General features: G+C 38.2%; 2 protein-coding genes across 12 annotated transcripts; one reads left to right on the top strand and one right to left on the bottom strand.

Moving 5' to 3' along the window:
* Positions 1-8663: 8663 nt before the first annotated feature.
* On the bottom strand, positions 8664-9198 carry LOC308420961 (PEST proteolytic signal-containing nuclear protein-like; the record flags this gene model as incomplete). Of its 2 annotated transcripts, none has more annotated exons than XM_080917218.1 (2): positions 8664-8878; positions 8976-9198. In XM_080917218.1, the coding sequence occupies 2 exons, from the start codon at positions 9196-9198 to the stop codon at positions 8664-8666; spliced, it is 438 nt and encodes a 145-aa protein (XP_080773344.1). The 2 variants fall into 2 exon arrangements, with proteins under 2 accessions (XP_080773344.1, XP_080773343.1); XM_080917217.1 differs by having other exon boundaries at positions 8664-8851; positions 8925-9198.
* A 12281-nt stretch (positions 9199-21479) lies between these two features.
* CREM (cAMP responsive element modulator) lies at positions 21480-47873 on the top strand. Of its 10 annotated transcripts, none has more exons than XM_080917221.1 (5): positions 21480-21567; positions 21700-21842; positions 38673-38708; positions 41624-41780; positions 47241-47873. In XM_080917221.1, exons 2-5 carry the CDS (start codon positions 21797-21799, stop codon positions 47383-47385), a joined length of 384 nt encoding a protein of 127 aa, XP_080773347.1. In that variant the 5' UTR covers positions 21480-21567; positions 21700-21796; the 3' UTR covers positions 47386-47873. The 10 variants fall into 10 exon arrangements, with proteins under 10 accessions (XP_080773347.1, XP_080773345.1, XP_080773351.1 ...); XM_080917219.1 differs by having other exon boundaries at positions 46847-47380; XM_080917225.1 differs by lacking the exon at positions 38673-38708.
* Positions 47874-72089: the final 24216 nt, after the last annotated feature.

Genomic DNA, 72089 nt, shown 5'->3' on the forward strand with positions numbered 1-72089 from the left:
GATCCATTGTCTAGTCTAGCAAAAGTAAAGCACAAGGTTGTAGAGTACTCTAAATATGATTGAAATATTTTTCAAATGCCCACTGTGTTTAGAATACTAGTAGCACTGTGGAGATCGGGTCAGAAGTCAGTAAGCCAATAGGCAGGCTATCATTGGGATTCTAGTGGAACAAGGTCTAGTGGATACAAAGACCCCTACAAAATTTCAGAATTAAAAAAAAAAATACTGTGGTTGTATGTGTGTCTACATGTTATCTACAACTACCAGTGGGGATCAGAAGCAATTGTTGGGTCCCGTGAACTGGAGTTAGAGACAGTTGGAATCAAACTTGAGTCCTCTACAAAAGCAGCAAACACTCTTAATTTCAGAACAGCCTCTAGCCACCCACTCTAGAATCTTAAATAAAACATTTAGTTTTTTTTTTTCTCGTATGTGTGCTGACACGCATAGGGCTGTCATGTTGACTCAGCAGGTAAATGTACTTGTCATCAAACCTGATAATCTGAGTTTTATTTCTAGGACCACATGATGGAAGGAGAAAAGTAATTTTTAAAGTTGTTTTAATCACCATTCACATGTGTCATGGTACTGGAATACTCCTACACATACATACAATAAGTGATAAGTACTCAAGTAATCAGGAAATCAGTAAGCAAATGAGAAAAGAATAGTGTAAAGCTGTTTATATAGATGTTCATATCTTAGTATCCAGAGATATTATATATTGACATTTTGTGCCCTATTTATTTATTTATTTATTTATTTATTTATTTATTTATTTATGTATGTATGTATGTATGTATTTATTTATTTATCTATCATCTTTGAGAGTAGAATAAAATGAAAAGTATATTTTTCCACTTGGAGTGTTTCTATTTTGTCTTGTGTTGTTTTAAGGCTATAATTTCTGCCCCCAAATTCTGCCATTCCTTGCTGAAGTCAAAGTTGAAAACAAACTATCCTTTTGCCCCTACTTTCTTTTAAGAACTGACTAACTTCAGCTTGCATCATTTACCCAGAGACATCTGGCTGAGCATAGGTCCCTTCATTTTAAGTTGACAACGTGAATTTTTTAAGGGATTTTTCAGGCTGGTTATCTCCAGCTTTGTAAGCTTATAAGTTTATCTTTCATTTCCTAGTAATGTGAAGAAATTAAAAAGTAGTGTGAGATAATTTCTGAATTATTTTAGTTATGGGTTAATTAATGCTGTGTGGACATACAGTTGGAAGAATTATTCTATTCTTAGCTAAAATCTTATGAGTAGACTGGTGAGATGGCTCAGTGGTTAAGAGCATGAGCTATTCTTCCAGAGGTCCTGAGTTCAATTCCCAGCAACCACATGATGGCTCAGATTCTTGTAGAATTTAAAGTTGTTTGAGTCTAAATATTTGCTGTCACTATACAATATTATGTATGTGGATTAAAAAGTCAGGCTGAAACATATTTAAGTCTTGTGATATGTGTCCAAACTGGCTAATTATTCTTAGTGGTTTCTGATAGCACAAGCAACTTTGGCATATTGGTGACTTGCTTTATTTAAACTTGAGGATGGTGAACTCTGTGGTAGTTTAGACTTAAGTTCAGTTTTATATGAAAAGTATTTATTTTCTTGTTTGTGTGACTGAATCATCATTAAGCTGTGGGATTAAAAGTTGATACCAGTTGTGTGTGATGTCATTTGTAACTGTGGCACCCCAAACTTTTCCAGGGCTTCTGCTAATCAGATACCCTGAAGATAATATTTTAGAAAATCTGAAAACTATTTACCTTAAGGCTTTGTATAGGGAATGGAGGGAAGGAACCCACCAGGCAAAGGCTGGAGTTTCATGTTTCTCTACTTTATACCTTTCTAGTTACATGTGGCACCATTTCCATCTCTGCTCAAAGGTGTAGTGCTCTATGCCTATAACTCCTACTTGGGTGGGAGGGTTAGGACTTCCAAGACCAGGCTCTGTCACATAGTGGCTTCAAAACGAGCTTAGAGCACATGAGAGTCTCTCTTCAAGAAACAAAAACTAAGCAAGATAGCTTAGCAGGTGGAGATACTTATGGCTGAATCTATCAACATGAGTGCCACACTCAAGACTCACAGGTTAGAAGAGAGATGACTCCCACAAGTTGTCTTCTGACCTCCACATGTGTGCTGTGACATATTCATGTTTGTATGCATGTGCACACACACTCAGAGAGTTATTTTATGTTACCTTATTTAATTGAAACTATTATCTCAAGTATATGCTCTTGACTTATAAGACTAAGATCCAACCCAGCCCTGAAAAACACTTGTTAATAACTTAGAGGATATATTTTAAATAACCAAAAAACAAACGCTTTCCAAAACTCAGAATGCTAAAGAAAAAACTACATATCTAAATAATTTTAGTTTAGTTATATTTGCACACTATGGAACTAATGACAGTCCTACCTCAGCCTTCTAGGTGCTAGGATCAAGGCATGACCCCCCATGCTCAGGTATTTGTAACCATTTATTATTTTGTTTGGGGGGGGGGAGAGAGAGAGAGAGAGAGAGAGAGAGAGAGAGAGAGAGAGAGAGAGAGAGTGTGTGTGTGTGTGTGTGTGTACACGTGTTTTGCCTTCATAGAGCTTGTAGAGGTCAGAAGGCAGCGTTGGATCCCTTAGAATTAGAGCTACAGTTATGAGTATGTGAGTGCTGGGCATCGAATCTGGGTCCTCTGCAAGAGCAAGTGCTCTTAACTGTTGGTTCATCTTTTCAGTCCCTTTAACCATTTTTTTAAATTATATTTTAATCATCTGGTATGTCTGTTGGGGCACACACATAGGTCAGAGGAGCCAGTTCTGCAGTGTGGGTCTTAGGAATTTAAGTCACATTGTTTACTTGCTTTGTGGCAAGTACCTTTATACACTCTGAGCTATTTTGCCAGCCATAGTAATTTTTAAATTTACTTTATGTATGTGTGGGAGACATATATGCTTGCCTGTGTGTGCTTGTGTGGCATCTAGGGGAGGGGAAGATTGCATTGGTTGTATTTCCAGGGCCACACCTGGATATTTACATGGGTACTAGAGGTCCATACCCAGCTTCTCATTCTGGAACAGCAAGTATTCTTATCCACTCAGCCATCTTTTCCATCCAGTTTTAGCCATTTTTAGGTAATCAGTTGAGTAGTGTTAAGTTTAACCCCTATTGTTGTAAAACTGAACTTTTCCATCTTAGAAATCTTAAACTGAACCTATAACAATTCCTTTTCTTTCTTTTTGGTTCCTATAACCATTCTACTTTCTGTTTTTGTGAAATTTAACTAGTTCCTCCTAGGCATAGAATTGTCTAGGATTTATCATTTTGTGATTGGCTTATTTGTCATGATTTCCTTTAGGCTCATTCATGTAGCTTGTAATAAGTTTTCTTCTTATTGTATATCATTGTTATATTTTGTTATTACTGTTTTTTAGGTTGGTTGTTTTTTTTTTTTTTTTAAATACTTATTTATTTATTGTATATAAGTACATTGTGGTTGTCTTCAGATATACCAGAAGAGGGCATCAGATGCCATTACAAATGGTTGTGAGCCACCAGGGGGTTGCTGGGATTTGAACTCTGGACCTCTGGAAGAGTAGTCAATCCTCCTAACCACTGAGCCATCTCTCCAGCCCAGTTGTTTGTTTTTTGAGACTGTGTTTTTTTTTTATGTAGCTCTGGCTGTCCTGGAATTTTGTAGACCAGGCTGGATTTGAACTCAGAGATCTGCCTGACAATGTCTCTTGAATGCTGGGATTAAAGGTGTGTGCCACTATGCCTTACTTCTTTTATTTATTGTTGTGGTTTGTGTTGTTATTATTATTTGGCTTTTCAAGACAGGATTTTTCTGTGTAGTCCTGGGTGTCCTGGAACTTACTCTATAGACCCTACTGGCTTTGAACTCAGAAATCCATCTGGCTTTACCTCCAGAATGCTGAGATTAAAGAAAGGCTCAGCACCACTTTTCAAGGTTTCACAAGCTAGATATTTTTGTCAGCAACCAATAGGCACACAGAAAGGAAGGAAGGACACTTGAGATAACTTTTACCCCAATGGATGTGTATGAGTGTTTTACCTGCTTGTATGTCTGCACCACATTAATGCAGTGCCGGTGGAGACCAGAAGAGGGTGTTAGATCCAGTGAACTGGAGTTGCAGATGACTGTTAGCCACAGTATTTATTCTGGGAAACAAACCTGGGTCTTCTGGAATAGGAGTGAGTGCTATTGACGTCTGTGCCATTTCTCTAGCCCCAGGAGGTTCTGTCCCGAAGTTGGTTTTGTAGTACTTTAGAATAATGTCAAATAATAAAATTAATTAGAATACTAAAAACTACAATTTGACTGCTTCCTAGATGTTCTTGTAAACAGTTGCTGTAACTTGGGTGAAATGACACAGGCCTGTAATCTACTTTGGAGACAGAGGTAGGAAGATTGCCATGGATTCAAAATCCATCCACATTGCTAGTTCTAGTCCAGGCTTGGTTAGAGTGATACCATACTTTACTCCCCACAAAGGAAAACAAAATAAAACCCAGAACCAAACAACAAAAACTCTACTAGTTGTGGTAATGAATGCCTTTAATTCCTGTTACCCTGTTTAAAATTACATTAAAATGGATGCATAGCTCACTGGTAGAGTACTTACCTAGCAAGTGTGAGACTTTTCCCTATTCCTAGCACCTGGAAGAAGTTTTCCTAAAATGTTCAATCCCTGGTACCACCAAAAACTTAAAAAGAGAAAGACCAAATGATTCTATAATAATTGCACTAGTGGACATAATTTAACGAGTTCTTAAAAATATTGAAGTAAGATATTTTGCATCTTCAAGTGTTCAATTTATTTGTTTTGTTTTTTTGAGACAGGGTTTCTCTTTGTAGTCCTGGCTGTCCTGGAATTTGCTTTGTAGACTAGGCTGGCTTGAAACTCAAGGAAATCCACCTGCCTCTGCCTCCCAAATGCTGCTAGGATTAAAGGAATGTGCTACCACTGATTGGCCTCATGTGTTCAATTTATAATGTTCTGTTTTCAGTTTTTAAATATTTGAGGTATTATTTAACAGAATTTTTCTATAAGATACATTGAAATGGAGGTACTTTTTAGCAACTTTCTTAGATCACAGAAAGGGGTTTTGATTCTAGTGCTTGATGGTAGTCTAGATGACATAGATTTGATCTGTCAGACAGCAGAGTGGACAGAGTCAATGGTCTGCTATATTGTGAATTCGCATTTCTTTCATCCTTTATTAGCTGTCCTGATTGCAGGCCCATGTCTGTGATGTTCTTAGCTGTATTGTGACATCACAAACTCCACCATGACGGAACCTAGCTACGCACTGGAGCTGATCTACTAGGTGCTGATCGCATGCTGTGCTACAACACTGTGAGGTTTCCCCAGTATAAGTGTCATTATTAGAACTTTTTTTTAAAGTTCCAAATCCAAGTGAGGCTATCAATCGCATCACCTTACCCTGTTTCTTCAGATTAACTACTGTCTTTAGTGGGTTTTCAGTGGATGTGGTGGCATCAGCATAACCTATGCTTCAGGCATCCTATAGAAGAAGATTATTCTTCAGGGGATCTGGATAAAAAGGTAAATTTTTATCAGCTGGGAGTTTATTATATATATTTTTTAAAGCCTTAGAAAAAGAGTCTCAAGCTATAAAGTAGAATATACACCACCTTTATATTTTCAACTTGTTTTTGAGAAGGTTGTTTGATTTTTGGAATGGGATATGTACACTCTTAGTTCTCCCTATGACTTTTGCTTTCTATGCCAATGCCGCCTCCCCTTTGACACTAGATTATCTCTTTATATGTTTCTCTGCTGTATCACTTTCTAATTTCTTGCCTTGATTTTTTTTTTTTTTGAAGGATTGAGCACTACCTCAATTTTTTTTTACCAGTTTTTTTTTTTTTTTCTTTCTGACTTGGGGATGCAGGGATTTGCATGTTAATCCCCACTGACTGAGCACTGGCCCATGAAACCCTGAACAAGTGCCCAGAAAGTACTGTTAATTAATAGAAGAGTCAATTAATTATAAAATGTGGTGTATTCCTATCAATTTTTTTATTGTAAAATTGTTTTAGGGGCCTGGGAGAGAAGATGGGTCAGGGGTAAAAGCACTGACAACTGAGTTCAATTTCCTGTTCCACATGGTAGAAGGAGAGAAGCAATTCCTGCAAGTTATTCTCTGACCTCTATGTGTGCACTTGTTCACACATACACATATGTTTAAAAATTTGTTTTAGGACAGCCTGAGAGATGGTTCAGTGGTTAAAAGTACTTGTTACTCTCCCCTAGCTGCAAATAGTTGGCTTTGTTTTCTCTGTACTACTTTTTCCTCATTGCACTTAGGAAGATTTCTCAGGATATAGTATACTTGCAAATCTGCTAATTTATACTTAGATATTATAAAATAAAATTTTATCTACATAGCACTTGTTCTTACAGAGGTTGTTTCCAGCATCCACATGATAGCAGAAAAACACCTGTAACTCCAGTTCCTCCTAACCTGTAGGTGACCAGCACGCATGTGATGTACATACACCTAAGTGCGGCCAAAACATTCATATAGAAAGTAGCCTAGTCTAAATTTTTTTTTTGTTTTAAGTCATACACAGTAGCGCAATCTTAGTACTCAGAAGGCTGAGATAGGAGAATTACAAATTTGAGGCCTTCCTCAACTACATAGTAAGATTGGGTCTCACAAACACAAAAGGAACAAACAAAAAAAAATAACAAGTCTTAGAATAAATTTTTATGTATATAAGAGTTATTTTGGTTTTGTTTATTTTAGTTCTAAGGTTGGGTCTCACAAACACAAAAGGAACAAACAAAAAATAGCAGTAGACTTAGAATAAATTTTGATGTATATAAGAGATATTTCTGTTTCTGTTTATTTTTGTTCAAGTGTACCTTATTGTCTTCCTCTAAGTAATTTTTTTTGTCTTTTGATTTAACTTTTTTTTCAAGTTTGACAAAATTTATTGTAATTTTAGTAAAGACATTCAGCTCAGTCATCTCTCTCCATCTTGACCTCAGGTTAACTTATTTGAGTCAAGTAAAGAATATGTAGGAGAGATGTTATTTCAACAAACAGTAAAATGGACAAATAGACAGTTTGCAGAAATAAAAGTTAAATTTATGTATCTTGATATACTTAAATCATGTATGAACTAATAGTGCTATGTACATTTCCATTGTTTTACTTGGGGCTTGTTAAGTAAACTAAAATGAAGTGAATGAAGTGTTAGGAATATCTCGGGCTGTTTCTTGGAAGTCATTACATTAAAAACTGCCTAAGTGAATAATCACTCACGAAACTCACCAAAGTGGCCCCCAAATAACATTGTAATTTTCAAGGACATTTCATCATTTCTTTTGTCTGTGACTATTAAAGATGCATTAACTGTCACATTTAAAAAGCCCATATACAATACAAAAATACAAAACAAACACCCTAAATACAGAAATCTAAGCATATGCAATGAGAGACAATGGAAATGTGTCTGAAGAAGCATTTCTGTCCTATTTCAGTCACTAAATGTGCTTTTGAAACCACTGTATGTGTATGTAAGTATGCATATACTTGCATATGTATATACTTACAATATTAAGTATGTATATACTTAAAATAAGCCATGGAGTTGTATGGATAAGAAATCAATGTGAATTCAATTCAAACCAGATCTAGTAAGTTAGTAACGTAAATGCTTCAAAAGTCACAGAAGGTGTGCAGCCGCCTCTGCCTTCATACAATGTTAGACCTTCTTTTTGGTATTTAAACCTTTTAAAAAGTAAAAGCCAACCAAATACTTAAAGCAGTATGTACACTGATATTTTTGGTGGTGTTTTTCTTTAAAAGAAACAGCTTCCTTAAGCTTTGCCTCAGGTTCTGGTGGAAGTGCTTATAGAACTAGAATGGAAACCAGGAGAAGCATGTTCCAAATACTGACTTACTTTGGTAGCAAATAGTGTCCTTAGAAGAACCCTGAACAGAAATAAGCTCCAGTAAAGTGGGCCAGTTATAATACTCAATGCTTCATATGAGAATTTTTAATGAAAAAGAAATGTTTAAAGAGCAAAGCGCCTGCACCACTGATAGCGAAGCAGCACTAGCAGACAATGGTCCAGACACGTGAAATGCCCATAGGAAAAGGTTTACTTTAATTCTATCTAATTTACTTTCAGTCAATAGTCCAGTAACATTGTCTTCTCAGTCCAATACTCCCTCTCGGTAAGGCTGATCCAGGGAGCCAGTCAGGTGATGAGGGGAGAAGTCAGGAGAGGAACTGCTTTCAGTTTGAAGTAGGCAATAACTTTTGGCTTCCCTCTTAATGTGCTAATAGTTGTGTCTAAAAAAATATGCAATTCTTAGAAAGGTACCACTTCTGATTTCTTTATTATCTGTAACTCTTGGAACTAATCATGTGAAACTACAAAATTAGCAAATGTTTGAAATCTGTATATAAAACATAAATTACCTCTAATTGCAAACTCTCATTTATTAATGTACCACTCAATCTTTTAAAAAAAGAAAAAAGGAAAAGAAAAAAAGAGGAAAGAAAAACGGCTCCAAAGCTAGTCTTACACCATTCTTTACAGAAAGGAGACTGCTCCTTCTACCTGCACCCACCCACACCCCAATCTCAGAACGCTTCACTTAATTGTCTTGATTGTGGACGTTTCCAAGATGAGATTTTATATTTCGCTTCCACGGCTTATTATAGTTATTGGAAAAGCCATGCTTTTCTTTATTAAAGGAGTTTGGTCCGGCTGATGTTGGTGTGTCCCTTCCAATATTCTTCATCCTCATCTTTGCTTCTGGGGGCATTTCTTCTGGCTCACTATCTTCATCTTCGTTGAAAGCTGCTGCTACTGAAAGTTTTTGGAGCAAGAGTTGGAACTGTTTCCTTAGGCTTACGTGCTCCGAGTCTAATGGAGGTGGCGGATGCTTTCCTTGCCGTCTGACTACCTATGGCAAATCCAAACTTGGACATCTTTGTAGGCTTTGTTGGGAGGTCTGCAACTTCGTCTTCAGCTGATCGCTTTTCAGCTCTGCGACTGGAACTTTCCCCTCCATTACTGGAAGAAATAGTCTTAGTTTTTACAGGTTTTTCTGCTTCTTCAGGTCCTCCAGCGGCTGCGGCTCGCCGCGGCTTCTCAGGCTTCTCCTCTCCCGCCTTCCCGTCTGCCATTTTCCCGCTGCGGCCTCCCCCTTTGATTTAACTTTTTAAAAATTTGATATGTTTATTTTGAGGCATGGTCATCTTATGCAGCCTAGGCTAGTTTTAAGCCTGCAGTATCCTGAATCTGCCTCCTTAATGCTGCGAGATTATGGGGTGTGCTGCCAGGCCCAGTTTACTAGTTCTCCAGTGTTCCTAAAACACCTTTGCATGCTGAAAGTCATTACATATGTATATGGATTCCTTTCTTGATAGTATTCAAACATACAACCAATTATGATTCAATAGTGTGTTGTTTACTATTCACGGGTTTACATACTTTCTGTAGTTTTTCTTGTTGTTGATTACTAGCTTTGTCCCATTGTAGTCAGGTAGAATACAGGATGTTATCAAACTTTACCTGTTATAAATTTTGGCTTTCAGTACCCACATAGTAGTGGCTCCCAACTATCTATTCTCTTCTGACCTCCATAAGTAACAACCATACACATGATGCATATGCATGTATTGTTGACACTTGTTTTGTGTCCTATTATGTGATCAGTTTTAAAGAAAGTTTCATGGGCTTCTGAGAAGGAATGTAAATTCTTTAGAGTTTAGATGGAATCTTCTGAAGATATCTGTTGTGTCTATTTGACTTAAGAAATGGCTTAACTCCACTTTTTGTTTTTTGCTTAGTTTTTGTTATGATGACCTGCTACTTGTAAGAGTGAGGTATTGAAGTTACCTACTGTGTCATATCACGATAATGAAGTTAATCTGTAGTTTTAGATTTAGCAAAATTTCTTTTCTGAAATAGAGTGCATCTGTGTTTGGTATGCTTATGTTCAGTATTGGGGGTATTCTCTGGTGGATTGTTCTCAATGAATATGAAATAACCTTTTCCCTTCTGGCTAGCTTTAGTTCGAAGTTTCTTTAGTTAGACATTAAAATTGCTATACTTATTTATCTATTAGTTACATTTCCTTGGAATACATTTTTCATTCTTTTAAAGTGGTGTCTCTCATTGATAATGAGGAAGCAGTAAAAGGATGGGTCCTGTTTTCTAATCCAGTCTCATAGTCTGTGTGTATTTATTGGGGGAAGGGTTGAGAGTTATAGAAAAATGTGTATTAATTATTTACATATTGTTATTTTTATGTTGTTTTCTTAGATTTTTTTTTGAGTAACTATTGGAACTATGTATTACCTGTGACCTCCTGGGTGTATTTTATTCTTTCCTTTAGACTGGAGTATTCTTCTAATAATTTCTGTAGAGCTGGCTTAGTGGTCATAAATTCATTTAATCTGTTTTTATCATGGAAAGAGTTTGTTTCTCCTTCAGTTTAATAGATAGTTTGCTTGGGTTTATTGTTTGGATTGACAGTTTTGGTCTTTCAGAACTTGGAATACATTGCAAAGCCAGAAGGTTTTGTTAAATAATAAAGTATTCTGCTGATGGGCCTACCTTTTTAAGTGTCATGACCTTTTTGTCTTACAGATGGTGATCCCTTTATTTTGTGTTTTTGATATCATAACTATATTTTGTGTGGAGCTTCTTTTTTGGCCCTGTCTATTTGGAGTTCTGTAGGCTTCTTGTACATGGATGGATATTTCTTTTTCTAGGTTTGAGAAACTTTCTTCTCTAATTTTTGTTTTGTTTTGGAGACCAAGTTCCACTATATAATAGTAACTGGCCTGGAACTCACAGTGTAGAAGAGGCTTGCTTGGTGCTCACACACATCCACCTCCTGGATACTGGTATTCAAGGCTGTTTACTTTGATGCCTAGCCCCCCCCCCCCCCGAGATTATTGAAAATATATTCTATGTCTTCAGTGTAATAGTGTCCTTTTATTCCCGAAATCTCCAGGTTAGATCTTTTCTTGGTTACCTACTTTCTCTTCATATTTATTTCAGAATTTCTCAATTGACTTTCCAATTCCTCTGCCTTGGCCTCCAAGCCCAGAGTCTCTATTTTCTCATGGTACATTCCATTGGTAAGGCTGTCCACTAAGGTATATATTTGGCTTTATTGAGTTTTGCATTTCCGGCAGTATTTCAGTTGGACTGTTGTTCAGCAATTCTGTCTGTTAAATTCTGTATTCATACTTTAGATTGCCTTCTTTATTTCATTCATATCATTGTTTGCTCTTGGGGTATATTTATGCCTTCTATGAGTTGTTTGAACATTATTATAATAATTTTTCTGAATTCCTTGGAAGTTCTTCCAAGTCACTTTCATTAGATTCCATTATTAGGGAATTGAGTTGTGGGGGATCCATGTCTTCTTGATTTCTGTTTTTGTTTGTGCACTAGGACTTGTCAATCTAGAGTAGTATGTTGATTGTGATTTCCTTCCTCTTTTCTTTCCTTCCTTCCTTCCTTTCTTCCTTCCTTCCTTCCTTCCTTCCTTCCTTCCTTCCTTCCTTCCTTCCTGTTTCTGTCTGTCTCCATGTCTTTCTTTTGTGGTTCCTCTTCAATGGAGCTATTTACAGTGTTTAGGAAAGGACTTAGTAGTAGGTCTGAGAGGCCTGCTTTCTTCTGTCTGACAGGTAGGGGAAGAATATGAGCAGCATAGGTGGGCCATAGGAGGCTGTGCAGGCAAAATTGCTGGGGACTGTAGGATGGGCTTATAGCAGGAGGCAATAACCAGCACCTAGAGTGTAGTTTCTGGGTGGTGTAGATGAATCTAAGCTTGGGAAGTGCAATGCTGGAGGCCATGGGGGCCAGGCTCCTGTTGAAAGTTTTTCCTGGGCAGTGCTGCCATGTGCGCTTTTAAGAGTAATGATGGAGACTCTATACAATTAGAAAGATCATTGACTCTATACAATTACAAGTTTAATGCTGATCACTTACCAGCTTTCCCAAAGCTAGTGAGCATATAGGATGGCAGTTTTGCAGAGCTAAGTGCTTTCTTGATTAACAGGCTCCATCTAAAGTCTAGCATCAAGGATACATTATTTGTGTTTTAGGAGTTTAATGATAAACTAGTTTAAGCTTTTGCATTGCTCAGAGTTTAGACATAGTGGAAGTATCATTACAGAATTTACTTAGCTCACCTCTAGGATTTTGGGGTCACAGCCTGTGTTGGTAGGAACTTACAACTTGTTTCTGCATTAGTTTTTGTTTGATTGGTTTTCCTGAGACAGGGTCTTACTATATATTTCTAGCTGGCCTGGAACTTACTATGTAGACCAAACTGGCCTCAAATTCACAGAGGTCTGTGTGCTTCCTTAGGGATGACATGAAAGGCATGCACCACCATACCTGACCCAGGTATATTTATATTCTTTAAAAGATAGGTTTTTATATTATTTATTTTGTGTGTATATGGGTATGAGCACATGTGTACCATGGTGTATGTAGAAGTCAAATAACAACCGTGAGAGTTGATTATGTTTTTCCACGATATAGTTTCAGGATCAGACACAGGTCATTAATCTTGCCAGCAAGGAGCTTTACTTACTGAGTTAGTTATCTTGTTGATTTGCATCAGGTATTCTTGACACTAAACCTTTTGATAGAACTGTTGTTTTTAATATGGAGTTCTGAGAGTTATACTTGAAAGATAAAGCAACTCAAAGCATTTTGTATAATTATTTGTATAAGTATATAGCATATATACATATAGTATATATATATATATATATATATATATATATATATATATATATATATATATATATATATGTTAGTTTTATGTCAACTTGACACAAGCTGAAATCATCTGAGTCTGAGTGAATGGAACCTCATTTAAGATTAATGCCTCCATAAGATCAGCCTGTAGGTAAGCTTGTGCAATATTTTCTTAATTGGTGATTGATATGCTAGGGCCTAGCCTATTATGAATGGTACCAACCTTGGTGATCCTGGGTTCTAAAAAAAAAAAAAAAAACAAAACAAAAACAAAAAAAAAAAAAACAGGCTTAGCAAGCCATGAAGAGCAAACTAGTAAGCAGTGCACCTCCATTGCCTCTGTATTAGCTCTTGCCTCTAGGTTCCTGTCCTCATTTCCCTCAGTGATGGATTCTTACCTGGTAGTATAAGCTGAAACAACCTTTTTCCTCTGCAAGTTGCTTTGGTCATGGTGTCCAAACACAGTAATAGTAACCCTAACTAGGACTCTGTTTGTTGGTGTGTATGTGTGTGTGTATGTATTTATTCACATATGTATATGTTATGATTTATTTTTGCTTTAGTTCTTCAAATGATCTCATCCTTTGAAGGTTCAGTGTTTATTCAGAGGAAGTAAATACACAGATTGCATTTTTCATAACATGGCACAACTTTTGAGAATATTTCTAGTATTCTTGAGTTTTTCTGCTGTAGTTTCAAGTTTGTTATGTTTAAATGTTTTTACTTTTTGTTGTTAAAAAAAGAAAATCATTGAGATACACTGGGTCTCGGGCAGGGCTTGTCAGATAACTATGATTCTATGAAGAAAAGTCCTTGCATATGAGTAACTTTCATAGTCTTAAGTTTCTCCCACCACCAGCTTGGTGGAGTGTTGTGCTTGTCCCAGTTACTAAAGGAGGCCAATTAGTAAAGCGTAGAGTTTGAGACCCCCATCTCAAAAGAAAGAAAGAGAGGGCTGGAGAGATGGCTTAGTGGTTAAGAGCACTGACTGATCTTCCAGAGGTCTTGAGTTCAATTCCCAGGAACCACATGGTGGCTCACAACCATCTGCAATGGAATCTGATGCTCTCCTCTGAAAACAGCTATAGTGTGTCTGAAAACAGCTACGGTGTGTCTGAAAACAGCTACAGTGTATATATATAAATAAATAAATATTTTAAAAAAGAGAGAAAATAAAGGGGAAGGGAAGAAAGGGGAAAGAAGGGAAGGGAAAGGGAGGAAGGGGGAAGGGAAAAAGGGAAAGGAAAGGAAAGGAAAGGAAAGGAAAGGAAAGGAAAGGAAAGGAAAAGAAAGTGTGAGGCAAGGATACCAACCAGAGGGTGCAGCATCCTCTTATGGGAACAGTACTGCCAGTACTTTGAGTTAAGAAAGGTTTGGGTGTTTTGCCTTTCTATACAAGTTAAAAAGCCTAATTATATTTTGCTAGTCTCTGACCTACAAATGGTCAGTATTACTGAGTATGAGTTATGCCTATGAAGCTGTACTGAAGCTGAAATCGCACTCTGTCTTAGCCCTCTCTGTGAGCTGAGTAGCAGACTGAAGCAATGTTATTATGGAACAGTTACCACAAAGTTCTGTGCACTGCAAATCCTTCGGCAAGATCTGAAGATACTTTCAAAAGACTTGCTAAGATAAACGTATATAATAATAAAATGTATTTTATATAATACAATTTTATTTACCTTTTATTCTAGTAACATTTGTACTACTATGATCAAAACAATAGGTAGAAGATAAACTTTTAGTCCTAAGTTGAGCCATATAAGTGGCATCAAGGAGCTTGAGTGAGTAACCTTTATATTCTTCACTCCCATTCCTTTAAAGTTAAATACAGCTGCCAAGTATGGGAGAATTCTTTGGATGAGCCAGTAAAAGCTCCATAACGATATGACCCTTGAGTACATACTACCTTAATTTAATACTCTGTCATGAAATGGAATGTGTTTTTGAGGAAAGCACTAAGCCAGTGCTTTCCTAGAAGTATTTCAGGATGTTGCACAATATTCAGTGGGGGGGGGGGGGGGGTTAGGGATACATCCAAGATCAGTGGATTTTAATGTCATTGGTACAGATTTGGGCACAACCACTTGTGAGTTTCTGAGCTGTGTCGAATATTCTTGCTTGTGTTTAAAAGCTGTAGTAAAATCCCTTGCTCTTTAAAATCCACTATTATGAGATCCAGATTTTCTTCAAATATCAATATCTGAAACACACTGCAAATTCATTGTAGAAGTATATATTAGAATCTATATCTGTTTAATTGAAACAAGTCATTAAAGCCAAATGTATTAGAGCAGACTTACAATCTCAGCACTTGGAAGGCGGAGACAGGGGTCATCATGAATTTGAGACCACCCTGGGATATTCAGTGAGTTGCAGGCTAGACTGTGATACCTGAGAACCTTTGAGGCAACATTTGAGATCTCTCTGAGTTCAAGGCCAACCTGGTTTATAAGTTCCAGGCCAGCCAGGGATACATAATGAGACACTGTCTCAAAAACAATAATAAAAACCCACAGCTAACTGAAAACACATATACACAAAAACCCCAAAGTAAAACACTGTCAGAATTTTCACTAGTTTTGTTTTGAAAAAAGTAACTTTTTTCATAAAATTATAGCATTGTAATAGATTTACCATTATTGAGCTATTAGGTGATAATTTTTCCATTTTAATTTATAGTGTGGTGTTAAACAGTAGATATAAATCTTCTGGAGCTGTCCTATATTGACTTGCAAGAACCAGATATGTACGTCTTTATCCAATTTTGTATCCATCGTCCCTATTTGCAGCTTGAAACAAGTAATGATCCATAATGTGTTGTTTATGTCACAAACAAAAACTGTAAGTCAGGATTCCACTTCTTAGAATCTGCTTATTAAATATTTACCAACACCCTATTAGTAGAAATCCAGTCAATTCAGATACTGAAACCTCTTTAGGGCTGGTGAGATGGCTCAGATGCAGAAAACACTGCTGAACTTGATGACCAGAGTTTGATCCTGAAGTTGTCCTTTCAATCTTACAAAACAGTGGCTCAAACACATAAAGTGGCATATAAACATACACAAACATACTTTACATGTAATAAAAAAATTGAAAGCAACAACAAAAATCTCTGAGGTCATTAGCAAGTATAAGTATAAAGATGTCCCAAGAGAGTTTGAGGTTACTTGAGAGGAGGAGAAAACCTTCTGCCAGTTAACACAGTGCTAAATGTCCTTCCATCATTTGTACATTATTTTATTCTGTACTGAGATTTGTGGAACAAATTCTTTTTCTTTGTACCTTTTGCTGTTCAACATGTTCAAAACACACACACAAAATGTACTTTTAATATATATAAAATACACTTTTCTAATACAATCCAAGGTAGATGATGGTACTGGGTAGGTTGGATGAAATTGCCTGGTAGGTTGTTTGTATCAGTTGCTTCTAGCCTCATTTGTTACTTCTAATCAAGTTTAGATCAAGGTCTGTCTTCAGATCTGGCTCCCATAGAAAGCCTTCACTTTTTGTTCAGGGCTATACTGATCTTTCTTCTGTACCCCTGTGACATTTATGGCTAATAAAGTAAGCTCTTTACTTGTTTGATGTGTTGGTTTTTAGGCATCAGTTTTAACAATTCTACTTTATACCTCAGTCCATGAAGTATATAGTGCTAGACACAGAATTTTTTTCTTATGTGTTACAGTATTTGCTTTCTAGAAAATGACATTGTAAGTAAGTCTTAACTATTTGTTGTAAATCTATTTTCCCCCTCCCAGACAAGGGTCTTTTTGTGGTTTTTATCCTGGCCACAAATTCATGATCCTTCTGCTTCAGTCTCCTGAGTGCTGAGATTACAAACATATGCCACTATGCTCACCTTGCAAAGCCATATTTAAATAGTTTTTAAAGTAATAAACACTAGTAAAGTAGCCTGGGGTTCACTAGTGTTTCTTAAAAGATAGAGCTTCCATGAAAACACCTTGAGGTTCTCTTATTACTCAAGATAGAAACTCCCATTGTATTTCATTTTCAAGGTCTTTAAGTGGTTTGAATAAATAAAAATGCACAGTGAACTAAGTAAAATTAAGAAAAATTAAAATTATAGTGGCCATATGGACAGACTGATTACTAAAGATCTTTAGTAGGCTTTGAGTCCAATCCAAAGGGTGTTTGTGGATAGTAGGGTGATATAAGGAGATGCCTATATCACTCATTTCTCAGTTCAAGACTGGTGGGACTCTGAACCTCTCAACTTCATGTTGGAAAGAAGGCTGACACACCAGCCCTGAGGCAGGAGGGTTTTTTGGAACAGACCTGAAAGGCTTAAGAGGTCCAAAGGTCCTGCAATTTCTTTGTTGTGCGTGTGCGTGCGAGTGTGTGTGAGACAGAGAGAGAGAGAGAGACAGACAGACAGACAGACAGACACACAGAGACAGGTACACACATGAGGTTATAGAATATAAAAATGACTTTTTCTTAAACATGTTGAAACAGTGTATCAGCTTACATCTAAAACAGTGAAAGAATTGCCATATGCAAAACATTCCATTTATCAAAAAGTAATCTACCACATTTGAATTTTCTTCAGTTCCTCTTAATCAGTTAAAGAGGAGGAGTTTGTGTTTTGACCTGCAAAGGGTGACCCTGTTACTAGCCAAGAGGTTGCATCGAGGTAGTTTAACTGCTTTAGAACTTTGTGCTCGGAACATTCTTAGCTGCCAAAGCATGGGCAGCAAAAGTGAGGCACATGGGTTCTTTAGTATCTGTCACATCAGAGAATGACAGTTCCAGGACAGTGACTACCTCCTAATGGTAAGTACCCCACTTGTTCTTCATTTCTGACATTCAGAAAAAAAGAGAATAGGCTGGTTGTGATAACAAGTGGTACTCTTAAAAATAAACAAAAGCAAAACAAGTCCAGCTTTAATCCTCAATGATGGTCATTTTTTCAGGTTTCTGTAGCTGGATCAGGCACTGGAAGAGGCTCCCCAGCTGTGACTCTAGTACAGTTACCTTCAGGCCAAACTGTACAGGTCCAGGGAGTAATTCAGACACCACATCCATCGGTTATTCAGTCACCACAAATACAAACTGTTCAGGTTAGCGTCCTTCCTTGACGATTTGTCTTTGATTTTCTTGAGCTTTAAATTTTTCCTGTTGTTTAATTCATTTATCATCATTTTCTTTATTTTTCTTTTACTCTTTTAGAGATAAGGTTTCACTATGTAGCTAAGGCTGGCTTTGAATGCCTTATCCTCCGCATACTCTCAAATCATGGGACTATAGGCATGTGCCACTCCATTTGCCTGTCTTGTTTAACTTTATATTAAAGGTGTCTTCTTAGATAATTGGAGACTTTCTTTTTATGTATGATACATTGTGTTGGGCTGTGTATATAGACAGACTTAAGGGTTGCAGTTTTGTTATCACTCTTAATTTTATGCAATGAGTAATTGTTAAATAAGCAGTTCTATATTTTAGCTTCCTTTTCTCAGACATATTTATTTAGCAAAGCTCTCTAGTGGTACTTTTAGGGTTCTTGGAAGACATTGTAATAGACACAGTACTATGAAGAGTATAGTCCTGGTTGGCTTTGGATTCACTACATAACCCAAGTTGACATCAAACCTCCTGCCTCAGTTCCTTGAATACATTATTGCACGTGGTCAGAAATTTATTTTAGATTAGTGAATGCAACCCTTAGAAATTCAGGATATTTAATGCTGGGACTTAAACTGCAGATCTTTGTGCACACTAAGCACATGCTCTAATACCCCTTGTACCCCAGCCCAAAAATCTGGATTTTTGTCACTTGGGAACTTTATTTCCATGTCATATATTCCTCAGGTTGAACCTGGGCTTTTGTAGATATGGTTGTGGTACAAATACATATTTTATGACTTATCATTGTTATTATCAAAATTTTCACATCCTAAACTCTTGAAGGTAGTTTTTTCATTAGTAGATATTATTTATAATGTGTGTACTTTATAGCATACTTTTAATAATTACTAAACTGATTTCTATTTTAGGTTAATTTGTTATTCGTTAAGTGTAGAACTTCATTTGAACCTAAGTGATGACAAGCAAGGCTTAAATCTATGAGAAAAAATGTATGTGCATATACTTAATCTTGCCTTCACCTGCATGCTTGAATGTAGTTTCTCACAGAGTGCTGTGAGGGCTGTAGCACAGCACTGACACGATACATTTCCATACTTTCTGAGTTTGCTTCTCTTTCCAGCACAGGTGTCTTGTCTTTGTTCCCAGGGTGTAGAAATAATTCCTATCATTGTTTTTACTTTTCTGTGTTGACCATTGATTCCAAGAATTTATAACTTCTGATTCTAATTATAAAGTAAGAAGGTTTCCCCTTGTTCTTACTTGCATTATGAATTTTATTGGTCATAAAAACTTTATCTCGCTGGTATTAGAAGGCAACATTGTCTTATAATAAGAAAATTAAGTGAATGATTTGTCTTTGTAGAGATAAGTGCTCTTAGATCTTAGAACTCCTGTGTTTCAAATGACAAATCATCTGCATGAACTTCAATTGTAAAATATTTTAATTAGCATATATTAATTATATGCAATAGTGGTTTCATTTGCTATGGCATTTCAACAATACTAGAATTTGCTCTGTAGATCAGGCTGGCCTCAAATTCATAGATATCCACTTGCTTCTGTCTTCCAAGTGCTAGGATTAAAGATGTGAGCCACCACTGCTTATCTCATCTCACCTTTTCTAAGCTGGATGAAATAATGGGCTCCACTGCACATGAGGGAATTGCTGTGGTTTTTGACAGCTGTGTGAAGTATATTGCCTGTGTAAGACACATGGTATATGACCGTGTAAGGCAATAACACTTTTTTTCTAGTAGGTTTTGTGAGTGTTTGTGTAGAGGATCCATGATCAGAAGCGTTATATTTGTAGATAAATATGTATGCATATATATGTATGTGTATGTATGTATACACGTTTGTCTACATGCCTTGAAGACTATATACTTCCTTTTATTAAAATTAGAAATGAATTTTTAGTTTGTATTTTAATTGGTAAACAATTTTTATCAATTTATTTTGAACAACATTTTGTTTTAAAGTGTGTATACATTGGGGCATGACTAAATTGGCTAATTAAAATATGTACTATTTTATATCATTTTTTTTCATGCTGAAAACACCTTAAATATGCTAATTCTACACAAACTTTTATAATTTTCAAGAGGAAAATGTACTGATATTCTTTTTTCTCATCTTTTTTACATTTTTTAAAAAGATTTATTTACTTCATATGTATGAGTACACTGCAGCAGGCTTCAGACACACCAGAAGAGAGTGTCAGATCCCACTACAGATGGTTGTGATCCACCATGTGGTTGCTGAGAACCAAACTCAGGACCTCTGGAAGAGCAGTCAGTGCTCCCAACTGCTGAGCCATCTCTTCAGCCTTCTCGTCCTCTTCTTTCTTGGCATTTTTCTAGGGAAGATTTTTTGAAGCACAAGCTGGCTTCAAGTTCATAATATATTTAAGAATGTTCTTGAATTTCATATGCTTCTGTTTCTGCCTTCAAATGCTGCGATGAGAGGAATTCACCACTATACCAGGTTTTATGTGATGTTGGGGATCAAATAAATATATGGCGTTGTGCATGATGAAAGCACTCTATCAACTGAGTTGCCTCCCCAGCCCCATGCTGATCTTAGCTGGACTCACCATGTAGCATAAAGGAGCTACATGTTGTTTTCATTCTTGATATTCTTAGATTTTTTCCCCCTATGTCAGTCCCATGTAACATGAAGTTTTACAAACCTACTTCCCCTAAACCTTAGAGCTAAATGACTAAATATATTGATAGAAGACATGTTTAGAGATTTGTCATTTCTCATTTTCTTTAGTTGTCATACCATTGCATTGTTCCTGGTTTGAAAAACAAAATCATGCTGAAAACTCTGATGCTTTTATTTTTATAGCTCCATCCATCTATTTATCCACCCATACACCCATCCACTCACCAACCAGTCTATCTTTTATGTGGATGTGTCTTTGGGTGCATTCCATAGTGTCTTCTTGTAGGTTAGCGGACAACTAGTGGGAGTTCACTCTGTCTGATATGTGGTTCCTGAGACTGAACTCTCAGGTTGTCAGGCATAGTGGCAAGTGCTTTTATTCACTGAGCCATCTTACTGGTCCTTTAAATATAAATTTGTTTTGATTTCAGAATCTTTAAACTCTAATACACTCCTTATAATATAAACCCTTCTCTTAACAAGCCTGGTTTTACTGACTTGTTTACATAAGTATTTAGTCATCTTTAGACCTACCCAATGGCCTAACTTTTACACCCAGCTTAAGCCAATGATAATGTAGAGAGAACACTAAATTGGGTAGGTTTTCTGCTATGGTCTTACTGACATCTGTACTTACCAGGACATATTCAGGTTTGGGGTTTTGGGTCTTAAGTGTTTTATGCTTTTTCCTTTCCTGTGAAGCCTTACTTGGTTTTCCAAGTACTGTTCTATTGAATTTATGCAGAATTTATTATCGATCCCATTCCTTGTTTCCCTCTCTACACAAGTACTAAGCTGAGTTCTATCCACAGGCTCTTAATCATCATTTTTGAGTGAAGATGAAGGTCATATGTTTTATGATGCATTTCAGAAAGTCTTGTATTATAGGTAGCAACAATTGCAGAGACAGATGATTCTGCAGACTCAGAAGTAATCGATTCACATAAACGTAGAGAAATTCTTTCACGAAGACCCTCATATAGGTGAGTTAACTAATTTTCAACTGGAATATTTTCACCCAAAAAGACATTAATTATAGAGCAAAGCAATTATTTTTTACAGCTTTTCTATTGTCTCTATATCTTAATTGTTTATATTGTTTTATTATATTTTAGAAAAATACTGAATGAACTTTCCTCTGATGTGCCTGGTATTCCCAAGATTGAAGAAGAAAAATCAGAGGAAGAAGGGACACCACCTAACATTGCTACCATGGCAGTACCAACTAGCATATATCAGACTAGCACGGGGCAATACAGTATGTATGCTACGATTCCATAGACACAGTGCTAGCTTTAAGTCTTCCCTATTACAGTGAAGCAGTGTGGACTTGGGCATCTGAATGTTTCATTAACAACTGTGAATCATTAACAGCTGTGTGTCACAGAATAAAAAGTACATGTTAAAGAAGTAAGGTATTTGTACTGATAGCTGAAAAGTCTTTATTGCTGAATATGAATAATAAGTGGTTAAAAATTAAAAGGAGAGTTCATATTTACATGTTTATATTCATTTCAAGTAACAATTTGAAAAGTTCTTGTTTTTGTTGTCTTTATGCTATGAATATCTGTATTTCATTGTTGCTGGCTTTGTTCCAACAACTTATTATACTTAATCATATAAAAGAGGTAAATATGTTTTCTAAGTTGTGTTTTAAATGTAATTTTGTCTTCATTACTTTGTTATTTTGTGCTGCAGTTTTTCTAAAGAACAAAAAAAAAATCACTTAACTTTCAAACTGTGGCAATTGGATAGAACATTTTATTTGAACTTTACACACTGGAAGCTCTAATAAACAGATACATTGGCATTTAGACTTGTGCATTTTAATGTATTGTTACTTCTGTGCTTTTGGTTCTTACTGAAGCACAAATGATTTTCCCAAGTCAAGCAGATAAATGAGAATAATGAGACCTAGAAAGCAAAGTAAAAGAGAAGAAAGGAAGCTAGAGGAAACAACTGTTTGGGTCCTTGGGATGTATGTAATGTTTTATACTGTGTCCAAATAAAGTGCAAAGACTATAACGTAGATATCTGCAAGGCCTCAAGACTTGGCTATTAAAAATGTTATCTCCTTTTCTGTATGGAAGGTCTTATGTAGTTATTAGGATTTGTTGTCATTGTTTGTTTTTTAGAATTTCTCCTGTAGTGATAGATATTTGTAATAGTAGATTAAATTCTATTGGTAATTTTGGATAGCTACTGTCATGACCTGTCAGATGGGTATAACTTGTCAATACTCTTGCTGGATGCTGAATGCACATGTTCAAAATGAATGTGAAGAAAATTCCCACAACCTTTTGTTTCTCTCTTGGTTTCTTTTGTTCTATTGGGACTATGTGGTGAATGCTTTGGGACTGTAAACCAAGGCTTGCCAGGTTTTGTGCCTCTGTATTACAGTTCTAGGTTCCTGGAGTGCAGAGAGCTCCTCAGTCTTCCATTCCTAAACAGGCTGAGGAGGCTTGGGAGGCTAGAGCCTCCAAACTGCTCCTCAGCCTTGAGCAACTTTGCCCATTTACCCAGTGGGCTATTCATGCTATTGTTTTCTGTATGTGCTTTGACTGGGTAAAGGTTGGAAAAATACTGCTGAACGAATGTTAACACTTAAAGTTTTGGAGATGAGGCTAAGAGGATGATGTCTTGGCATTTCTCTGGCATAGCCTAATGCTACGTAGGACTTTCCATGGTGGTAGTGATCTATTAACAGGGAACAAGGGAAGTTGATGCTGTGGGTTTATTTGCCTAGATTATTACCACAAAATGGGACATAGTGAAATGAATGAAAGCTAAGAGAATGTTGAAGCTGGAGGGAATGTTGTGAAGGGCTCTGGTGTCTGTATCTGCTCACTTAATGATCAGGTCAAGAGGCATCTTAGGCTTTAGTCTTTGAAGTAGGAACAATTTCAGTGGCTAAACTGGGGTGTATTTGTGAAGACAAAAGAAAATCATAGGTCAAAGTGTGGGGAGGATGTGCAAACATTGGGAGGAGACAAAGAAGTTTTGATTAATTGAGATGATCTTCTTCATGCTCATAGGCCCCTCCTTCAGTGAGCTTCTGTGCCATAGTTTCTGTGCTGTGGCTCTGGTTCTCCTAGCACCAGTGACTACACTTGGCATTCTCACTCACTACATGTAGGCTGCAAGGTTGGGGAATGGGTCAGAAGTTCCAGGGATAAATAAGGCAACTGTGTTTAGAAGTTCAACAAAATAATTTCTATACTGCATTAGGGAATATTTATATTACACCTTTATACATACAAAATTTATTTTAATTAATTTTACTTCTTACTATTAAAAACTTAGCAGGTTTTAATGGTTTTATGTTATATATTAAAGTATTTAAGAATCAAAAAAGCTGCTAGCATTCTTTGGATTTTAGATTAATTTGACTAGAAGTTCTGTATATTTTTCTATGCATTGTTTTGAGTCATCCTCATAATCTTAATTGTGATAAGAGTATCAAACTTGATAAAATATCTCTTGCATATAGTTATATTAATTTTTTTCCTTTCTCTGTATGTGGATACACTTGCTTACACACATATAAAGATAGAGACTGATATAGGTGTCTTCTATGGCTTCTACATTTTATGTTTTGAGATAAGGTCTCACCTGGTGCTCACCACTTTGGAAAGACTTTCTGGTATTCACTCATCTCCACTAACTGCTGGAGATGTAACTAACTGGTTGCATATATATAACACCAACCCCAGCTTTTACATGGGTGGTGAGGTGTGAACTCAGGTCCTTGTGTTTGCACAACTAAGCCATCTCCCTAGCTCAAAGTCGTATTTTTAATAGTTGAAAGATATTTGTTGAAAATTGATTTTATTATTTTGATTTCCTGTTTTTATTTTTGGTAGTTCCAGGATCCATCTGGGACCTTGTACGTGTTAGGCAAGTGCTCAGTCACTGAGCTGAATACATTCTCACCTTCTAACTACTGTTTATCACAGAAATTAAATATTTTTACTGAGGACAGGAAACATAGGCAGATTTAAAAATAGAACTTAAAATGGAAGCAAAAAACCAGCAAGGACATATTATTATAGTACTAAATAATAACTGCACCTGCAGACACTGCTGTGAATACAGAAACTTGCAGTAGGTTTGTTGTTAGAAGTATGTCTCACTGGGAAAGCATTAACCTGGTGTGTATAAGATTTGGCTTCAATCTCAAGCACCATAGTCAATTGGTTTGGTCAAGAAAAATCTATTATATCTCAGGGGAATATCTTGAGATAAGCTACCATATGATGGCATTAGAGATAGTGTTAGCAAAGAATGTTACTTGCTGCATAAAGCATTTAAAATATATAGTGAAACAACAAGAACAAGAACAACAACAAAAAGCAAAAGTGAAAAGACAAATGTCTTAATTTTAAATGAAGCTAAATATATTTTATGTGTATGAGTAATTTTTGTGTGTGAATGTTTGTCTGTTCATTATGTGTGTCCCTGGTCCCTGAGGAGGCCAGAAGAGAGCTTCAGGTCCTCTGGGACTGGAGTTCCAGACAGTTGTGAGCTGTCATGTGGATGCTGTGAATAAACCTGGGTCCTCTGAGAGAGCAGCCAGTGCTCTTAATCACTAAACCATCTCTCCAGCCCCCAAATGATTGAAATTTTTAATTCAATAAACTTTGTTCTCTTAGGAAAGGTGTTTTAAACCCACATTCTGCTCTACCCAAGTTTTTCCTTTACCAATGAAAGGCTGGTGCCAAGACTTCACATTATTCTTTCTAGATGTCCCATGAGTTTTCTCTGCTTCTATTGTATTTTCCTAAGAACCTTATTGGAACAAGTCTCTATGACTCACCTTTTTATTATTGTATATCAGTGGTAAGTGGGTCAAACAAAAATCCACCTTCATTAAATGACAAGTATGGACACTGTAAACTGCTTAAAGAATTAAAATATTTTACTAGTTATGGAATTTATTATGACATAGTCATATGTGTACATGTCTGTCTAACATAAGAATTCAGAATCCTTAGGATGTTTCTGTGAATAAATACTTTTCTGATAAAGGCAATTGGTTTACACATTCTAAAGAAACTGAATTTATATAATCTTAGTAGTGACATTATTTACATCCTTCAAGTAACTTTCAAAATTATTTATGTAGTTAGTGACATGTAAATGTGGCTCTTTGACATTTGTGTTGCTATTCTAGTGGCGACTGTAATTTAATCTTTACTGTACTTCTGGTTTTCAAGACATAGGTATTAGTCTCTTTCCCCATTTTGTCTCCTTCTGCCCCTCTCCAAAACACACACACACACACACACACACACACACACACACAGCTCCAGTGTGGGGCAATAAACCAAGGCCTTGTGCTTCATGCATTCTACTCTTTCACTGGCTCATTTCTGCTGTCTTGTTAAATATTAATGTAGTAGCTGGACTTGGTGGCACACAACCTTTATCCCAGCATTTGGGAGGCAGAAACAGGTTTATCTCTGTATCTCTGTGAGTTTGAGGCCACATTAGTCACATTAGTCAGTGAGTTCTAGGTGCTGGGGTGGGGGGCAGGGCTCTGCTGTTGTGAGATCCTGTCTCAAAAGACAAAAAAATAAATAATTAATATAGTGAGCTAGGCATAGTGGCACAGCAAACCTTGAATCCCAGCATTCAGGAAACAGATACGGATGAGTCTCAACAAACAAAAAATCCAACAAAACAACAAAATTAATGTTGTGAGATTTCAGTTTTGAATCTTCTAATTACAGTTTGAAATTAGAGTAATTTTGAATTATATCTGCTTAAATATTTACATGCTTATATATTTGAATTACTTCTATGCAAAAGTTTAGGGTTAAAAATAAACGTGCATCAAGTGAAGAGAGCTCAGGTCTTACTTTAAGTTGAATATATTGTACTCTTTTGCTTGGCAACTCTTCCTGTTTTCAAAATTTTTTTTTGAGACAGGGTCTTACTGTGGAGTTCTGGCTAGAATTTAGTATGTAGACAGGTTGAGCCTGAATTCATAGTTATCTGCCTAACTCTGGCTCTTCTTCCACAGTGCTGGTATTAAAGGTGTGCACCACTGTGCCGGCCTAGGTTCCCACTTTTTAAATTCATGTTTTCTGTCTCTATCAGTTATATAAGACTTAAAAATTTGCCTATGGGTCTGGGGCTGTATAACTAAAAATTTGTGGCTTAAGAGATGAATAATAGATAAGGGAATAAATGAATGACAGAAATATCTTTTCGCAGCTGAGTATGGCAGTGTGTGCCTATTATCCCAGCATGTATGAGGTAGAAACAATATAATCAAGAGTTCAAGGTTATCTTCTAGTTCTAGGACAACCTGGGCTGCATGAAACCCCACATTAAAAACTTGCAACAACAAATACATTTCTTTTCACTGTTATATATGTTGGAAACTTTCTATAATGGTTTTGCTATTTTAGGGACAGGGTCTTGCTGTAGCCTAGACTAGCCTAGAACTCATAGCTGTCCTGCCATGCCTCCAAACTGCTAGAATTACAGGCACATGGCACCATGCTTGGCTGACAAGTTTTTCTTGTTGTTTGTTTTTAAAGGCTAAAATAAAATATATATTTAAATTCATTCAGATGTATCTTATTTTCCTACCTTTTCTCTTGATTGATATTTATTAAAAGCAAATTATTCTATCCTTGGGTATTTTGGCTTTTCAGAAGTTTTCTGCTTAAATGTTACTACAGATAACACATTTTCAGAATCTCTGAAACATTAAGTTTTAGTCTCCAACAATAGTTACCCTTTTGAATGGGAAGGTCCTCTGTCATTTCATAATGCCCTGGCAGTCTAAAATATTAAAGGCTAATGTAAGACATTTGTCAGTAGAATGTTTTCCCATGCCCCAAATGGTGGCATGTGCTAGTGCCAACTTTGCTGTGGGATATGAGGGGGTATGTGTGTGGATATGTATTTTCAATTTTAATTATATAAGTATATATTTCAAACATATATCTTTTAATGACAAAATAAGATGATAGACTCAATATTGTAATGTTTATATTATGAAAACAAAAAAGCTTTAGTTGATAATTTAGAGAAAATTTACTTTAAAAATACTAAAAAGGAAGAAAATAAGTAAAAAAAATAGAAAAAACAAAGTAATGTGGTATTTCTCTCAGTTTTCTAAAAAGTGCTACAGAAGCCTGATATTGTGCTGTTTTTGAAAGTGAAGTTCTGAGACTAGGATATAATCCTCTTGTTAGAGTGTGTGCCCCCCAAGCATGAAGCCTTGGGTTCAATCCATATCCCTTTATAAAACTGGGCATAATGGTGCAGGCCTGTAATCTCAGCACCAAGTGGGCAAGTGAGTTCACTATAAAGATTGGGGATACATGAGACCTTGTCTCAAACAGAAAAGAAAAGAGAAAATTCAATTTCTGTAATTGGAATTTGAAACCTTCATTTAACTCACTTAGAGTTGTAAATTTCTTCTGCCTTCCTCACTCCCTCCCTCCTTCCTTTTTTTCTCCTTCCTGCCTTCGTTCTTCCTCTTCTCCCTTCTCTTCTTTTCCCCTCCCTCCTTCCCTCCTTTCAGTGAATGCTTGCTATTGAACCCAGAGCCTATTGCATGATCTGAACTCTATACCCTTAGCTGCCTTCCATAATAAATTACAAGTGTAATTAGGTGACTTAAAGTCTAAAGTACAAGCCTAATTCCCAGAAGAATGTTGCTTATAACCAAAAATATTTGAAAGAATAGGTAATAAATACTTCAAAGCTGGAATTTTCCTCTTAAGTAATTTAGTGGAGGAGCCTAGAGAGATGACTCAGCAGCTAACAACATGGCTGCTCTTTTGGGGGCCCCACAATAGATTCCTAGCTTCCTAGCATCTACATGGTGTCTCACAACCATGGAACTCCAGGTCCAGGAGATCCAGTGCCCTCTTTTGCATCTGGTGCACAGATATACATGTAGCCAAAACATCCATACACATAAAATAATAATAAAATAATGGGTGTGATGGGTACCCAGATGGAAAGCTTTTCAGACTCTAGGAATTAAAATAATACAAAATACACTGAACATTAAAAGCAAATTAAAATAAATTTATGTTAATAATCTTTTACAAAGTTCACCCCACGATAAGCTAATAGTTTTCTTATTGGTCCCACTTAGAAAGTAACAGTGGAAGCAATGGTAGTAAATAGAATATATATATATATAATAGTCTCCCAATTTGGGATTAAAATAACTCAGAATTATCTATCTAATATTTCTTCTCTTTTTCTATTAAGTTGCTATAGCCCAAGGTGGAACAATCCAGATTTCTAACCCAGGATCTGATGGTGTTCAGGGACTCCAGGCATTAACAATGACAAATTCAGGAGCTCCTCCGCCAGGTGCTACAATTGTACAGTATGCAGCACAATCAGCCGATGGCACCCAGCAGTTCTTTGTCCCAGGCAGCCAGGTTGTTGTTCAAGGTATATTTTATTTATATAATGCATTTAGAACACCTATGTCACACATTTTAGTGTCTATCTGTAGTATTGTGAACTATACTGGGGTAGATTTTTAGGAGGGGTGTGGATCACTTAAAAAACATTCAAAGAAATATTTATACTTCAGAGAAGTATGGTTTTCACTGACTCTGAAAGAAAGACTAATTTCAGAGAGTCATGATAAAACAAGGGGAGATGGAAATGTGAATGCATTTTTAAATTAAGTAAATATATTGCATTAATACCACATTCTGTACCCAGTGTGTTTTTAAAAAATTATTATATTGTGCTATGTGTTTGTATGTGTGTGTGTGTTCATGTGTGAGAGTGCACAGTGTTCATGCCATGGCATGTGAGTGGAGGTCAGAGGACAACTTTGTGGAGTCATTTATCTTGATTCACATTTTATGTGGGTTCTGGAGATCAGACCCAGCTTATCAGGCTTATATAGCAAGAATCCTTTACTATCTGAACTATGCCACTGACCTCCAGTATATTTCTGTTAACTTTTATGGAGGTATTAAGTGTATATAGTTAGTGATATCTTGAATTTGTTCTTTTTTTCTAGCTAATTTTCCAAGTCTAACTTTCACACAACTTATTTAAAACAAGTGCTGATCTTTGTATCTTTTAGACCCTTTTTAATGTGCAGACTAGTAGTCTCTTGTAGCTCTTATGAAAGGATTCTATGGTGAAATAAAACAAGATGTAGCCATAAGCTTCTAGGGTTATCTATGAGTTCTGTTTAAACTGAGTAATACATTATTTTAATTTCATTCAGCTGTGCTTATGATAAGTATAAAACATATATTTAATACAACTTAAATCATGTTTTAATTCTAATCTTTTGGGTCTATTTGCCAAGAATGTATTACACTCACTTTTCTTATGTATTTCTTGGAAATATGGCCCAATTGATTAGAACTTGAAGAAATCCCCCTGTTTCAGCTTTCTGAATGCTGTGATTGCAGGAACATGCAGTGGCATGCCTATTTGGTGAATCCTTTTACTCTTACATACTTGGGAGATGAGTGTGAGGTATAATAAGAGAACACAGAGTCTGAAAATGTCTGGGGAGATGGCTCAGTGGTTAAGAGTCAAGAGCACCAGAGTTTAGATCTCAATACTCAAAAAACAAGTCCTCTGCAATGCATATGCCTGTAACCACATCTCCAAAGGGTAGAGACAGGAGGATTTCTGGGCTTTTGTGACTTCCAACCTAGTTGAGAAAATAGGAACTCCAGGTTAAGAAAGAGATCCTACCTCAAAGAAATCAGCAGTCAGAGGACAACTGGCAATGCACACACACTTATACTCAATACACCACGGAAACACATGTAAACAGCAAACTAAACAAATAAATTTAACCTTAAAGTAATAAGACTGAAGTTGGGTATGTTAGTTCATGCCAGTAATTTCAATTCTTGGGAGGCTAAGGATTACTATGAGTTTTAAGCCAGCCTGGACTAAAGAGTTTCCAGCTAGCAAGGGTTCTATAGTGACCTTGCTCCCCTACCCCCAAACAAACAACAAAACAAAGGCAATAAAGTGGTGGTATGTTATGAGGAGAAAATAGTGTTTGCACACTAATGTTTATCTTATATTAAAATTAAAGCCTTTTGTTAATTTTTTTCTATGCTTAAACCTTGTTTTTCTAAACAAATAGTCTTTTGTCCTGTCACCTCTTTTACATGGAGAAATTGATACTGCAAAATTGATACTTTAAAAAATGTTTTTAGACTTTTTCATGTTTTATGTTATTACTATATACCTAAATTGTATGCCTTGGGGGTTAAAATAATTTTCTTTCACAAGTTTCAAACCTATATTCACTTTTGTGTGGAGTATACATGTATATCAGATACACGTCTGAATCTGGTGGGTTTCTTTCTTTCAACTGCTGGGATTGCAGGCAAATGCTGGGCCTGGCTTTTTATGTAGATGCTGGGGATCAAGCTTAGATCCTCAACCTTGTGTGTCCAGCACTTTACTGACTAAGCCGTTTCCAGTCTTCTTTCTGCTTTTTCTGTTTTCTGTTGTTTCAAGCTGTAAATTCATAGTTACCCTTCATACTTTTTACCCCATTCTGTCCAAAACACCTGTATAGACTCTTCCCTATGGTTAAGTAAAAAGGCTTTCATTTCTCCTCCTCCTATCATCAGCCTATCCAGGTAGTTGTTCCTGTGGCCTGGATGACCACAATAGTCGACCTTCTTGTAGCTGAGAGCTGTAGTAACTTCTTAGTACTCCTGATCATGCTGGCCAGAAGTTTTATTCCTGGCTCAGTTTTGGGGGCAACACTATGTCAGAGTTCATTTAAATCTTGTCATCCTCTAATGATTCTGGGCCACTAATACTTTTTATAAGAAAGATGCTATCTCCAATATCTCTACTTCTTTAGTATATTCTTGTGTCAGCAAGTTAGAGTAGATGCCACAAATATTTCACCTATATTCCCTAAGTCTGTTCAAATTGAGATATACTCCTATAGACTGGATTGTTTTCATAATTCACACACACACACACAATGTCTATGGTTCTGGATACTGGGAAGTCTAAGAATCTAAGGGTCTCTGGAGTGTCTTCTGATTCATATATATCTATTATCTGTCTCCATACATGGTGGAAAAGACAAGGAGCTCTCTAGGACCTGTGTGTTAAGGACATTAACCCAATTAATGAAATCTTACCATATAACTTTTCCTGGAAACGTGAACAGATGTTTTTCAGCCCAAGCAGGGTGGCCGTGATGACATGGGAATGATTGTCTTCAAGTACGGTGCTGTGAACCCATATGTTGATTTGGTTGCTTACAGGAGTACATATGAATGGTCACTTTTAGGAACATGGGGATTCAAATGCAGCTGCATCATAGAAAAGATCACCCCAGCATAACTGATGACCTGTCTGTCCTGCAGGCAGCTCTGGAATGGGAGAGTCCCTTCTGCTCAGCACCCATTACTACTTGGTATTGTTAAAATAACCATGGGGAGGGGCTCATAAATATTACTTTCTGGAGCATCCACCACACTTGTTTACTTGTGAGTCTTAGGGACTTCATCTTCCTTCTAGAGGAAGGGAAGGGATATTTTCATTAGAACAAAATCATTACACAGGGGCTGGATAGATGGCTCAGTGGTTAAGAGCATTGACTACTCTTCCAGAGGTCCTGAGTTCAATTCCCAGCAACTACATGGTGACTCACAATCATCTTTAATGAGATCTGATGTCCTCTTCTGGTATGTCAGCTGCAGTGTACTCATAAACATAAAATAAATAAATAAATCTTTAAAAATTTTATTAAAAAATCGTAACACAGAAGAGCTGTACTCTCAAAATATAATTACTTTTAATCCTGTTGCACTGGGGTTAGGATTTCAACCTAGAAATAAGGGATTGCACACACATTTGTTCTGTAGAATAGTGCCATAAAACAAGTCCTAGTCTTTAATCTTCAGTTACAATTCCAGTTTCATTGTAAGGACTCTGCAAAACCAATAGAAACATGGATGATCTGTGTCCTGTGGTCACCTCACCCATTCATCAACATAAAGTCCTTGCCTTTTCTGCAGTATGCTTAATTGAATAATACAAAAAATACAGCATTTAAAAGAAATCATTGTGTCAGATGTGATGGTGCATACCCTTAATCTTTGCACGCAGGAGCAGAGGCAGGTGGATCTCTGAGTTCCAGGCCAGCCAGGACTACATAGTGAGACCCTGTCTCAAAAAAAAAAAAAAAAAAAAAAAAAAAAAAAAAGACCATTTATGACATACAAATAGATCATTAGTATAAAGTCAGGTTAAGTTTTAATGATACAAGAGAGTGGATTTTTACAACCCACTGGGGGATGGGGGAAGAGAAGATCTCATGAAGCAACACGTCAGGTTTCTTTCTTTCCTCCCTCCCTCCCTCCTTCCTTTCTTTCTTCCTTCCTTTCTTCAGATAAGGTGAAAAAATTATTCCACGCTGTGGGGCCTGGTATGCCTTAGAATATAAGTCAACTTTTTATATGACCTTGGTATTGTTAAAATTTCAACAATTATCCAGCTTCATGTACAGAAACAAAATCAAGTTATTCAAATAAAAGCTGACATTAAAATATGAATAGGAATATTAGTTATGAATTTTTAAATCACTAATCTTCAGGGTATTACATTGAATTGCAAATTTCTATTTATATGTGTCAAAAGGATCAAATACCAGCAAGTTCACATTACTCTGGCAGTTAAGGATGACACTGTATACCACTTGCTGCTTTGGCATAGTGAGTTTCTAGACTGTCAGCATTTCCTCATTTCAGGCAAAGTGAACAAATTCCAAGTCACTCTGGGATATGGTATGATAGCAAATGGTTTAACTGAATGGAGGTACTTGGACATTTCTAGCTTGGTATGTTTATGAAATGCATTTTTTTTTTTTTTGTATTGACTGTCAGGATTTTTTGTTCAGTCCCTGAAATGTGGATTTCCAAACGCTTCCTTCTTTGGGTTCTGAGAAACAGATGAGACTCATCTCTCCCTGTGTCTCCACAGCTCCATGAGCTACAACCCTATAACTTTTCATTTTTATTTTTGCCAGAGCCCAACTGAAAAGATTTTTATGTTAAAAGTGAGAAACATGAACGTTTGGATGGTTTATTACAGGAAGAGTTTTTATAGGGCTTTGCTTTCAGTGAGCTGCTATGTGACAAAGCAAATTGATGGCAGTGATAGGCTGGTGACGTCACTGTGATGTCAGTGCTCCTACTTATCTTACACATGCTTGCTAGTTTGGAGCACTTTATTTTGGACTGTGGTACGGCCAACAAGACCACTCTGTATGCAAAAGCCCAACATGGCTGTAACTGGAGATGAAACTGGTAAGAACTTAAAGGGGGATTTACATTAATTTTGTTCTTGTTTTGTTTTAATATAGGGTTTAGACATATTTAGGAACTTCTGGGTGTTTTAGGAAGTGTGATTTTTTTTAGTTGCTTATGTATAAGAAGTTTCTTTTCGAGCACTTCTGCACTTTCAGCCTGCTTTGTTCAGCCATCATACTGCGATTGTTTGTTTATAGTGCTATTGTATCTTTGCTCCCGGGCTTTACTGCTCTGTTGACTAAGGCAGTGTGATCTGCCTGCTTGCCCTGGTTTTTCTCTTCCCCTTCCTCCACTCGTATCTTACCCTGTTCGTTCTGCCTCATTAAAATAGGCTAATAATTTATTTGCAACCTGTTGGAAATTCAATCTATCTATCAGTTAAAATATCTGATGCCCTTGTTGTAAACAGTTGGATTTCTAGGTAGTAGCTAGCTCTGCACGGGATAGGGGAAACAGCGCGCTAAGAATGGATGTTTTCAGCCTGCTAGTTCTTTCCTCCTGCCTTTAAAAAAACCAAAAAAACAAACAAAAAAAAAAAAAAAAAAAAAAAACCAACCCAGTCTGCTCTTCAGCTAATTGAGTTCAAAGGGCTGACGTCATTACATTTCCTGGAATCGTGTTTCAGCGGGGAAGTGGAAAAGTTAAACTCTTAGTGAGCTGCACATTGACGTCAGCTCCGAGTCATGTTGTGATTTAGTCAGTTCCTTTCTGCTTTGTCAAGCTTGGCGGACAGATTGCAAGTTTGTTAACTAGTTCACTACCGCTTCTGGCTACGGGAAAGTCTTCATACGGAATAGCAAGTCTGACTTTAGCATTTTTCTTGTGGTAAGTTAAGTATTTGCTTGAAAATACGGACGAATTAGCACACCTGTAATGCTTGCATGAGCACAGCTGTCTGGGGCTGTCTGGCCAGTTTAGTGGTAAAGTCTTACCTCCTCCGGAGAAACTCTCCCAGCACCTGCCTAGTGACAAGTGGGCTATATTTAGGCTGAGGTTTTGGTGTTTGCTAGATCCATAAGCAGAGTGCCCTCTAGTGCCCTGTCAGGGACGTGCTTGTATTTCATTGTTTCCACAGCCTTTTCTACATACTCTTTGTAATAAGTTCATTAGGTTTTGCTTTTCTTAGTTATAGATAAGTGATTTTAAAATATTATTGACTTACCAGTGAGTTACTTTGTGTGGTTTGTGACATTGATTATTCTGTTGGATTTATTTGTAACCCAGATTTTAATTTGCAGTTGAATTGAGAACGAAGAGGATTACATGGCTTCCCCACAATTTAGCTCTTTAGAGTCACTGGGTCTCAGCCCTCATTCTGGATTGAAAGACTGTTGTCTTGACTAAGAACAGCTTATATTGCATTGTTTCCAAGATGGTCTTTAAGAAGCTGTTGTTTTGTCAGACGGTACTTTTTGGAAAATCTATAGATGTACTGTAGATTGCAGCAGCTCTGGAACAACTGAGGAGCCCCAAACCAGACACTGTTATAGTGTGATCCTAAAATCAATTACTTTTTTTGTGTATGCATTTATTTTAGAAAAATTGTTGGTTTGTTTCTTCTAAGCAAACTTTAAGTTTCTATTCACTACTTGATTCAGAGAAGGAAAGAATATAGTAATATAATAAAATAGAGTAATTAAAGTACCAAGTATATTTGAAGGTGAATAATAAAGGTATGCATCTATATTAAAAATTTAGTCATTGCTTGTGAATTATATATTCATATACACTCATGTTGATAGAATGAGCATATCATCTTTGAAGCACTTCTTATAGTTTGTTTACCAGAACTAATCCACAGTTAAAAAATTCCAAAAATACTGAAAACTTATAAATGTTGAAAAATACAGAACATTTCCCACAAGACCCAGCTGTAGTTTGGAAATAAGTGTTTTCTGAATCTGTCATTTTTCAGTGACATTTGAAAAAGTGTCATATTGAAAACAATACATAAAATTTATGTTCTTTTTATTAATGAGCTAAACTGTACCAGATTGAAGAAAATTTTCAGCAGTGTGGCAGAGAGGTTCTTAGTGGCAATCTTTGGATTCTTGGCTCTGGACTGTCAAACCGAGAGAATTGGTTTAAATCAAGGACATAGAAACCTTTGATCATGACCAGCATTTTATATCATGACACAGTAGCATATGTGCTCTCTCTGAATTTATATAAAGCAAGTTTCAAACACAAAACTAACACAAAAAACACAATTGTTTTCTATCTTGTTTTCTCTTTTTGCTTTAAATGTTAGCTTTACCTATGAAATTGATTTATGACCCATGGTCTACAATGTATACCTGAGATCTGGACCCATATCAGGCTTCTTATGTTGATGACTGCCCCAGAAAAGATCTTTATGGTATCTCTAATATGATCATGGAATCAAATAAAATAATGATACTGTTGATTCTGCTTGGTGTATTGTGAATTTGTATTTTTTTTAGGGAGGGGTTATTTATAATTAATTATGTTAGGAGCTGAGTTAACCATTTTAAGACCTTGAATATAAATGTTCAAGAGGTGTTTCAAAATTGTTAAAACAGACTTTCCAACGATTTAGATTTGGGAAATAGTATCTTAGTATTTGATGTAGGAGAACAGGGATACATGCCACTTTTGTGATTTCTGTTACGAAAATTTAACATAATGAGATGGTTTTGTTTAGGGTTTAACTTTTTAAGTTGATATTAAAAACAAATTATACTTGTATTGAAGTAGAAGAATAACCTGCCATTAGTTCAATAAGGCCTCAAGGCTCATAGGACAGCTATTACGCTGTCTCCACTTGGCAAATATATCTTAATGCAGTGTTTGGTATAGTTATTTTACTTTTTCCTATGTTATTTTTCTATCTGGAAATATTGTCTGATAAAGTAACTATGTCAACACTTTAGCATTTATGTAAATATATATAATATATTATAAGTAAGCATAAATACAAGTTAATGGAAGAGCTAGCAAAATATTTGGATTGTAAAGAAGACACAGAAGGAAGGAGATACAGGCTGAAGCCCTAGAGGACCACCTAGAGGAAGCCATGTGAAACACTGGAAAAGGAGAGGTGCTTTACATTCATACTCACTGATCACACAGAGCACACACTACTGCACAGATAGTGGTATGTATATCAGAATAAACTGAATGCAGATCAGAGTAGATAGGGGCTTCTCTGAGTTGCAAAGCCAGACAGCAGTGAAGCAGCTCAGGTCTTCAGAAGTCTCTGGTTCTGCTCATATTATGCTGTGCTGCTCTTTTGACACTGATGAATAAATGCTGATGTAGCATGGAGCATATTAGCATGTAAGACATAGCTTTTACAATGTATAAAGTGAAACTAGCACCACTTTAAGTAATCAAAATGGAATTTTTTCCTAGACTACTATTCTGATAAGGCAATAGGACATTTGTCTTTCTGTTGAACCTTAAATTTCAGTATTCATAATTTCTTGTCTTTTTCATAGATTTCCTAACTTTTAAGACTTTCATTAAATAAAAAAATCTAAGAAGCCCCTTTTTGTGTATCTTGGATTGAATATGTTAATTATTTCATATTGTATATAAATACATCAAAGTATTACGTGTACACCTTGATTATACACATATATAATTTTAATTTGTTAACTGTGTCTCAATAAATAAATGAAAATGGAAAATATTTATTTATTTATTTATTAGTTTGTATGTGTGCATGTGTGTGTGTGTGTGTGTGTGTGGGTGGGTGTGTGGGTGTGTGGGTGTGTCTGGAGTTCATGCCATGGCATTCATGTGGATAACAGAGCACAGATTTGAAGAATTGGTTCTCTTCCCTCCTGGGTTCCAAGGGATCAGATTCAGGTTGTTATGTTTGCATGACAAGTGCTTTTATACTTTAAACTGTTTTTCTGGCTTTAAACTGAAAACGTTTAATGACTTAATTCTGTATAGGACTTTAAACACAGTTGAAAATTCTCACTGCTTGCTTAGTCACCATTATGTAGGATTTTGTTTACATGGAGAAGAAGGAACAATGGGAAGGGAAATTTTGTGACAGAATGGGACACAAGGCATGGAGAGGCCTGATGTGGGAGCTAGGAGCATTGGTGTGCTGTTTAAGGGATAGAAAATTGGTGGAAGGTTAGGAAAATACCAGTGGGTTTTTGGAGCTTTGGGAAAGCCACTCTCTTCAGTTACCAGGATGACTACTGAGTTACCCCTGCTGTTTACTGGGGTGTTCTTAAGATCAGTGCAGTGCCATAAAGGTGGAGACTTGCATAGGTATGGTGGCTTATGTCTATGATCCCAGTGCACTAGAAGCTGAGGTAAAGGTTGTGAGTTCAAGGTCTTGTCCCAAAACACCAAAGCAAACCAACAAAGACCCTTTGTATTTAGTCAATATGAACCATTATAAATAATTAATTAAATAAAGAAATCCTTTTGGGGTGTTGACAAATAGTTTCTCTTTGAAATCTATCAAAATAGGAAGTTGGGGTATTTGTTACTTATTTCTTTGTTTCTTATTTGACTTGTTTTCCAGAAGGACTAGGAGTCATTAAGTTTGATTTATGAGACATTCATTTTGATTTGTTAGAAGGGGAACTTCTAATGGGAAACATTATTGATGGTGTTATAAACTTTTATTTGGAATACTGTATTTCAGACATGAAGGGAGGGGATTGGAAGGGAACTAATGTGTTAAATGTCTTCTGTGTGCCAGGCACTGTGCTAGACACTTTAACATATATTACAGGGTTTCTTGTGAGTATGAAATGAGATGATGTATCCCCATTTTACAGATGAGGAGACTGACCTTGCCCCAAGTCACATGGCTGGTAAGTGGCAGAGCTGGACTAGAACCCAGACCCCAAATCCAATGCCTATTCTGCTGTTCCATGTTAGAGCTTGAAAAAAGAGGTATGAAGTTTATGATCAGAATTGACAGCTCCAGGAATTGTTTTTCATGCCAGGAGTTAGATGGTTAGAAACACACTATCAGAACCCTTGCCTCAAAGCTGCTGTGGTTAATGTATCTAAAGTGTATTGAGAAAGAACAATGTCTTTTGTCAAGAAATGCCAGATTGAAAGAACATGTGGCATCTCATGGGACTTTATATATCTTTGTGTTAAAGACAGTTACAATTACATGTCCACAGAAGAATGCTTACTAAACACTCCAATTGACAGCATGACTGTGCAATACCCTAGGAAGTTTAAAATTAACTTTGTAGAGGACTCATCAGTCCATAAATCCCTTCATACAAAGTCCTGTGCTGGATTTCAGAGCATAAAGTGAAAAGATACTGTTCTTGACTTGTCTGAACATTCTTGCCTGCCTGAGAATAAACTTGGAGTAAACTATAGCAGTACAAATATATTTTCTTATTATTTACCTTTAGGCATGATTTTAAGCAACTATACATGACTATGGATTCTCAAATGATAAATATGAAATTCTAAAGTCAGGTATGGTGGCACCTTCTTGTAACCCCAGCACTTAGAAGGCTGAGGCAAGAAAATTGAAAGCTTAATGCAAATCTGAGTTATATGGCAAGACCTTGTCTTAAAAAGCCTTACAAAAATAGTTTTGATACCTGTAGTACTTACATGGGCCAGGAATTGGGCTTTATAAATAGTGCAGGAGTAAAATCATGTCACTAGAAAATGTCGGATGGTTCTTTGAAATTACCACTGATTTACAGTGTTAGAGACTGATGATAAACATGTTCTCATAACTTGTTTTAAAGAAATCTGACATTTAGATCCCCTCAAATGATATATCTCCATTCACCATTAGAAGTGTATTATAGAGTTTTTTGGGTTGTGATAGAAATTTGTTTTAAACTCCTAAGCTACACTAATTTCTACTTCTTGCTTGAATTAGTGAGTTGGCATCCTGGACTTGTGTTATAACAAATAAAATGAATACACATCTGAGGCACAGTGAAGTCACACTTCTCTGATATATCAGAGCTAATATATTCCATATATCATCCCCTGCAGATGAAAAGAGACTAAGTTTCTGCTGGACAGGTTTGAAGAATGCCCTATTTGGCATTGTCCTTGTCCCTCATGTTGCCAAATCTGGTTCTCCAAGGGCTTCTGTAGCTTCTGCAGACAGACAAAAAGTCTTTTGTTGTTGCTTTGTTTTGTCTTTAACATGCTGTTTCTGATACCAGAAACAACAGTTGCATCTGTGATGTGTCTCTTCTCTTCTTCCCTTAAAAAAATGAAAAGAATGCCCTTAAACATGTTTTCAAACACTGTTCTCACTCATAGTAAATAGCAAATATGTACAACAGGGGAGAGTACAAAAAACCATTGCTTTTCCCCATTTTTCCTGGCTTCCTCTCCCTCTTAGAAATGCAATTTCTATATTCAGGGTATGGCAGTGACAGAAGAACCCCTCTGCACATTTTTAGTATTGTTTTTACACACGTTTGTGAGCACTTTCAAAGACCAGAGGGCAGAGGTGTGGAAACTTCGTCACTGTCTATTGTGTGGACTTTAGAAAGTCTGGATGGCCTCCAGCTGAGGCATTGTTTCAACATTTGTTGACTATAACCTTCTCTGGATGTGAATAAAGAAAGGTGGAAGGACTATGGCCCTGGTTCCCCACTCTTTTCTCTTATTACCCGATGACCAACAGGATAAGATTCTACCATGTTAGTTTATATGTTGTTTTTTCTTAGATATTTACAATTTGCACTTCTAATGAGATGTCCTTGTATATAGTGTTTGCAACTGTTATGGAAATAAATTGAGGACTTTACTGAAGAAGCTGATTTAAGAACTTTACTGTTTTTTCTTCTTTCCCTGTTACTGTTAAGGAATATACAGCCAGTTAGATTCCTTCCCTTGCCTTATGCTTTTCTTTTTTCTTTTCTTATTTTGGTTTTCTTATTTTCTTATTTCTTATATTGGAAGACTTTCTATATCTGTTTTAGGTGTAGGCAAACAGAAGTCCTAGTTGAAGCTTCCAGGGAATGGCCGAGAGTATTTGTGGTGACATATTGGTGCTGCCTTTACTGGCTTGCTAGAGCCAGTAAAGTTCAGGACTTTTGTGAGCTGGTTGTGAAAATAACTGTTATTAACAATTATTAGTGTGTGTGTGTGTGTGTGTGTGTGTATTCACATAAATAGATTCCATTGAAAGCAGTAATAGTCCTCAAATACTTATGATTTTAAATAATCTTTAGGTCATTTTTTATTTGTGAGCATGTTTCTTCTCAGCTTGACACTGAGTGAGGTCATATTGATGTCTTTGAACTTGGTGGAATTTGTTACAGTGCAAGTGTTTTCACTGTGGAGTTCATGAGACTGCAGAGCAGGGATCCTCACCCCTGTCTTCAAAAAACAGCTCCTTATAGTTAAGAGCATACTGCTAATACAGGCTAAATGAACTGTAGTCAAAAAACCTATTGCTTTAGCTTGTGATTAAAAAAACAAAAAACCAAAAACAAAAACAAACAAAAAAAAAAAAAAAAAAAAAAAAAAAACCCAGAGGTCTAAAATGAGCCAAGACATTTTCTAAAATTTTGGGAACAGGCTAGAGTATTTGTAGCTTTGTTCTAATTTGTCAAATAAAATTTATGTTTAAGATCCCTATAATAGCAAGAACAATAACTTTTACCTCTACAAAACAATCTCTGCTGACATGTACAAAGTATACCATTTCTAGGTTAATTTTACGTAAAATATTAGTGAGTGACTTGGTGATATAAGCTTGTAATACCTTGTCTCATTGCAGCTGCCACAGGAGATATGCCAACTTACCAGATCCGAGCTCCTACTACCGCTTTGCCACAAGGTGTGGTGATGGCTGCCTCACCAGGAAGTCTGCACAGTCCCCAGCAACTAGCAGAAGAAGCAACTCGCAAGCGGGAACTGAGGCTGATGAAGAACAGGTACATTTGCTACTGTGGGGTTCTTATATATGTTTGCTAAGTCATTTCTCAGGCTAAGTGTTCTGTGGCTTCTTGTGTGTGCTTATGCTCTGCCCATGATGATAGTTTGTTTCTGGTGAGTTCCTGGTCATTGATGCTTCATAAGCAACAAATATGTTCCATCATGTTGTGAGGAATATCAAAAGATATGTAATTTTAAAAAGCAGTATTACTATAATCTTAATGGTAAGTTTGTTTTATGCATTTCATAAAATAGTATTCTGGCAAGTACATTTTACCTCTTAAATTGGTATTATAGACAGAACCTGGGACCTAGGGCATGTTAGGCAAACATTGAGATACATCTTTGACCAGGATTTTTAACTTCTTTATTAGGAAAATAAATTAAAGTGTTAAAGCATTGTTTTGAATTTTATTATTCTAAGTACTTTGCATTGTTTTTACTCCAGTATAATGAAGTACATGTTCTTTTGACAAATTCTAGTCATGTATAAATAAAAAATAACAAAACCAACCATGCCCCTGTCATCTGGCTAATGGCTAATACTGTAGTAGGAGTGCTTGCAGTCCTCTCTCTTATTTTCTCCCACTTGTGTTCTGAGTCTGTCTCTTGAGCTCCTCCACGTCTCTCACTGCTTAGGCACCAATCTGTTATCTTAAAAACACACTTAAGTAACAGCATTTTACTTATACAACTTGCATATTAATTCTTAATGGTACAACTCAATTTGATTTTCAAAATGAACAGAATTGTCTTAACTGTTTCCCAGTATATTTTGTCACCTATTCTTTAATGTTAAATTAAGTTTTAATTACAAGAAAATAAAGTACATTAGGTGGGGTCATCTGCTCTGCTTGTCTGTAGAACAGAAGCAGACTATGGTCTTTGACACAGTCTTATTAGATGTTTCTAACCTAGTTAATCTATAGATTAACTAGGAATCCTTGAAACTCAGCTCAGAGCTCATCACAGTCCTAGAAACTGGGTCTTGTCTTAGGTGATTATGTTCACTGCATTAGTGGTTCTTTAAATGACAGTTTGGGAGCTGAGAGAGATGAGTCAGCAGCTAAGAGCATCTCATGTTCCTACAGAGGACCTGAGTTTTGTTCCCAGCAACCATATCTGGTGGCTCACAGTACCTATAACTCCAAGCTCCCTCTTCTAGCATTCAAAAGCACCTATATAGGCATGTAGTCGTGTGTGTATGTGTGTGTGTGTGTGTGTGTGTGTGTGTGTGTGTGTGTGTGTGTGTATGAACACTTTAAAAAATAGAAATAAGGACTGGAGAGATGGCTTAGCAGTTAAGAGCACTTGTTCTTTCAGAAGACCGTGGTTTGATTTCCAGCTCCTACATGGTGGTTCATAAATTTGCTATAACTCCATTCCTTTGGTGGTTGGTACCCAGTTCTGGCCTCCATAGGGCATTAGGCATTCACATGTTGCACATACATAATTTTCCACAAAACACCTATACACACAAAAATAGGTCTGAGTGTGATGATAGATACCTTTCATTTCAGTACTTGGGAAGAAGAGGCAGGTGGATATAGTGAGTTTTAGGCCAGCCTGGTCTATATATACAGTTCTAGGCTACCCAAGGTGACAAAAACAAACAACAACTACCACAAAAACTTCTATAAGAAACAAAAATAAATCTTTTTTTAAAAGATTCATTTTCATATACTGTGTAACTCCTTAAGTGGGCTACATTTGCCAAACTTATTGCTTGCCTAGTTCAGTAGATGGTAAGTACTCATACACTAGAAGTAGGATGATAAAAATAGAAACATTTATCAGTGTTTTGTATATAATCAGCAATGTTATTGCTTTAAAGATCCAGGAGGAGTGGCTGGAGATGGCTCAGAGGTCAAGAACACTTGCTGCTCTTCCAAAAGAACCAAGTTTGGTTTTCAGCTTATGTCAGACTGGCACACACCTGTATTTAAATAATGTAATTAATAATTATTAGTATGTATTTGGGCTACTAATAACCAAGGGAAGTAGATGCTAAAAATATAGTCAGGTTTTTGATCTTTATGTCAGGTACAGAGGTATGAACAGCCAGAACCCGGGCTCCTGGCTGCTGCGTCTTCAGCATGTACATTTCATTGTCATAACTACAGGATGTCTGCTGCTGCTGACAGGAAGAGGGGATTGTTGTGGTCAAAGAGTTTACTAATTCAGTCTCTTTCTCCAGAAGACTTTTTTTTTTTCTAGAAGATATTTCTGGCTGCTTTTACCTACATTTTATTGGCTAGAAATAGGTTCCCACTATAAGGGACCCTGGGGGGCATTAGTTATCGTGTTAGTGTCTGCATTAGAGGTAGCTAGAGAAAAGCAATAGCATATGGCTCTTGGGTGACTCAGCATTAGCTTAGCAAGTTTCAAGCACGCAGTCCTTTAGTTTCCTTAAGTCTCACACAACTCTGTGAGCACAAAGTGGTTCTAGCCTCACTCTGTAGATGATGAACTGGAATTGGAATGGTTAAGTGGCAAGTTGGCCAAGATTATAGAGCCAGGAGACCAAAAGTAAGCTATGCTGATCTTTCTTCTGTCCTTATAGCAAGGTCACCTTAAAAGGGCCTCGATGTAAAGCTTCAGTCTGGACTTCATGGAGAGGTTGCAGGTTTTACAGTTAGCAAAAGCAAGGCCAGTGGTCAGCTGATATTGATAACAGATAATTATATCCCTACCACACTGGTTAGCAGTAGCTTTGATTCCTTTGTAGCCCAGTCACCATTTCCTGTTTAGCTTGACATTGACTTTGAGACTATGTGGTCCAGACTGGCCTCAAACATTTGCTTCTTTTGCCTTCCTTCATACCTCCCACCCCTTGAGTGTTGCTGGTACAGGTATGCAGCACACCTGGCTCTTCACCCCTTTTCTGTAGTTTGCCATGGGGGTTCCTCTCCATGCTGAGGATGGATTTGGTCAAACTCAAGCCTGCCAACTGAGCTACCTATTAATAGAAGAAACAGGTGTTTCCCATAGCTAAGAATACTTAGGATCATACCAACCACTTGTGTGATCACTAAAGCTTTGTGCTTTGGACATTTTGACTCCAGTCACATCTCACACACAGTGTCTTATACGAAGTGTGGATATTTACAGTAAGCAAGAGGTTAAGAGCTTACCACCTCACAACACTGTATTTAAACTTTCATTTAAAGTTTGTATAGAAAGACTGTATTCCTTTTATATTTAGAGTTTAACATATTTAATGCTGAAAACACAGATACTTAGAAATACATTCCAATTCCCCAACTGGCAGCTTATGTGTGCTTGGACATGCTGATACTCTCCCCTGTGCACCATTTGGATTACTGTAATCCCTGCTCTACCAAGTTCCATTTACTTTAACATGTTTTTTTTTTTTTTTTTTTTTCACTGTCAAGTTGTCCAGCACTTTTTGAGTTTACAGGGTGAGTACAACACTCTTGGCTAGGAACTAGGGTTTATTCTTTTTCCTGAAGCCCATCAAGATTTCAGCATTCATTTTCTGCTGACTTACTTTGCATGAGGAAAGAGATCATTCCACAAGAGTCAATTCTTCTAAAAATACAGCAGTTGGCCATTTCTGTTGCATGTGTCACAGTTGGGGGATGGCATTGCTGACTGACATTGCAGTGACTGGTATCTACCCATGAAACATTACCTTTGTGAATTCAGTTGAGTGACAGTGACAGGCAATTTCTGAGAATTGAGTATTCCCAAATAAAGCTTTATGAGAGGGCCAATCCTTAGAGCAATTAAGTGAAGTAGTTTCTATCCTGTCCAACTCTGAAAAAAGGGAAAGAGAAAATGGGGGCAACATTAGTTATTGTTTATTGGAATCACGAATAAAAGCAACTAACTTTGTTAGTTTCAGTTATTTGGGTGCTTGTTGGTTTGTCCTTTTGCTTGGGTATCTTAAACTGCTATGAAATAAAGTTCAGTGTGCATTAAATGCATGTGGTTAGAGAACTGCATAATATTTCTTTTCATTTAGCTAGCAGCTGCCATTTTCATAAATTTGTTTGTTTGTCTGTCTATTTATTTATTTATGATAGGCCACTGAGAAGCCTTGTGCTTGTAAAGTAACTGAGGATAGTCCTGACATTTTTTTTTTTTAATGTGTATGTGTGTTTGGGCTGAGTGTACGTCTATACAACATTTGTATGCCTGGTGGCTACCCTGGAAGTGGAATTATAGACAGTCATGAGCCAGTATGTGGATGAGTGAGATTGAATCTTCTAGGTCCTATGGTAAAGCACCCAATGTTTGTAATCATTGACCTCTCCAGCTCCTGGTTTTGTACTTGTGGTTCTGCTGTCTCTGCCTCCCAAGTGCCAGATTTATAGACATATACTACTACACAGCTTCCTTTTTCATATTTGTAATTGTGGTATTCTAATACTTGTTAGTGTAAATTGTCTGCATTGTTAAATTTTATGCCATTCTTTAATTTTCACGAGCAGTGCCCATTTTCCCTTAATGCATAAACATCCATGTGTTTTATTTATTGTTATACTTTACGTTGTATTTTATATTCAGAAAACTGTTTCTGACAACCATAATTGATTGTTTGGTTGAGATTTAGTCTCAAAGTACACAACTGTCCAATATTGGCATTTGAGACTTCATAGGATTTTTATACTCATTTTCATCAAGTGAAATTTTCTTGTTGTGATGAGCATGTATGTGTGTGTGTGTGTGTGTGTGTGTGTGTGTGTGTGTTTTGACAACCAAAAAAATAACTGAAAGGACTAAAAGGAGCTGTGAATGTGCTCATAGGGATTCTGTTGGGCATGTGGTCCTCTTGTTGTTTATTGAACACAGAAGGTCCTTCTTGTCGTGGCATGGATGCCCAAGAGAACACTACATGGGAAAAGCTTTCAGTGCTCTTCATCTGGTCTGTTGTTCTCTACAAGGCATGAGCTTTGTTCTGTTTGTTGTGTGGCTTTGTATAACTTTCCTCAGGTCAGTTGGCTGTTGACTGGGTAGAAGGGGGGCAGATGTTCATGGAGCCATTCTGGATTGTGCTGGGAGGTTGTTCCTGTTGTCATTTGCCTTGTGTTGGTTCCAGGGAAGCTGCCCGGGAGTGTCGCAGGAAGAAGAAAGAATATGTCAAATGTCTTGAAAATCGTGTGGCTGTGCTTGAAAATCAAAACAAGACCCTCATTGAGGAACTCAAGGCCCTCAAAGACCTTTATTGCCATAAAGCAGAGTAACTGTGTTTGACTTGGACCTTGACTGTGAACTCTAATCGGGGCAGGCGATGCAGCATCCTCATAGTGGCCATATGGACTTGTAGATGGGTCTCTTAACCTTTGCTTAAGAATACAGTCTGCTGTAGGGTGTGAATTGGGAATACTGTTCAGTGGGTTGGAATGCAGCTTTCCTCACATTACCAAGCTTGCTCTATTGCCAATAGCATGCAACATACGTTTTGTTTGCCCTTCTGCTTCTACTTTTTTCAGGGAAGCTGCTAAAGAGTGTCGACGTCGAAAGAAAGAGTATGTGAAGTGTCTGGAGAGTCGAGTCGCAGTGCTGGAAGTTCAGAACAAGAAGCTTATAGAGGAGCTTGAAACCTTGAAAGACATTTGCTCTCCCAAAACAGATTAGTAGAAATATTTAACTATGAACTGATTACAGCATGTACAGTTGCTTTTGAATGCAATACAATATATAGCCGGCAAGAATTATGGCTTTTTCCTTTGTATCATTCATCTAACTTTCTAGAACTAACATTCCTAAGATGCTTAGTTGTATTTAATTTGCTCTTACCTCTAAGGTCAATTTTTTAGAAGAGACAAACTGTAAAAAAATGTATGTAACAAATTCTTAAAATGAAATATTTGTAAGACTTGTTCCAGTGCAACATATTTGCAGTTCCCAGTCTCTCTGTTGTGAATATGCCCAATACAATACAAATTTTGCAGGTTTTAAGAATCATAGGAAAAGATGATCAAAGGCAGTGCATCTCTCTAGTAGTATGATAAAATCAAACCACAGAGATACCTCAGGAAAAAATGAAAGTAAGTATATCCCAATGGCACGGCTACATGAGAATAGCTTACAAATGAATTTGTGTATTTATAGATTTTTTTATAATCGTCATTTTGTAAAGAAAATGTTGTATGCTGTCCTTGGGTGCCACAGTTGAAGACAGTTTTCAATAGAACCTGTTGGCTGCTCTTTGTACTATTTGGTGTTTTTTTTTTTTTTTTTTAAGTATCTGTACATTTACTACAGCTTCCTACTATGTATGTAGCATGTGTAGTTCTATAGAAGTTTGTGCTGCTTTGCTATTATCTAATGAAAGAGACAACATATTTTTATTATTTGGAATGAGTTCCACAAGTATGAACTTATTGCTACACTGGGTCAACAGCCTTGCAAATACTGAGCCATTTCATCAGAGAACAACTGGGCTCTAGGGGCAGAGTTCAGTGTGGAGCACTTGCCTAGCATGTGCAAGGCTTCATGTTCAGTCAACAATACTGCAACACAACTGAGTGACATACAGTGTTTGAAAGGGAAGACTTAGAGCTCTGCACACAGGATGGGGGCAGAGGCCACAGGTCAGCTGTACTAGGCTTCCTGCAGGTCTGGAGAGTTTATGCCAATGACCCTCCATTGTGAATTTTTGCAACCTTAGGAATGTTAACATTTAAAAAACAACCCAAGATATCATTTTTGATTTCACAACTTGGTTCAATTTTGTTTTTCTTTTTGGAATATAGCTATGTATATTTATCATGTAGGTCCAGTCTGGCCTTAAACTCAGAATTCTCTTGCCTCAGGTTTCTGAGTGCTTGGATTACAGATGTGGGCCAGAATATCCAGTATGAGCAAGTATTTTTTTCTTATAAAAGATTAGTTTTTAAAATTGCCTATGTATATGTCTATGTGTGTGTGAATTCGGGCTCCCAAGTAGGTCAGAAGCATCTGGTTTCCCTGGAGCTAGAGTTATAGATAGTTGTGGGCCTCCCAATAGGGGTGCTGGGAACTGAACTTAGGTATTCTGCGAGAGCAGTGCATGTTCTAAATGACTGAGCCATCTCTCCAGCCCCATGATAAAATATCCTTATGCCAGAACATCCAAATGAAATTCATTACAATCAGGATAGCTTTGTTACTAGTAGTACCCATAGTTTGTTTTTATAAGGACAAGACTCAAGGTATAAGCTTTGAATCCCTAACCCCATGCTGCTATGTCATCTTTCTCTCACCAGCAGGTACTGACTGGACTGTGAGCTAGAGTCACTGTATTGCCCATGATTGATCTGTGATTTATTAAGAATCTGCCCACCTTCCTTCATTATCAACAGGGTTGATAGTGGATCTGGTAGTGAGTAGGAGGTTTGACACCCAGTTGCCATTTTCAGTGTGTCTTTTCCTTATCTATAACTTCTAAAATGTAGGGGTCCTGGTTTTGTTTCTGTTGCCACTATAAAATACCTTGACAGAAACAACTTAGGGTTGAAAGGGTTGACTTTAGTTCACAATTCTAGGTTGGATAATTTATCAGAACATGGAAGTCAAGGCAACAGGAATTTGAAGTAGCTGGTCACACCCATGAAAACACACACACACATACATACACACACACACACACACACACACACACACACACACACACACACACACACACACACACACGGAGGGGTATACATGCCTGGTTACCAGTATTCAGTTCATTTCTCTCTTTTTTACATAATCTTAGACTCAGTTCCACTGAATGGTATGTCAAGGTAACCTTCCACAGACATGCTCACAGGCCAACCAAATCTGGTCAGTATTTCTCTGTGACTCTCTCCACAGGTGAATCTAGATTGTGTCAGGTTAACAATTAAAACTCACCAGCATAGGGGTGAGAGAGATGGCTCAGCAGTTAAGAGCAGTTGATGCTCCTTCAGAGGCCCTGTACTTGGCCTCCCGAACCCACATGGCACTCAAATCTGTTTATAACTCCAGAGGGTCTGATGAAGTTTTCTGATCCCTATGGACACCTGGCATACACGTGGTGCACATTCATGCACACAAGCAAAACATTCATACACAAAATAAAAATACACAAATCTCTTAATACATCCTAGCCATCATAGTAGAAATACCAATTTGGTCTTTATTTTCAATTATTTTTCCTATGGTATCTCAGCCCTAATTTTTTTAAATCTCCTTTCTGTGATTTCTTTTATAGTCCATGGAGGAGACAATACAAAAAGAGGAAAGCCCAGGCTTCAGGTGAAGTAAAAGTGCATCTCTTGGCCAGTGTAGTTAAACTCAGAGTGATTAATGTGGCAAGAAACAGGAACTAGTAGACAAAATGTGGAACTGGAGTATATAGGAGGCTTCATGGAGGAGTTTGATTTTGACATTGGAGTTCTGGGAGGAGGGATTTCTGATGGAGTGCAGAACCTGCATTTCACCTGTATTTCAGGGTTCAAGGAGGTAACATTAGCACTCCTATAAGACTTGGTTTTATTTATAAAATAGGGAGGTGAATGCTTGTGTATGAATGCATATATGTAATTTATTGTCCGAGACCAGCCCGGACTCTCAAGAGGTCCACCCGGAGCCGAAGCGAGGATTGAAAGAAAAAGACAAGTTAGTTAAAGCTGCAATATGACTTCGGCTGGACTTGAGGCCTAAGTCTCATGGCCGAAGCGAAGCTTGGCTTTATTTGTTCTCCTTTTAAATTGTTTTAATTACATGCAAAAATGGTAACGTCGGTTCTGAGACGGGGATCAAGCGAGATAACAACCAAAGATCCTGAAAACATCTAACTGGAGGTCAGGTAAAAAGGTCAGAAACAAAAATGGATACTGCTGTGCCTACATTCCAAAATCCACCCTGCCCTGAGCTGAATTTCTAAGGATACTGCCTGGATCTACAAATACGAATGTGTTTCTCTATGCCACCCAAACTTCAGATGTAGATGTACTTCCTTATAGCCTTATTCTTGAGAGCCTGCTCCGAATTTCAGATGTAGATGTGCTTGATAATAGCCCTTACAGGGCATAGTACAGAAGCCAGATTCCTGCCTTGGCTAGCCCCAAAATGTCCTGGGATAATATTAATATTACTCCGCCATCAACTGTTCAGAGGTTCCAAATGTGCTCTCCACAATTTATACAATGTCATTTTATTTCAAAGGGGGAGGGGCGCTGTTCAGCCACCCAAAGCCAGTGGCTTAAACAGTAAGGACACCTTTTTTCATACATAATATATGATATTTAATATGTGATATATGATATATATTACATGCACAACTACTATTCATATTCTACTTCTTAGTGATACATTTTTTTAAAGATTTATTTATTTATTTTATGTGAGTACACTAGCTGTCTTCAGACACACCAGAAGAAGTCATCAGATCTTATTACAGATGGTTGTGAGCCACCATGTGGTTGCTGGGACTTGAACTCAGGACCTCTGGAAGAGCAGTCAGTGTTCTTAACCACTGAACCATCTCTCCAGTCTCGATACATTTTCTAGAACACAATATCTTTTCATTGACTCTCATAGTCCAAAGACTCACATTTAGTTTACAGTTTGTGGAAAGCTCCTCTTCTACCCAGGTATCTTGCTGATTAGGTGATACAACAACTTGAAGGAAGGAAGCATCAAGTGATGCTAATGATGAGGAAGCCTCACACAGGTTTCTCTGATACCTATGTCCTATTCAGAAGTCAGAATGCATACAAAATGCCTCGTTATTCCTGTAGTAGTAACACTAATTACAAGGTAGTAATATACAATAAAATAATATACAATCAAATACACTTATTACTCCAGCAACATAGACTTTGATATCACATGCTCTTAGAGTGGGTTCTATATACAATTCCTTAATACTTTGGTAATAAAAGATGGCATAGAAAAATATCAGCCAGCTTATGGGTAGGCATATATCAAAGGATACATTTTTACCTTACAAAAAAGTCCACATACAGGAGATCCCACAAGTCATTTAGCAGTGGAATTTTGGAGTCCCCTCGTCTAGCCTGCCTGCCTTTGCTGGTTCCTCATCCTAATGTTGATGCCATGCATTTCTGGCAGCAAGGCTAGAGGGCAGGCACTGTTAGCATCTACACTCTTGTATTTTCACGTTTGTGGGACAGGATCGTGTCTGAAAAAAATTAATAAATAGGCAACTAGGAATGATTTCTTTGGATTCATGAGTGCTTAAAAGTATTCATAAAATTAAAAACAGTTTGTGAGAGAGCTGGGATTTGGGCCAAAGTCTCAGAGATACATAGGAACTCATATTCTTTCTTATCTAATTTTTTTGTAAACCAAGCCTTTGCCACTCATACAGAAACACCAGATGTTGCCTATTGTCTCCCAGTGAACAGAGTGAGCAGTAATTTGGAAGTTTTTCATGAACATTTATATCCTGTGCTTCAGTGTCATGTAGAATTCAGAGCTGTCACTATCTATCTCCCTGCAACAACCATCTTAATGGTTTTAGAATTTAGGTTGTTTACAAATAACTCATCCTAGATTACGAGATTATAGCATGTGATCATGTTATTCATTCAGTTGGGCACTTTATAATGGTAAGTCCCATATAATGGGAGGGCACAGAAAATGCATTTATGTGCATGTCACTATTATACTTGTCCCACATTGAGAACACTATTATCATCACACTTGCCATAGATGACTGCTGTTTTATTATCTGCTGCTTTCATCATCCACCAGTGTCTCAATTTTCTTCATGTACTCTTTGTTATATTCCATACATACCGTCTTTTATGTGTCTAAAAGACTCTTAAAACCAACACTTTTTTTCTTGCATATACCAAAACCAAATAGTTTTGACATGTGAGGCAAGCATAGATGCACCAGTTGGCTCTCCACAGTATATCAATTTCATTCTGCTTTATTGTAGCAACTCCTTGTTTTTAGAAACTCAAATGTGCCTTAAATTTTTTTCTTTTGATATTACTCATGTTCTAGTTTTGTTTCTGTTGCTGTGGTAGAATATACTGACAGAAAGCTACTGCGACGTGAAAGGGCTCATTTTATTTTAAGTCCAGGTTGTACTCCATCATTAGCAGGGATGCCAAGGCAGCAGAAGCAGCGAAAAAGAGTTTCTGGCTCCATACTGCAATCCTTCACTTGAGACTATATTCCTAGGTGCTTCTACATTGTGTCAAATTGACAGTTAAAAGGAATGGTCACAACTTGATCCTTTGTGAACTTGACATGCAAAAATATTGAAGTCATAGTCTTCTACCCAGAGAGTCTCACAATTACCTCATGAAATGTAGGCCAACTTGAAAACTCACCAAGGTCTTTGAAAGTCCAAAATATCTTAACCAAAATGAAAAACAAGTTATATACTTCCCACATGTTTACATGTTCACAGCCTTATTCTAAGCAGGAAGAATACACCATAGAAAATGAATGGTCACACCACAACACCTCCACAAGTCAGCAGTCAGAACACCAGGTCTTTCAGCTGCATGTCTAGTACATGGAGCTCATGATGCAGCCTTCTGTTTCCAAAGGGCATTGGTAGCTTCAAACATCTAGCTCTGCTACTTGTAGCACATACAACTTCTTTTGCAGGCTTAGGCCAGATTCATACCTTTATTTCTTCTTGGTGAACATCCCACAGTCTTGGCATCTTTAATATCCTAGTATCTCCATCATAACTGAGGCTTCACTGGCACAAAGACCATCTTTGTGCCATGGTCTCTCAGCCTCTGTAGCAACTCTTGCCCCAGTGTGCCTGCTCTCCAGGATGCCCTTTCATCATTTTGAATCTTTCATACCATCAAAACCAGTACAATATGGATGACATATACAGCATTACCAAGTACAGCTGCCATCTGGGATGTAGCTGAGCCCTCTTGGATACTGGCTGACTCTAAGAAAAGCACACTATTGGTGCAGTGAACAAGGTTTCTTAACAGTGGTACAGATATCTCTATCCATGACAGCAGCTTCTACAGCACTGGCCTGAATGCTCTCCCACCCAAATTTTCCTCTGCCAAACAAGCTTGTTCATTACCTTTAAATCCAACTTCACTAGGTTTTCAGAACACAGACAATAAAGGCAGATTCTTGTCTAAAGTAACACAGGAATGGTTCCAAACCCAGTCCTTGTTCCCCTTCAAACCATGAGCCAGGCCTCTTCTGTTTGTGTCACTGTCTTTCAAGCTCACACAAAAATAGTTTATGTGTCTCTTTTTCCAGTGCTTATGGCTTTTCTAGTTCAACATACCAAATGGCTCTACCTTTCTCTGACATTTTCAAAGCTTAAAGATCACATGGTCAGGTTTGTCACAACAGCAAGCTTATGTCCTATTTGTTTCTGTCCCAGTTTCATTCTGTTGTTGTGATAAAGTAAACGGACAAAACATTGGAGGAGTTTCTTTTAGCTCACAATTACAAGTTACAGTCCATTATAGCAGGGAAGTCTAGGTGGCTGGAACTTCAGACAGACACATCACATTGGGTCAAGAGCAGAGAGAAATGAGTTCATGCATGTCTGAGGCTCAGTTTTTCTGTACTCTGCTACAGGGTTTAAACCAGAGATCATGCTGCCCACTTTCAAGCTAGATCTTCCTCTATCAGTTAAGGCAGTCCAGGCAACTCCCCACAGACATGTCGACATGCCAGCTGGCCCTAAACAATCCCTCAGTAGTATTCTCTTCCCAGGTGATTCTACATTGGTCAAATTGATAATTAAAACTAAAAATTCCGAAGGACATAGATGAGATTATGAATGATAGTGGTGGTGGTGGTGGTGGTAGTGGTGGTGGTGGTGGTGGTGGTGTGTGTGTGTGTGTGTGTGTGTGTGTGTGTGTGTTAGTTATACAAGGGATATACTTTTGATAGTTTTTTAAAAAGTTGCTATACCTTTGAAAACAGATCGACAGGACAAAATCTCTGCTATAAAATCATATCTGGAGTCTAATAGAAGGGAACATTGCAAGATACATAAATAAATATTAGAAGGCTAAAGATTTCTCAAAGCAAATTATACTCAGAGATACATATTCTTATCTCCAGTTACATCCCCCCACCACCAGAAATGTTCATTATATCCCTAGAAGAATTCTAATTTCCCAAATGAGTTCTTCAAAAATGAATTAGAGTGGGCAAATTTACTCAGTACATTAACATAAGTTTTTATAAGCACCTAAATTAGACATGTCTTAATCCCTTTTCCTGTGTATGAAACTGACAATTTTTGGTTACTTCAGTTACAACTGTTATTCTACGAATGGCCTATGGTTATAACTGTAAGGCCACGAAAAAGAAGAATCTCATTCAAGCAAGGATCCTTGAATCCATGAAACACATCCTGAGACTCAAGAGCTCCATAGGAGAAGATGAAGCAGCAGCGACTTTCTACCTCACAAACACAACATTCAGCCCAAGAGGGGTGCACATGGCTCTTGGCCTCACCCACATCCTTTCAAGGTCTCCAGTGAGTCTGTTTATTTTAGATCATAATCACCACAGATCACTTCAGGATGAAGCCTCTTTTTCCCAGACCATACTCCTCCATCTTTGGCTTTCTTCCTTGCACCACTAACTATAATATCATGGTTTCTCTCTGTTCAGGATCATTTCTCATTTTTACCTCCATGTTTTCACTGTTTTTCCCCTTCCTATGTGCATTTTAAATTATGCTTGTTTTGCTTTTTATCAAATATTTCAAGTACACACAATTCAGAGAACATAATAATAGCATGTAGAACACTCATGTACCAACTTAGCAAGAAATTAACATTTTGCCATATTTACTCTGGCTCTTTTTGCAGATCTGTTATAGTTGACATCTACTGTGTACCACTTCTCCCATCTCAAAGCCCTTTCTCCTCCTCTTCTCCTCAGAGATAGCCACTCATTTGGTTTATAACATGCCTATAAATTTTAATAATACTTGAAATTAATACATCATAGTAATATGAATATGCATATTGTTTTGTGTATCTTTTGACAGAATGGCATCACACTGTACAAATCATTCTGCAACTTGCTTCACACTCAACATCGCACTTATTTTAAATGCTGATTAAAACATCTTTGTATGAATATACCATAATTTATTTATACATCTCCTCCTAATAGACATTCATATTGGTGCACATCTTTACTCTTACAAACAATGCTATAATGAAGGAATGTCTTCTTGAGTACACGTCTGACAGTTGGGAAGGGTGGTGTGTGTGTGTTATACAAGGAATATATATTTTATAGTTTTTGAGAATTTTATACAATATATTACACCTTCCCATAATTCCTTCTCAGATCCACTCCTCACTTTTCTACCAACACAACTTTGTGTCCTTAAGAAAAAAAAACTATCAATTACAGTTTGTGTTAACCATATTCTTTTTTAAAAGATTAAGTTGGGTGGTGGTGGTGCACACCTCTAATCTTAGTACTTGGGAGGCAGAGGCAGATGATCTCTTGAGTTCAAGGACAGCTTGGTCTATAGAGTAAGTCCCTGGACAGCCAAGTCTACACAGAGAAAACCTGTCTTAATTTTTTAAATCTTTATTTAATGTACAAAAGTGTTTTGCCTGCACATGAGCATGTGTATCTGTGCCCCATCTATGCATATAGTAACTTTGGAGGCCACAAGAGTGCATTGTATCTCCTAGAACTGGAGTTACGGACAATTGCAAGCTGCCATGTGGTTGCTGGAAATCTAACTTAGGCCCTCTGAAAGATCAACCAGTGCTCTTAACCACTGGGCAATATCTTCAGCTTTCTCATATACTCTTGAGTGTGTAACCTTGTATAAGAACATGGTTAACTTATATAGGAGCCACATCATTAAAGACAACTGACTCTCCATATCCCATTAACTACTGATTCTAGGGCTGAGGCTCTGTGTTGACTTGTTCACCTCCCCTCTCCATTTTGGGAATTTTGTTTTTATTGAACTTGTGCAGGACATATGTATGCACTCACAACCACAATGAGTTTTTCAGTGCTTAGAAAACATCTTTATAAGTTATCCACCACTGTCTCTGGCTTTTAAAAGCTTTCTGCACCCTCTTCCCCTGAGTGTTGGGAGAGAGGGTGTAATGTGATGTGATGTGACATGATTGTATGTGTGTGTGTTTTAGGGCTGAGTATTCAGAAGTGTCTCATTCTCTGCACCTTGACCAGTTCTGATTCTCTGTGTTAATCTCTGTCTACTGTAAAAAGAAGCGTATCTGACAAAGACTGAGAGATGCACCAATTTATGAGTATAATGGTAGGTCACTAGGATTTGATTTGATACAATAACCACTTAGCAGAGTAATATTAGTTCTCCTCTGTGGTCCAAAAGCTTTCTAGGTCCAGGTTCCTGGACATAATAACAGTCCCAGGTATAGATTCTATCTTATGGAGCAGGCCTTAAATCTGGCCATAAAATAGTTGAGTATTTCTATGACATAAACATTTCCATTTTCTGTGATTGTTGCACCAGTAGCATGTCTTTGCCAAACAAGAAATAAAAAGTTCAGTGCCAGGAATGGGTTGCATTTTTTTTGGAGTTTTTGGCCACTGAGGTCTCATATGTCCCTGAACATTATGCACCAGTTCTCTTGGCTACCCTCCAGAACATAATGGCAAGACTTCATTGCTGTAGACTCTATATACTTTTAGTCATGCAATATGGACAAATCAAGTTGGTACTGACCCAGTAGCTTCATTCTTACTGGCTAGCTTTCATAGTGCTGGAGAGGAAAAAGTAATCATTAATCTTACCAATCTGTGAAACTGTGAGCCACATTATATTTTATACTTTGTGACTTCTATAAACTATTTTCTTATGCATGCACTTTATGTTATAGAACCTTTTTGTTTGTTTTATGAGACAGGGTCTTTGCTATTAGCCTCTGTCTGGCCTGGTACTTGCTAGATGGCTCAAATAGGCCTTGACCTCATATGGTTCTTCTGCTTCAGCTTTCTGAGTGCTGGGATTATATGCACATGTCACTATACCTAGTATATTCTAGGGGCTTAAATATTTTTAATGTAAATGTGTGTGTATGTACGTGTGTGCATGCGAGAGTTTGTAAATCAGAATCCCACACATGCTAATCAAGCATTTGACTACTGAATTATGTGTGCTTTTTGTTCTACAAACCATTCTTATTACAGTACTTATTCTTGAGAGATATTTTGTCTGGGACTACTGTATGACAGTGTAGTTATGAGATTTAAGAATCTTCACAGTCAATTTCTTCAAACACATAATTCTATCAAGGACAGAAAATGATGAACAAAGGAGGAAACAAACTGGGTTTTGTTATACTTGATTGCACTTGCTCAAATAAAATGAGCATGTTGTTTCTAAGGTGTTCTGGGTTTTTATGTATGTGAGTACACTGTAGCTATTCAGATACACCAGAAGGGGGCATCGGCTCCCGTTACAAATAGTTGTAAGTCATCATGTGGTTGCTGGGAATTGAACTCAGGAAGAGCATTCAGTGCTCTTTTGAGAAGACAAAGAGACATTTTTCAGATTCTTTTCTTTCAGTGAGATAGCTCTGTAGGTAAGACCCTTTCCTTCAAGCCTGGTGACCTGAGTTTGGCCTTTAGAATTCTCATGCTAGGAGCAACTTCGTTCTCTGGGGTATCTTCTATGTTCTATGCATACATTACAGTGTAGCATGCATGATCACACACACACACACACACACACACACACACACACACACACACACACATATATATATATATATTCACATAGACAAAAGAAAATTCTTTAAAAATTAGGGGCTAAATGCTCAGTGGTAGAGTATTATAAAGCTGTGTGTAAAGCCCCACCAGTACTGAGTACTGAGATAAGGTATAGAAGATTTTTATTTCTTAGTTAATTTCCTTAACCTTTGTGGTGCTAAGGTACCTTGTGCCTGATAGCCAAGTAAGTGCACCATTCCTGAACTACACCCCTACTCCAAGGAATAAAATTTTAAATTCTCACATTTTGAAGCACAATACTGTTATATTTTGAGAGGCCAGTACCTGAAGTAAGGAGGAGGCTTCTAATAAGAATGTTATAGGATAATATGATTATGCCCCTGTGATTATTCTATTTTGCATCCTATGTATCTGGTTTTTAGTCCAGGAGATCTGGATATTTGTAGCTCATTCTATACTGTTTGTGAGTCATGCTAATGTCAGAGGACAATGAACTATTTGATCTGGGGTTGGTTTTTCCCTAGATTTCTGTTAAGTCATACATGCCATACACATGTGTGGCACTAATTGAGCCATTGAGACTAGTGTCATAGTCACTGCTTACCTGTTGTATCTGTCACTGCTACCATTCCTGATTTTCACTGAAACATTAGGCTACAAGCCCTAAAAAAGTGATGTATGGGGTGCCATGAGGCAGGTGGCTGTGGTACAGGGCTGTCTTCTTTATGTTCTGTGTTAGTTTGCTGTGGCTGTGTATCCTTGACTGTAGCAGTAGTTGGCTACACCACTTTGGCTCCTGGCTGGTTGCATGCATGCACCCACCTAGGAGTTATCTGGATTTGTGAATGAAAGACACATAAAAATACACCAGTTAATTTTAAAATGCCTTGGCTAGCTTGAAGGCTAGACAGTTCTAATCTTCCCCATGGCTAGCACACATTTTCCTTCTGTAATCCTGGCTTAATGCCCTCTAATTTTATATTTTATCTTTGTTGCCCTGACTCCTTCTGGGAGGCCCCCTAGTCTTTGCTGCCTAAGATGCTTCTGGGCAGCCCTTTCGGGGTTCACATTCCTTCTCACCTGCACTTTGTATAACATTCCCTCTGCAGCTGTAAATCTGATCCATCTCCCTCCAAATCTTGGCAATTCTCTTTCCTTCCAGTTCCTAGCCTGCCCAAATTCAAAGGTCCTGCCTCAGTCTACCTGTCCTGTTGGCCATTGATTCTTTATTGATTGATCAAAACCCAACTGGGGACAAGGACCTTTAGCATTTGGACACGCATATTCCCGATTTTGGGGGCCAGGTTACAAGGCATTAGAACTAATCCCTAACACTTGTCCTTGGGGTTTGCCTGTAAGGCCTCAGCTACTGTTTCTGGAGGATGAGGGGCTGCTGATATTGAGTGACAGTATCCAGCCTAGAGGGTGTCCATGGCTGTAGCCAATGGAGACAGTAAGTTAGACAGGAGTATGAGCTCTGTGGCAGACACAGGCATGAACGGCCCCCCAGAGCCTTAGCTACTTTGATGAAAAGCTGCATTACTTAGCAGTCATAGTTAGGAGAGTGACAACATTTTTCTAATTAAAGATGGTTTTCTGAAGATCTTGTAGCTATTACATTACCTTTACACACACACTTTGGAACACACCCACAGCTGAGAGAGGGAGAGGGAAAGGGAAGGGGGGATTGGGGAGGGAGAATGGGAAGGGGAGAGAGAAGGAAAGATGGAGAGAGTGAGGGAGAGAGACAGAAGAGAGAAAGAGACAGAGACAAAGGAGAGACAGAGAAACAGAGGGAGGCAGAGAGATTGAGCAAGGTCATCCATGAGTAAGAACCTAAACCACAGCTTGTATCTAAACTCCTCAGTGTCATGGCCGTCCCTGACAATTATAGTAGCAGTTATAATATTCAGCCTAAAAGGAGGATGTCTACTAAGAGGAGGTGCTGCTGACTCTGAGTGTGACAATGGCACCTTTGAGATACAGGTGAGAGTGTGAGGGTAGTTTGTATGGAGGAGGGAGGCTAAGACCAGCCTCAAGAGATCTTTAAAGCTGATTGGGTGTTCTAATGGTCTTGTCAGGGTCTACTTTATCCACTCTAACCTACCAGAGGGAGATATCTCCACTGAGAGGGCTGTGTATGGAGCCAGGGCTCAGCCACCTTTACCCCTCCTTATGTTCCATTGCTGTCTATATCAGTGGAAATTCACAGGCCTAGCCCCTATGGACTATGTTACTTGGTTTCTAAATGACTGGTTGGGTTTGAACCCCCAAGAAATAAATTCTCTACTGGATATCAGAAAACAAGCAATGAGTACCATTTATTTTTCTTTACGGACACTCCAAGTATGTCTTGGTCCCACGAAGGCAGAAGGGTCAAAGAAGTTTTCTCAAGTTTAGTGAGCTAGTCTTACAGTAATGGCAGAGTCTGGGTGAAATAGCATGAGGGAGGAAATATTGGTTCAGATTCAAAAAGGAAATCCTCCAACTGTAGCTTTTCCTCCAAGGGCACAGAGGTACAGGTCAACTTGGATGTGGAGTGAGCTATTAGATGTAGCTAGCATATAAGTTGCTTCCAAGCCACACATATTTTTAGCAAACAAATAACTTTGAAGCCAGTACTTACTTAGCGAAGTTTTAAATGTTGCTTAACTTTTTTTTCTGATTGCTTTAGGTATTTAGAATAAACTGGAAAATTAGATATAAAGGTCAAAGTGCTTATGCACCCATCACTTATAACCAGGAATGGCTCTTCAGTCCTTTAAACATTTTATTCATGTAGCCTGTGCATGCATTTGTGTAGGCATGTATTCCATAGGGCACATGTGTATGTCAGAGAACTACTTGTATGAATCCTGAGGATGAAGTTTGTGTTATCAAGCCTGATGTTGTACTTGATATTGTATACCTCTACCTGCAGAGTCCTGACTTTTATTTTTAAATCACTTTTGCATCCCGATCATATTTCTTTCCAGTCCTGCCCTTCCTAATCCTTTCCCTACTTTCCCCTCCTTTTCTCCTCAGAGAAGGGAAGCCCCACCTTGGATACCACCTTATGCTGGGGCATCTAGTCCCAGCAGTCTAGACACATCTTCTCCCCTAACATGTGTCTTGTGAGAGGCTTTATTCGTCAGAGAATGGAGGCAGATGCAGAAACCCACAGCCAAACTTCAGGTGGAGCTGGGGAGTTTTGTGGAAGAGTAGGGGATAGAAGTGAGGAAGTCTGAAGTCATAAGTCTGAAGGACACCATAAGAAGACCCACAAAGTCAACTAGCCTAGGAATATGGGGCCTCCTAAAGACTGGACTACCAACCAGAGAGCATGTAGAAGCTGGACCTAGACACCCTACACATTGTAACAAATATTCAACTTGGTCTTCATGTGGATCTGCTAGCAAGTCTTAGTGTATGTTCCCTGCCATTATATCCCTTTCTCTACTACTATGTCTGCTTGGCTATTTAGCTTTTATTTGCTATCAGAAGCTGGGGTGGTGGGGGTGGTTCTGAGTATATCCTGACACTAGAAGTTAGTGATGATATGTAGACAGTATTCACTTGGGTGCAATTGTATATTTTCATTATACATTTTGAAACTATATTCTTGCCTAGAGGATGCCAAGTTCTGCATTTTATTTATTTTTTGAATGAAATCTGAATTTAATGAAAAGGTAAACATTATACATAATAGAGTAATAAAATGCTTTTATTTACCCTTAAGTATACACTTTAAAAAGTTTACATTCTAAATTATAATTTTTATTTAGGTTGGTAAGTGCAGTTTTATTTAAAGGATATAGATGGAAATGTACAAACAAAAATGAATCCAGTTGAATATGTAGCAGAGGATACCATTGTTTGGCATCAATGGGAGAAGAGGCCTTTGGTCCAGTGAAGGCTCGTTTTTCCAAGGCACTGAGGTGGGAGTGGGTAGTTGGGAGAGGGAGAATCTTCTTGGAAGCAAGGGGAGGGGGGAGAGGAGTGGGAGGGGAAGGGATAACATTTGAAATGTAAATATAGAGAATTTCCAATAAAAATGATAAAAAAGGAAAAGAAAAAGAAAAAAAGGAACAGGAAGTGGAGCTGGGTGGCAAAAGCTCAAGGCCTGTTCCCAGGGACCCACTTCCTCCAGTGGGGCTCTGCCTATTAAAGGTTCCACAATCTTCTATAACAATGCCAAGAACCCAGGACTAAGTGTTCAAGCAAGCACTCATAAGCCTCTGGGAGAACCATTTCATACACAGCCCACACAATCTGATTTTTAAAGCACTGGGAAATTACCCCAATTCCTTGTCCTACTTTCTGCATCTGAATTTAAAATGGCACCTTGTCTAGAGATTTGTAAAGTGCTGTGAGCTTCAGGTCTCTCAAAAAGATGTCTACCTGGCTAAATAATCTGTAGCACAGCTAAGGTGTTAAACACTGTCGCAATATTGAAAGCATGTAAGAACGATATGTATTGGCCAGAACTGCTTCCCCAGATGCACTTGCAGAAAGATGAAAGTTGTGGAATAGCACAAAAGTATCATCCTAGTAGGATACACATACACAAAAATAGATACATCCATTTATGTAATTTTATACATATAAAATGTAAATTTATACCTAAATTTGTGGAAAATGTTCTGGACTTTATTACTGCTTGGTGCTCTGAGACCACAAAATATGATCTAGACAGACTCTTATTTGATCTACCTCCTCTCTCTGTTGGCAACCTCCTAGAAAGCAAGATAATTTGTTGACTAGGGAGATACAGCACCTGGCACAGAATTATGAAGTTCAGAGTTTGAATCCATAGAGCCCATGCAAACAGCTGGGCATGCATGGTGACTACCTGTAATCCTGCCACTCAGGAAACATAGATGTGACACTTAGGACATGGTGGCTAACAAAACTGCAAACAGAGAGTGCCAGATTCAGTGATATACTTTGCCTCAATAAATTCAAATGGAGAGTGGAGAAAGTCCCTGATATCTGTGAACCCTGGGCCTGCACACATCTGTGCACATGTACCCACACATACATATGCATACAGGAGCACACTGAAAACACACTCTAAATGTGCCAGGCTGTGCATCTGCCTTGCTGCTGGGATGCCAGGAGCACCTATGGAGCATTGCCAGCCAGTGGCTCAAAGGAGGCAGAACATAGTCTGTAATGGGAATACTCAGTCTGTGTTTTCCTGAGTGGAAAATAGACCCAGGTGCTGCTGGCATAATGCTGGGATCTGGGAATGGGGGACCCCCAGGTTCATGCTTCCCCTTAGGTTCTCCACCAACCATGCAGGAGGGGAATGACAGAGCCAGTGCCTGGGGTGTAATCCATTTTGGTTCCAAGTGTGTGCCAAGAGTAGATGAGCATATGGAGTAGAAGAAAGAAGGCCTCCAGAAGATTTGGGCACTGCTCTTTATTATGAAGGCTTTCCTTCCTGTGGCAATCCTTGATGAAGGAGATAGTCCTTGCTTGTCCAAACTTTTACTTGATGGCAAATGTGAATGCATACATCTTACTCAGGGTGAGCCAGGGATTAAAAACTTTTTGTGGAAGGAATGCCCAGGAAGGGATTATAATAAATCCTATCTTGATACCTCATTACATGGAGAACTCCAGGTTTTTATGCTAAGGAACAGATTGACATGGTCACCTCAGTAGGGTGTCACAGTTAAGTGACACAGAGCAGGTAGTTTGACAGGCAACTGGCCCCACATCTACCTTAATTCTGAGTTTCACAAGATTTGGGACCACTCAACCTTACCAGTTATTCTTTCTGCTTGTCCTACAGAAAAGGTGATCTAGTTGTAGGAGTGGCACACTAATGGGCAGGCTCCTTAGGGGTGGGTATTCCTGTATCAACCCTGAGAAGGGTACCGGCTGGGCTATAGCTGGCATTAAATCATCTGTGGAGAAAAAAGTTTTTTTGACTCAGACCTAGAAGGCTACAGAACCAAACTACAAAGAAAGCAATCTACTGGTGAACAGGCTGCAGAGGCTGGAACGAGGTCAACCAGAAAAGGAGATGTGCTTCAGAAATGCCACAGGGGATGTTGGTGGTTCAAGCTGGGAAAGATGAAAAAGCTCAGGTTCTCAGCAGTCACATGGCTGAGCAAGAGGATCCTGAACTCAGTGGCAGCCAGGCCTACACTGTGAGATCTGGCCTCAAAAAAAAAAAAAAAATAATAATAAATAAAAATAAAACAGCTCTAGATCAATGACTGATGTGCTAATGTGCTAAGACTTGAATGTAAAATGTAAAGCCTTCAGGAACACAAAAGAGCATGTCTTCATGGTCTTGGAATAGGGTACATTTTCCAAATATAGAGTAGGCTAACCATGGAAGAAAGGAGAGGTTCCAGAACTCAGTGGTAACTGCTTCCCATCGTGCATCAGACCCTAGGTTCCACCCCCAGCATTATAAAACAAGAACAAAAAGTCTGAATATATTAAAATTAAGACTTTCTGGTTATAAAATCTATACAAATTAGTTTTTTGTAACTATATATGATTAAGAGTTCCATCCCTGAAAAAGTAACATCCAAAGTTTATAAAACCCTACCTATGACATGTTGGAAAGATAACTCAGTGGTTTAGAGCATCCACTGCTTTTTCGGATGACCCAGTCCCTATTTTTAGCATCGGCATGGTGACCTGCAACTGCCTGTAACTATACAATTCCAGGGCATCTGATGCCATCTTCTGGCTTTGTTGGACGCTAGGTGCACATGTGGTCCATATTTACCTATAAACAAAAAAATTCATATAAAATAAAAATTTAAAGTTTAAAGAAACAAATCTTCACACAATAGGAGAGTTAATTTTTTAAAAAGGTATGGTGTATAGATGTATATTAAGAACCAATATAGCCGCTAGAGAGATGGCTCAGCAGTTAAGAGCACTGACTGCTCTTCCAGAGGTCCTGAGTTCAATTCCCAGCAAACCACATGGTGGCTCACAACCATCTATAATGGGGATCTGATGCCCTCTTTTGTTGTGTCTGAAGACAGTGACAGTGTATTCATATACATAAAATAAATAAAACTTTAAAAAAGAACTGATATAGCTAGTAACCACATGAAAAACTTGTCAGTCAAGTCAAGATCATGAAATAGTCTAGAACTGGTGTGCTAAGTGGGTAACTGAAGAAGTCTGGCAACAGAATGTTAAAGAAGATAGAGGAGATTCTTCCTGTGTTTATGTGTTTGTGAACCTGATTGTAAATACAAGTTGGGGATCCATGGAAGGAAAGCTGGTAGATGGGCTCTGTGATTGCCACACATAGTGTCTGGAATGATTCCTTGTTGTGTGTGAAAGCCAACAGAGTCATTAGTCTCCTTATCTGGGGAAATAGAGTTGAGTCTGGTGATGCCAAGGAATACAACCCTAAGGCACAGAGCTCTAAGGGGAGAGAGAGCTATGCAGAGGCTGGGGCCTGCAGAGGTTCCTCTCAACTCTCTTTCTTGAGCCTGAGGGGAGAAAACAACTTAGGGAGTGGACAGGAGGAATGTTTCCTAGGTCTTCCAGAGTCAGGAAGAATTTACATTTCTGACTGTCAACCTAGGTACTACCTGAGATTCACAGGCAGCTGCCAGAGTATTGGGAAAGCATCCACTGCTTTGGCTGGAAGCAGATCTTCCTGCAGCGAGGAGACCATAGATTCTGCTTTTTGACAGACCCTGAGTCACAGGACCCCATTAAGCCAGAGCTGGATTCCCGATTCATAGAAACTATGGAGTTATCAATGCCATTTGACACCACTAAGTCTGCACTGACCTTGTTATGCAGTACCATATAAAACTAACATATCTGGGGTTTTTTTTTGTTTGTTTGTTTTTGGGGTTTTTTTTTGTGTGTGTTAATCTGGCAATTTACACAACCAAATATCCAATCAGCTAACAGCACAATCAAGTACTATAGTATCTAATTGTGGTAAAGGGTGTTGGGATCTCCTGTTAAAGGTATAGCCGATTTAATAGCTGATATAAATGTCATTGTGAATGGTACTGTAATTGGATAGTGAGCCACTATCCAGAACACACTTGTATATCATGTGTGAAAAACCACACAGAGCTTTGCACATAACATGAAGAATACCTGGGCCTGGTGAGTATGAGACACTGTCTCCATCATGCCCAAGTTGTGTCAAGTGAATCAGTGTTTTCCACAATCCTAGACTCTGTAGGACTAACCGGTGTGGTCTAGAAGCAAGTACTTCCAGGTTCTTGAAGCTTTATGTGTTGGAAGTGAACTCACCTAGACAGCAGCTTAAATGGGCATGGTCACTAGCAGGATGAAGTACTTCTGTCATCTAGAGAGCAAGGCTTTGGTCTCTAAAAGGTGGTGGGTGTGTTTAGCCTGGCCTGAGGAGGATAGCATATATACCAGGAAAGGCACTGAAGAATCCAGAACAGTTGGCGAAAGGAAATGGTAAAACAGATTGAAGCTGGAAGGTCAGTTGCTGTGGGAGAGCCTGTACCTTCTGAATCTCCTTGTAATTTGTTCTAGGGAGAGGTCCCCAGATCTCAGAGGAGCTGTTGTGGGCTCTGAATTCAATAGCTAAAAGAATATGTCTTTTGTGGCTATGTTTTGGCAACCACTCATCTGCCCTCAAGGAATGAATAACATTCTAAATCTCTAGAGTACACAGATGCTTTTAGTTCAGAGCTTGGTGGGATGTCCTGAGCCATAGGAGATGCCTCAGAAAGAATCCATTTATCAAAATTAATTATGAAAGACTAACACTATGTTCATTACTGATTTTCTGACAAGTGTTATAAATTTCAAGGAAAGAATGTAGGTGTGATGGTATATGCCTAGTATTGCTCTCAAGGCTGAGGTGGGAAAATCACAGGTTAAGGCCAGCCAGGATATCATAGGGAGATACTATCTCAAAACAAAAGCCTTCATCAGGGTTTTACTGCTGTGAACAGACACAATAACCAAGGCAACTCTTATAATGACAACATTGAATTGAGGCTGGTTTAATTGAGGTTCAGTCCATTATTAAGGTGGGAGCATGGCAGTGTCCAGGCAGGCATGGTGCATGAGGTCCTGAGAGTTCTACATCTTCATCTGAAAGTCCTTTGGAGAAAACCATCATCTTCTATGCATCTAGGACAAGGGTCTTGAAGCCCACACCCACAGTGACACACTTCCTCCAATAAAGCCATACCTCCAATTAGGGCCACTTCTTAGGACAAGCATATTCAAACTGCTACATTCCACTCACTGGCTGCCATAGGCTCATTCAAACACATAAGTGCCCATAGTCTAGAGCAGTTCAAAGTCTCTTCTGAGATTCATCCAATCACTTAACTGTAATTCCCAAAGCAAGACTGGAAACCAAACTCTGCATCTCCATGTCTGACCTTAAAATGACCTTCAGATCTCCACTCCTTTTTCATCTTTGTTGACTGCAACAAAGTCTTTTCTTCCTGTGCTGGTTCCACTTTCTGTTTAGCAGCTCTCCTCTGCCGGTATCCCAGGGTTCTGACATCTTTAATATCTTGGGGTTTTCAAGTGAACTTTAACTTCTTAACTTCTTGTTCCAGTGTCTAGAATCTACACATGATCTTCTGGGCTACTCAGAAGGACTTTTGTTACTTCTCCAGCTCTGTCCTTTGTAGCATTCTTGGCTTTGGTTGACTCCACTCTACTGCTGCTACTGTTGTTAGTCAACCCTGCTACTGGCATCTCCTATATGCTGGGGTCTTCTGCTGCAACTAAGTTTCACCAATAGCCTCTCACAGGCTCTCTTTATGGTACCAAACCTCAGCTTCTTTGCATGACCCCTTCAGTCCTGGACCATCAACTGCAAATGAGGCTATATTTTTACCAGTGGCCTTCCCTGGCTTCTCACAGTGCCAAGCCTCAGCTGCTCTCCATGAACCCTTCATACCTTCAAAACTAGTACCACCTGGGTGACTCTTACATGTTGCCAAGTCCAACTGTGGCACAAGGTAAAACTTTGGCTATCTCACAAAGCTTCTTTGTGCTCTCAGAAAATATTTCCCAGAAGATTTTGCCTCAGTGATGTTGGTCTCTTATTTTCTTTTTCTTTTTTAAAAGGTTAATCATTTTATTCATTTACATTTCAAATGGTATCACCCTTCCTGGCTTCCTCCCCACAAATCCCCACTCAATCTCCTTCTACCCCCTCTTCTTTATCTCTATGAAGGTGCTCCTCCACTCACTCCTGTTTTACTCCTTTAGCATCCCCCTACACTGGAGCACCAAGCCTCCACAGGACCAAGGGCCTCCACTCTCATTGATTCCAGATAAGGCTATCTGCTACATATGTATCTGGAGCCACTGATCCTTCTATGTGTACTCTTTAGGTGGTGGGTTAGTCCCTGGGAACTCTGGGTTGTCTGATTAATTGATATTGATCATTCTATAGGGTTGCTGGACTCTTCTTAATCATCTCTATTTTCTTAGCTCCAGTTAACCAGCATCAATTGTCCCAGTAGTCCCTTCTATTCTGGATTCTAAAGCCAGACCCACATGGCCAAAGCTGCCAAATTCTGCTGCTTGCTGGAGCTAGAATATGGCCCCACTTATTCTATTACCAGATTTGTGTTTTCCAACTCCTTTATTGCATAAGCTTGGCTATCCTAGAACTTGCTGTGTAAATTGATCTAGAATTCAGAGATCTGCATGGATTTGTCTCCTGGGATTAAAGGTATACCACCACACCTGGATTTAAGCTTTTTCACCTAGAACTTGCTTTGTCCTACAATGGCCTTGAACTCAGAGATCTGATTAGCTTTGTCTCCTGGGATTAAAGGCTTGTTCTAAACTTAGCTAGGTGGGATCTTGCCTGAAATCACCACTCTCTTTATCTCTTTATCTCCTTGAGCACATGATTCAGCTCCCTTTCATTTCCTGGTGCCTCTTTACAATTACTTGAGCCACCCATTTTGTATTTTTCAATCTAAGCTTGCAATGATTTTATAAAATGCTCTTCACGAGACTTAATCAGAGGTCAAAGTCTATGTTGGGTGTTTCTGAAACTTCCTTTGTCAATGCAATTAATGCAATTAATCTGAATCTCTTCTCTTAGTCTTAGGCAGACTCTTCAGACAAGGGCAAAAAGCAGCCATGTCCTTTACCAAAATATCACAAGAACAATGTCTAGGCCACATACTAACATTCTTCTCCTCTGAAAACCCTTGAGCCAGGACCCCACAATTCAAATCACCCTGACCACCAATGTCTTCCATATTCCTACTATAATAATCCATTAAGCCCCACTTGAAGGATTTTACTGCTTTCCAAACCTAAAGTCTCTAAATACTAATTCTTTCAAACAAAAGCATGAACTATCTCAGCAATACCCCAGTCCCTGGTACCAACTTCTGTCTTAGTTAGGGTTTTACTGTTGAGAACAGACACCATGAACAAGGTGTCTAATAAGGACATTTAATTGGGACTAGTTTATAGTTTCAGAGGTTTAGTCCATTATCACTAAGGTGGGAGGATGGCAGTATCCAGGCATGCATGGTGCAGGAGGAGCTGAGAGTTCTACATCTTCATCTGAAGGCCCCTAGGAGAAGACTGGCTTCTGGGCATCTAGGATGAGGGTCTTAAAGCCTACATCCAGAGTGGCACACTTACTCCAATAAGGCCACACCTCCAAATAGGGCCACTTCTTGGGCCTAGCATATTCAAACTACCACTATAAACATAAACCAAACCAAAGAAACAAAAAAAAAAAAAAAAAAAGGAAAAAGAAAAAAACCCCAATGGCATTAATTCCTTAAAAAAAAAAAAAAAAAAAACAAGAAAGAAAAAAGTTCATAGAATCAAAGTAGAATTGCTAATTTTATATTTGTATTAGTTTATATTAATTTGTATGGTCCAATAAAATAAAAAGTATATAGAAAAGTTCATTTGAAACTAAAATATTTTAGATATTGCCAAGTACAGTTTGTCATAGGGACATATATTATAAAATTGCATGAAACTTGGAGAGAATACACACACATACACAGGATTGCATGTTCCATTGTATTGTGGTAAATATTAAAAAAGAATCTGCTGCAACTGGTCCCATGCCAGAGCCACTCAAGTGGAGCCATGTGCCTGGGTTATTTCTCTAACATGCAGTCTGCAAACCGCCCTCTCCAAGCTGTCTTCCCATTAGTTGAGAACTTGATTCACATTCTACACAGCGTAGTAAAATTATGACGAAGCAATCAATAATTTATCAGCAAGATTTATATGTTGGTTAGGGTTAGGGTTAGGGTTAGGGTTAGGGGGTTAGGGTTAGGGTTAGGGGGTTAGGGTTGGGTTAGGGCTAGGGCTAGGGCAAGGGCTAGGGCTAGGGCTAGGGCTAGGGCTAGGGCTAGGGCTAGGGCTAGGGCTAGGGCTAGGGCTAGGGCTAGGGCTAGGGCTAGGGCTAGGGCTAGGGCTAAAGCTAGGGCTAGGGCTAGGGCTAGGGCTAGGGCTAGGGCTAGGGCTAGGGCTAGGGCTAGGGCTAGGGCTAGGGTTTTAGGGTTAGGGTTAGGGTTAGGGTTAGGGTTAGGGTTAGGGTTAGGGTTAGGGTTAGGGTTAGGGTTAGAGTTAGAGGTTAGAGTTTTAGGGTTAGGGTTAGGGTTAGGGTTAGGGTTAGGGTTAGGGTTAGGGTTAGGGTTAGGGTTAGGGTTAGGGTTAGGGTTAGGGTTAGGGTTAGGGTTAGGGTTAGGGTTAGGGTTAGGGTTTAGGGTTTAGGGTTAGGGTTAGGGTTAGGGTTAGGGTTAGGGTTAGGGTTAGGGTTAGGGTTAGGGTTAGGGTTAGGGTTAGGGTTAGGGTTAGGGTTAGGGTTAGGGTTAGGGTTGTTAGGGTTAGGGTTAGGGTTAGGGTTGTTAGGGTTAGGGTTAGGGTTAGGGTTAGGGTTAGGGTTAGGGTTAGGGTTAGGGTTAGGGGTTAGGGGTTAGGGTTAGGGTTAGGGTTAGGGTTAGGGTTAGGGTTAAGGTTAGGGTTAGGGTTAGGGTTAGGGTTAGGGGTTAGGGGTTAGGGTTAGGGTTAGGGTTAGGGTTAGGGTTAGGTTAGGGTTAGGTTAGGGTTAGGGTTAGGGTTAGGGTTAGGGTTAGGGTTAGGGTTAGGGTTAGGGTTAGGGTTAGGGTTAGGGTTAGGGTTAGGGTTAGGGTTAGGGTTAGGGTTAGGGTTAGGGGTTAGGGTTAGGGTTAGGGTTAGGGTTAGGGTTAGGGTTAGGGTTAGGGTTAGGGTTAGGGTTAGGGTTAGGGTTAGGGTTAGGGTTAGGGGTTAGGGTTAGGGTTAGGGTTAGGGTTAGGGTTAGGGTTAGGGTTAGGGTTGGTTAGGGTTAGGGTTAGGGTTAGGGTTAGGGTTAGGGTTAGGGTTAGGGTTAGGGTTAGGGTTAGGGTTGTTAGGGTTAGGGTTAGGGTTAGGGTTAGGGTTAGGGTTAGGGTTAGGGTTAGGGTTAGGGTTAGGGTTAGGGTTAGGGTTAGGGTTAGGGGTTAGGGGTTAGGGGTTAGGGTTAGGGTTAGGGCTAGGGCTAGGGCTAGGGCTAGGGCTAGGGTTAGGGTTAGGGTTAGGGTTAGGGTTAGGGTTAGGGTTAGGGTTAGGGTTAGGGTTAGGGTTAGGGTTAGGGTTAGGGTTAGGGTTAGGGTTAGGGTTAGGGTTAGGGTTAGGGTTAGGGTTAGGGTTAGGGTTAGGGT

The sequence above is a fragment of the Micromys minutus genome, assembly GCF_963924665.1.
Source record: "Micromys minutus genome assembly, chromosome: 5".
Taxonomy (NCBI): Eukaryota; Metazoa; Chordata; class Mammalia; order Rodentia; family Muridae; genus Micromys; species Micromys minutus.

Bases quoted from the DNA above. Each gene is read 5' to 3' on its own strand.
- CREM (XM_080917221.1), top strand. From the start codon at position 21,797: ATGGCAGTACCAACTAGCATATATCAGACTAGCACGGGGCAATACA. The intron at 38,709-41,623 runs GTAAGTGGCAGA...GTCTCATTGCAG, and splicing joins TGCCCCAAGTCACATGGCTG to CTGCCACAGGAGATATGCCA. The intron at 41,781-47,240 runs GTACATTTGCTA...TACTTTTTTCAG, and splicing joins CTGAGGCTGATGAAGAACAG to GGAAGCTGCTAAAGAGTGTC.